The sequence below is a fragment of the Phaenicophaeus curvirostris genome, unplaced genomic scaffold (assembly GCF_032191515.1).
Source record: "Phaenicophaeus curvirostris isolate KB17595 unplaced genomic scaffold, BPBGC_Pcur_1.0 scaffold_50, whole genome shotgun sequence".
Classification (NCBI taxonomy): domain Eukaryota; kingdom Metazoa; phylum Chordata; class Aves; order Cuculiformes; family Cuculidae; genus Phaenicophaeus; species Phaenicophaeus curvirostris.
The window spans coordinates 358,399-419,346 of NW_027206673.1; the positions used below are offsets into that span (position 1 = coordinate 358,399).

Consider the following 60,948-nt stretch of genomic DNA (forward strand, 5'->3'; position numbering starts at 1 on the left):
TAAAAGCTTTGTTAATTTATGGTACAGCTATATAGGTTCCTCTGTAACTAGTCCACTTACTTTTCAGTATTGCTCTTAAACATATAAAAAGTTCAGAAGTTGGGATACACAACAAAAGCCCCTTCTTTTTTCCACTCCTTGTAATCTTTATTACAAGCTTTCAGGTCTTGGAAGCAATTTGCAAAGTTCTGTGTTTTGATATACTGCCAGAATTGTGTACTGGACTCCTGAGGTAAACCCAATGCACACAATGACTTAATAGGTTATACCCAAAGTCCCCTGGAATTCCTCTGGCAATACTACTGCAGTGTCAGACAATAATTTCTTTTTGAGATGCTTTTCATGAGCATCTTTTTCCTCATGACAAATCCAGATTCTTTTAACATTCATACTGATGAAAGAATTGACCTAACATCAAAACCACCAAATCTCAGTATTTAGTCTTGAAATGTAGACTTAAAAGAAATGTCAGAGTTCATTGAGGCCAATTTTTTCAAACTGTCAGTTTCTTCCTTGCAATGGCATAAGCTTAAATTGTTTAGAAAATCTTTGACCATTTTATACCAAATTAGCCTGCAATACTCGTAATAATCTCTTTACACTCATATTCTTTGCTACCGCCTGAGAGAAGTCTCCAAAATATGTAGACATGAATGTATATGCATGTATTTATTACGTATATAGAAAAGATGAAAGAACTCTGTAATTTTTGCCTTTTAAATGCTTTTCTGGAGCATCAAGACTTCCCTCTGCTTGTCATACTTCTTACTGCAGAAACAAATGAGTTGATGAATTATGCTTTGAGTATCTAGTGAATATTCATAATTCTGCCTGATTCACTGAAAATTGCTTAAAAAAAAAAAGATTTTAAAATTAAAAGTTTTGTCTTCATCTGTATCCTTGGGTTGTTACACTTAAACAGCATTTCAACCAGTGACTGGTAGACTGAAAAATAACTCTATGTTTTGCCTCTTTCACCTTATGCAGTGAGGAGGGCATCTTCGTAGGGTGGCTTGGTGTGAATCCTTTTTGACGTAAAATTCTGTGGACTTTTGGAGAATGAACTACTGTCTTTTCATTCCTTTTTTTGTCCTCCTTTTTTTCTTCCTATATTGCTAATCTAACTACCCCCCTTACAGGGAGATTTCAAAGTTGCTTCTCCCATAGTGCCGTAAAATGTCGAAAGCATCTGGATAAAAAAAGCCCATCGCCCAGATCACGAGATCTCAATCTGGAGCTACGCAAAATTGAACAGAAGTTGCATGAGAACATTCTGAAGACTATGTGTTAAAGCATTGATTCATATGTGCTGCAGTTGCAAGCCAGAGGACATATAAATAGTAAAAGGAAACAACTTCTACTTCATTCCCATCAAGAGCTTACATTTCACAGAATCAAACACCTAACTGCCTCCTTCCTTCAGTTCCCTACTCTGCTTGCAAAACCATTTTAGTGTATATCGCTGAAGAGCTTAGAGTGTTTTCGTTTGAAAAGTTCATGAAATCCAGCACTGAATTTTATCCCAACTTTGATCAGTGATCTCAGTGAGCAGTGTTTTCTTTCCATCTAATCTGGTGTAATAGCTTCCCTTCCGGTTATGTTAAATTGTAGAATTACTCTTTTCAGCTCTCCTTCTCCAGACTAGATCATTTTAACCATGGAGTGCCTATCATTTATACTTTGGATGCTGCTTCTGACCCATAGTACTGGTAACCAGTAGCCTTCTCTTCTTCCATTCTTCTGTTTCCTGCTTCGGCTTTGGGATTCTGAGCAGGCTGTGGTATCACGGCTCACTCCAGGGCACTCATCCTGCTGGCTAGAAGCAAGACTCCTCTGTGCCAGCAGGGCACGTGCCAGGGCTTTCATTTATATGTTAATTACATTTTTAATACCCTGACTTAGCAGGTTGGATAAGCAGCCTGACACATTTGCCCCATTACTGAAACCCTGAATCAGGAGAATGCAAGTAATCTCAATTCCAAATAAGGTGTATTTGGAGTAAAGATACTATGCACGGTCCAGATTTTGGAATGACTTCTGCACCAGTCAGCCTGCTTGATCCAGACCTGCCTGAAAGGACATAAATTATCCACCGACTTGCAGTTTATGGTGTAGTAATAGAAATATCGGGGTGTTAAAGCGCAGGAAATCTTTAAAGGAGCGAGGCTGATCAGGAGGGTACGGGCAGTCGATACGAAAGCTCCGGTCCCCGAGCAAGACTGCAAAGAGGCATTAAAGGGCATCACTCAATCTGAGTCTCGCAGCCACCGCCGGACCATGCGGGTGGCTGATGAACGAGCCGGTAGTGGGATGCTCAGCGGGCTGTGACGGCTCCGCACAGAAATCGGAGAATTTATTGCCGGCTCGCCACACCGCCGCCGCGCTGCCCCCTTCCCCGCACACCCACCGTACCCGACAGCCCAGCCCTCTCGTCCCCCCTTCCCGGCACCGAATTGAGGGGCTCGCTGTCGCCGAGGGGGAGCCGTCCTTCTTCAGCATCTCCAGCGCGAAAGAGGAGTTCTCGCAGCCGCGCAGCTTTTAGGAGTTAGCAGCAATTAGGGAGTTGCGGCCCCAAAAGTGGGTGTGCCGGCTCCGCTCTGGTGGCAGACAGTGATAGCCGTTAGATGTCACCGGCTCCAGGGACGGCCACCAGGTCTATCCCCGCACCGGCCACCAGGTCAATCCCCCTCACCGGCTGCCAGGTCGATCCCTTCACCGGCCGCCCGGTCCACCCAGTATCCGCTTACTGAGCTGGGTAGACTTGGCGGCCGGAGTGGGGTGGACCTGTCAGCCGCGTCTCTTCCCGGTTCTCGCCAAAGGGGTCGCTGTTTCGCGCTGCCTCCAGTGACGTCCTCGTAAGAGGCGGGGTCTCTGCCGCCCCGCCCCCGGCCGCCCCCGCTCCGCCTTGGCCCGGAAGTCGCTGCTGTTCCTTGGGGTGTGTGGTGGGGAGTGGATTTTTCCTGAGTGTCCGTGAGGATTGGGCGCCTGGACATACCATGGGCTTCCAGAACTACCAAAAGGAGGAAAATAACGAGGCTGAGGGGGACCACAGCGCCCCGTGCCTCCACCATGCTTCTGCTGCCAGCTCTGCGAGAGCGGTCTCCCAAAGTCTCCCAAAGCCAGCACAGCCACAGCCTGTGGGCTCCGTCAGGAGGGCTCTCGCAGTTTCTCCAGGGGAAAGAAAAACCAGGGTCAGTGCTCGGTCTGCCCAGGGAGCTCCTCATGTTGGGACAGGGAGAACTTGTGGAGGGAAGAAGCAGCTCCTTGGAAAAGAGGGTCTTTGTGCTCTCAAGAGTGTGCAGTGCCAGTCAGGGCTTCTCACAGCTCCAAATCACCCCAGGACACTTCTAAGAGGACATTTCAAGGCAATAATCAGGGCAGGGATTAGGATAAAGATAAGGAACTCTCCTGAGTCAGTTCCCTGCACCTGGGGAATTTCCGGGGAGAAAAGAAACAAGAGGCTCTCATGCTTGAAGAAATCACTGAGCCTCCTGAGCTCTATCCTTGAGTGGCCAGTAGGTCTGATTGGAGCCTCTTAAAGTGTCTCCGGCTGCTTCTCTGCCCATGGAGAGCACCAGCATCACCTCTGCTGGACCCATCAGGCTCATTCTGCCCCATCCTTTCCTGCTTATAAACAAGACCCTGTGCCCAGCTTCACCCGCCAATCAGGCAGGTTTGTGTAGGGCCAGGGGGATGCAGAGAGGGTCAGATGAGGTCTGTGAGCATTGACAGGGAGAAGAGATGGGCCAGGGAAACATCTCCAGTGAGGAAAATCCCCGGGCAGAAGGGATAAGATCGGAGAATGTGAGGAAACATAAAAGAGAGATGTTGTGGAAGGGCAAATACAGAAACCCCTACACGACTGCATCCAACACAGACCCTCCCTCTGAGCAAGCCCCCTTGCCTCCTCTCCCACCCCACAAAGTCTCTGCCCTCAGCTTGGGCTCCAAGACTGAACCCCCTCCACTGCAGCCAGAGTTTCAGCACAGCCGTGGTGCAGCTCTCTAATCACGGGTCCGTTTTCCTCTCCAGAGCACAGGGGCTGAGAGTACCAGTGCAGCAATGTTTATTTTTGGGAGGGAGTGAGCAGAGCTGGGTTAGGGTAATGCTGTCCTGAGTGCGCGGCTGCCTCTGCTGTGGCCTCTCTCAGCTGGACCAGCTTCTTTGCTGGCTTCTCTGTTTGTCTGTGTTCTTGCTGTTGATCTCCCGTTTTCTTTTCATCCTGCAGGGATGGGATTTGTCCATGTAGCTGAAAGGAAAACTGGACAAGGATCGGCACTCCCCATGTGCCCCTTAAACTCCCTTTATCGCTCCCCAAACTTTAGCCCCCTAAACTCCCTTTATCGCTCCCCAAACCCCCTTTTATCCCCCCAAAACCCACTTTTATACCCCCAGTCCCCTTTATCCTTCTTTATTCCCCTTTTATTTCCCCCAAATCCTCTCTTTTGACCCCAAACCCCCTTTTCTCTCCCCAAATGCCTTTATTCCCCCTAAACTCCCTTATATCACCCCAAAACCCCTTTAACCCCCTTTATCCACCCAAACCCTCTATTATCCCCCAAACCCCCTTTTATGCCCCCCAAACTCCCTTTGTTCCCCCCAAACCCCCTTTATTCCCCCTCAAAACCCCTCTAGCACCCCCCAAACCCCCTTTCATCCCCCCTTTATAATCTTGTCATCCTGTTTTTAATTCACTGTTTTCTTCTCTTTTCTTGCTCATTGTCTGTGTAAATGAGGAGCTGTGCTCTCTGAGTGCTTAAACAAAATAAAGGGATGTTCAACGACTTCTGTTTCCTGATATATTTCCTGTGAGACATTTCTGGACTTGCAGGGACAGTTCCTGTGGTCGTGGGTGGAGGGGAAGAGAATCCCAGCACGGCAGCACTGCCGGGCACAAGCGCTTGATCCCCCAGCGCTGTTCTCTCTCCACTTGCACACTCCCCTCCTCACCCCTTGCCTTGCTGCAGGCCTGATAGCCAACTCTACAACCATTATCAATAAAAAGAGAACCCTTTTCCTACTGAAATTTCTTATGCACCAGTCCCCAGCTCTTGCCGCTGCAGGTCTCTCAGCCAAGCCCTTTCTCACACAGCTCCAAACCCATCAGGGGCTCATGGCTTTGTCTCATCAAACACCGAGAAAGTCCTTGCATTGGGATCCCCCAGCTGCCCTGGGTCCTTGCTCAGTGTTGTACCCTGAAAGGTTTCTCAGAACCCATCTCCCAACCCTCTCCTTGTCCACGATGTGCTCCAGCCCCAGCCATCCTGCTGGCCTCAGCAGGACTCTCTCCAGGCTGGGCAGGGTCTTCCTTGTGCTGGGAGCCCCGTACTGGACACGGCAGCCCTGATGTGTCCTGTGGTGGGTTAACCTTGGCCAGCAGCCGGACCCCCCGCAGCTGCTCCCTCCAAGCCCCGAACCAACGGGACAGAGGGAGAAAATGAACCAGAACGGCTCAGGGGTCAAGAGAAAGCAAAGGAGGTTCAGAGACCAATGACTGTCACTGGCACAGAGGTGTGGACTTGCTGAAGTTCGATTTACTTTATTGACAGTTCAGAAAGCTTTGGATTGGGAGCAACAAGGACCAAATATTAAAGCCATTCTCCTCCCACTTTCTCCCAGTCTGAAATGGCTCCATGGCTCCCAATTCCTCTGCCCGCCCCAACCCCAGGAGCAGCATGGAGGGTGGTGAAGAGGGACCCAGGACCCCCCCCCAACCCCCAAAAGGGATCCAGGACCCCCTCAACCCCCCAGATTGGACTCAGGAACCATCAAAACCCCCAAAACGGGACTCAGGACCCCCACAAACTCCCAAATTGGATCCAAGGCATGCCTAATCCCCCCTAAAGGGATCCAGGATTCTCCCCAAACTCCCAAAAGGGATCCAGGACACACCCCACTCCCCCCGACCCTGCACTGGATTCAGGACCTCCTCAAAAGGACCCAAGACCCCACAACCCACCCACCCCCCCAAACAGAAGGAGAACCCCTCCTAAAACACCTAATGGGACCCAAAACATCCCCCTCAAAAGGGATCCATGAAACTCCAAGCCTCCAAAAGGGAACCAGGAGTCCCCCAAAAGGGACCCAGGAGTCTCCCAAAAGGACCCAAGGCTCCCCCAACCCCCACCCAAATTTACCCAGAACCTCCCCAATCCCTGCAAATGGGTCCCAGGAGCCTCAACCTCAAAATGGGACCCAAGATCCCCCCCAAGACCCCCTAAAAGACACCCAGGACCACCCCCTAAAACTCCTGAAAGGACCTAGGACCCTCTCAACCCTCCAAAAGGGACCCAGGACCCACCAAACCCCCCAAAAGGGACACAGAAACCACCCTAAATCCCCCCAAATGGAACCCAGGACCCCCCAAAACCCCCACAAAAGGGATCCAAGACATCCCTTCCCCAAACTCCCAAAGCGATCTGGGACCCTCTGAATCCCCCCAAAAGAAACCCACAGCCCCCCAAAAGGGATTCAAGACCCTCACAAACCCTGAAAAAGGATCCAAAACCCCCAGAAGTCTCCAAATGGGACCCAGGACCCACCAAAACTGCCCAAAAGGGACACAGGACCCCCCTAAATCCCCCAAATGGCACCCAGGACCCACCAAACCCACAAATGGGACCCGGGATCCCCCCAAATCCCCTAAAGGGATCCACTACTTTCCCCCAACCCCCCGAAAGGGATCTGGAACCCTCTGAATTCTCTCAAGAGAGACTCAAAGCCCCCCAAGAGGAACTCAGGAGCCCCCCAAATCCCCCCAGAAGGAACCCACGCCCCTCCAAAATCCCCCCAAATGGGATCCAGGGCCGCCCCCCACAAACCCCCAAAAGGGACCCAGGACCCCACAAAACCCCCACAAAGCTGGGGAAGGAGAGAGAAAGCTGGGGGAAGAGAGAAGGATGTTGTGGGGTACCACGTCAAAGGCTTTACAGAAGTCCAGGTCGACCACATCCTTTAGTTTAAATTAGTGCAATAATCACATTTTTGAACACCCAGCCATGAAGCAAACCATCCGCAATGGTGACATGGTGCAAACCACTGGCAATGTGACCAAACTCAGAGCACTCAGGCTTTACTGAACTTCCCAGAGGTAGGAGTGTGAGCAGGAGAGCTTGAGAATCTGCGGGATTTCACAGAAGAACTGCTCCACAGCATTGCCCTGGCACAGGGGCAGGGAAAATGTATTGGCCGTGTGCAGCAGAGCAGCGAGAAACCCAGTGCCCCAGGCAGCTGCTGCCATGTGGACACAAGCTCTGCTGCCCAGGAGGGTCCCGTAGTGCAGGGGTTTGCAGATGGCAACGCAGCGGTCGTAGGACATGTCCGTGAGAAGATAATATTCTGCACTCAACAAGAACAACACAAAGAAGACCTGGGCAACACATCTTGAGTAGGAGATGGCCCTGGTGTCCCAGAGGGAGTTGGCTATGGATTTAGGGACAGTGGTGCAGATGGAACCAATATCGGGGAGGGCGAGGTTGAGGAGGAAGAAGCACATGGGGGTGTGGGGGTGGTGGTCCCAGGCGATGGTGGTGATGATGAGGCCGTTGCCCAGGAGGGCAGCCAGGTAGATGCCCAGGAAGAGCCAGAAGTGCAGGAGCTGCAGCTCCCGTGTGTCTGCAAATGCCAGGAGGAGGAACTGGGTGATGGAGCTGCTGTTGGACATCTGCTGCCTCTGGATCAAAGCCAAAATAGTGTGAGAAGTTACAGGAGACTTCTTTGAGTAAAACCAAAGCCATTGCTCACACTGCACAGTTGCCACTGCTTTTCCATTTCCAGTTGCAGCCCTTCCGCCAGCTCCATGCCTGGAGCCCTGCTCGGTGCCGGCTGAATGTGCCGGGAGGAGCAGGGCCTCTGCCCGCTGGCTGCGAGGGGTCAGCCCTGCTCTGCAGCTGGGGGTCATGGGGACGCTGGGCACAGGGGACACTGCTGGGGTTCAGCTTTGTCCTGTGGAACTGCTCCTGGTGCAAAAGGGCTTGTCAGCATCTGCACCTCCAGGGATGAGGAACTGAGAGGGTAGAAGGAAGGCAGAGAGGTTTGGGCCTTTATCACTCTTGCTCCCACCCCGGACAGTGTTCTTGGATGTCAGAAACCCTCAGCATCCCTGCTGCACTCAGGGAGAGCAGTACCTGTGGCTTAGTGCAGAGGGAGGGGTGCTGCCCTCTACTTTGCTCTTGTCCCCAGCAGCTCTGGGCTTGCACCTTTCTGAGATGGAGGGGGATCACTCTCCCTTGTTACCTTCAAAAGCCACCTCACCCTTCTGAGCACAGAGGGATCCACCTCACGCCACTCAATGTCTCACCCTTCTGTAAGGTCTCAGCACCCCACTGTCAGCCCAGGACACACACGGCTCATTTCACAAACCCAGAAGCATTCCCTTGGCTGCAGCATCTCTGTATTTCTCCACGGTCATCCAGGTAGCACCAAGTTGTGATAGCAGAGATTTATATCCATGAGGGAAGCTCACAGCTAGGAAAGAACCCTCATGGAACAATCCGAGTATCCTAATGGTGGTGGTTCAGTAAGCAAGAGTCAGCTCTTTCCTCAGGGAACGACTCAGACTGCTCTGCCCACAGCCCCATGGGTGAGACGAAAGCTTGGACACTGCATTCCCACGGACACACCTGCATGGGAGGAATCAGAAGTTCAGTGCCACACTTGACTGCTGAAACTCCCAACCCCAGAGAGCCTGGCAGCAAGAACGGGAGATCAACAGCAAGAACACAGACAAACAGAGAAGCCAGCAAAGAAGCTGGTCCAGCTGAGAGAGGCCACAGCAGAGGCAGCCGGGCACTCAGGACAGCATTACCCTAACCCAGCTCTGCTCACTCCCTCCCAAAAATAAACATTGCTGCACTGGTACTCTCAGCCCCTGTGCTCTGGAGAGGAAAACGGACCCGTGATTAGAGAGCTGCACCACGGCTGTGCTGAAACTCTGGCTGCAGTGGAGGGGGTTCAGTCTTGGAGCCCAAGCTGAGGGCAGAGACTTTGTGGGGTGGGAGAGGAGGCAAGGGGGCTTGCTCAGAGGGAGGGTCTGTGTTGGATGCAGTCGTGTAGGGGTTTCTGTATTTGCCCTTCCACAACATCTCTCTTCTATGTTTCCTCACATTCTCCGATCTTATCCCTTCTGCCCGGGGATTTTCCTCACTGGAGATGTTTCCCTGGCCCATCTCTTCTCCCTGTCAATGCTCACAGACCTCATCTGACCCTCTCTGCATCCCCCTGGCCCTACACAAACCTGCCTGATTGGCGGGTGAAGCTGGGCACAGGGTCTTGTTTATAAGCAGGAAAGGATGGGGCAGAATGAGCCTGATGGGTCCAGCAGAGGTGATGCTGGTGCTGTCCATGGGCAGAGAAGCAGCTGGAGACACTTTAAGAGGCTCCAATCAGACCTACTGGCCACTCAAGGATAGAGCTCAGGAGGCTCAGTGATTTCTTCAAGCATGAGAGCCTCTTGTTTCTTTTCTCCCCGGAAATTCCCCAGGTGCAGGGAACTGACTCGGGAGAGTTCCTTATCTTTATCCTAATCCCTGCTCTGATTATTGCCTTGAAATGTCCTCTTAGAAGTGTCCTGGGGTGATTTGGAGCTGTGAGAAGCCCTGACTCGCACAGCATCCTCTTGAGAGCACAAAGACCCTCTTTTCCAAGGAGCTGCTTCTTCCCTCCACAAGTTCTCCCTGTCCCAACATGAGGAGCTCCCTGGGCAGACCGAGCACTGACCCTGGTTTTTCTTTCCCCTGGAGAAACTGCGAGAGCCCTCCTGACGGAGCCCACAGGCTGTGGCTGTGCTGGCTTTGGGAGACTCCTCCAGGAACCGCACCTGCATTGTCCTGCACCCAGAGAAGGGCTGTGAAGATCTTTCTCCAAATGAAGACTCCTCTTTCCTCCCACCCCACCCTGCCTTTCCCCTCTCTCCGCTCCCTCCTCTCCCCTCGCTGCCTGCAGGCAGTGCCCTCAGCCCTGCTGGGCTTGGCAGAGGAGCTGCTCCTGGCCAGACCTGGCTCTTTTCGTAACTACCCTCTTGTTATGAGCTCACTCTGTCCCAGGAGCCCAGCCCAGCTCAGCAGCAGAGGAGCAGCCCAAGGCAGCGCTTTCTCTGCCCCCTCTGGGCTCCCTCGAGCTGTCCCTGGGGCTCCAGGGGAACCTGCTGAGAAACAGGCTGAAGCCATCCCTGATCTTCCCTCCCTCAGCTGGGCAGAGACACTTCTCCTGCACTGTCATTACTCCTGTTAGAAAAATAGCTGGCCATGAGAATCACTTTTGTTGCCCCATCATTAAACAGAACCCCAGGAATGTGACAGGGAATGATCTCATTTCTCCATCCTGTTCCATCGCGGGAATTCAGGCTTTTCTTCCCTGGTCTTTAGACCTGGGGCTGGGAAGACATTCAGCTCTCTTCTGTCCCAGACGGGTCTCTGCTCCAAGCAAAGCGTTTGCACACATGGGTTCCTGGACACTTGGTCTCAGATTTCCTCATTGCAGGGATGACCTTGCCTGGTGCCACAGCTGCAGAGCTTCAGCCCCATGGGCAGCGATGCCCTCAGCCAGGGGCACAGGCAGGAGGAGCTGGAGCTGTTCCTGTGCGAGACAGAGCTGGGATGTGGTCACAGAACTTGAAAGGCCATTCAAGGGCCTCGTGATGAGTGTTCCCTGCTTCGGGAACAGTAAAGGAAAAAACAAGGACCCTGTGTGGGTAGTGCAGAATTTAGTAAGAGCAGGAGGAGACAGATCTGAGATTCCCTGTGTCCTCTATGTCCTTGTCTTCCCCAACAAAGTCTCCCAGGCCTCGGGGACTCAGGGCAGGACTCTGGAGGAGCTTGACTAGTGCTGGGTGGGGATCAGATCAGGGATCACTTGAGCAAACACAATCCTTCCCAGCCTCTGGGACAGGAGGGGTCACATCCCAGGGCGCTGAGTGAGCAGGACAATGTCACAGGGAGGGCACTCTCCATCATCTTCCAGAGGTCACGGTAACCGAGGGCGCTCCCTGAGCACTGGCACCACTCACACATGGCCTGTCATTTTCAGGAATGGCCAGTGGGTGAGCAGGGAACTAAAGGCTGTGCCCAAGACCTTGTCCCCTCGGATTCCATTTCTGGATGCCTGAAAGAGAAGTGGACTGGACTTCCCTTGGTCAGATCATGCCTCACCATCCTTCTATGACCTTCTCTCACCTGGCACTTTTCTGACTCAACACGTCTCTTACCTAACTCCTCTATGACCACACACTTAGATGAGTCCTCTTCTATGACCCAGACCTTCTATGACCTGACTTCTCTAACGACTCCTTTATGACCTGACACTTCTATCACCCTTCAATGACTCTTTTATGATTTGAGTCTTCTATGACCGGAATTTTCTATGAATCTTTTATGACCATATTCTTCTATAAATGATGCTTCTCTCTCCCTTCTATGACTCAGCTCTTCCATGAGTGTTCTGTGACCCAACACCTAGGTATAAACCTACTGCAACTGAACTCTTCTGTGACCCAGCTCTTCTCTCATTCCACTCTTCTGAGTCCTCTATGACCTGAATTATCTGTGATCTGGGCCTTCTGTCACCCAAGCTTTCTATGACCCAACTCTTCTCCGACTCCTCTGTTGGAACATTTTACAGAGAACAAGGCCTGGATGCTGTGAGATTGTTTAATACTGAACAACTCTAACAAGGCCTTGAAACAGAGAGCTGAAAGATAAACAGGGGCCAGTTGGGAGGAAGGTAGTGGCTACTTCTGTGGGAAAAAGCACCAGCTGAAAGAAAAACAATTGAAGAGAACTGTCAACATAGTTAAGTTTAGTATAACTTTGTTTCTTAGCATGTGCAGTAGTTTAACCAATAAGATGTTAGTAATAGCCTTATGGACAGCTACCTTTAACCAATAATACACTGTAGATACCCTCATGGGCACCCAGTTATGTAACCAAAAAGGGTTTATAAAGAAACAGCTAAGCTCAATAAAGTGAACACTCGCTGATCACATTGATCTCTGCGTTTTGATTCCATGCTCCCGTCAACACTCCTCTATGACTTTGCATGACCCAGCTCTTCTCTGACCAGACTCAACTATGACCCGAATAATCCATGACCCAACCCATATAGGAACTTTCTACAACCAGACTCTTGTATTACTCTTTTATGACCAACTCCTCTATAACTCAACTCTCCTGAGACCCATCTATCATATGACCAGGCGATTCTGGCTCAAGCCTTCTACAACCCAACCCTTCTATGACCTTTTATTCTATGACCTGACTATTCTCTAACTCTTCTATGATGCAGCTTTCTATGACACAGATCATCTATCCCAGGGGAGGTTTAGGCTGGACATTAGGAAAAAATTCCTCACAGAAAGGGTCATTGGGCACTGGAACAGGCTGCCCAGGGAGGTGGTTGGGTCACCTTCCCTAGAAGTGTTTAAGGCACGGGTGGACAAATTGCTAAGGGGAATGGTTTAGTGTTTGATAGGAATGGTTGGACTCGATGATCCAGTGGGTCTCTTCCAACCTGGTGATTCTATGATTCTGTGACACAGATCATCTATTCTGCAGCATGTGTGTGATGAGACATATCTAGGACCCGACTGTTCTGTCACCTGAGTCCTCTGGGACCTGACCCTTCTATGAACAAACCCTTCAAAACCCCCCAAAAAGTCACACTTCTATGACTCAGTTTTAACATGACCCAAATATTCTATTAACCTTTTATGACCTGAATCGTATATGACCTGAGACTTCTATGACCAAACACTTCCAAGAACTTCCTAGAACTGAATTCCTCTGTCCCTAGGGTCACTTTGTTCGAAACAATCCTCACTGAGACCAATTAAGACTTCAAGTTACTCTGAGTTCTGCTTTAGACTTCTTGAGGGGTTTGCTCAATCTTCTCTCTGTAGGTGAGGTCCAAGGACTCATCAGCAAATCCACGCTGGGTCTCATTAAACTACAGAAAGACTTAACGAGCTCTTTCCCCTCCTGGAGTTCTCCTCAGCTCATCAAGCTTTGCCGAGCTCCTTGGAGTTATTTCCCAGTGTGGCTAAAGGGAGGACTTCAAAGTGCACCCATGAAAAATATGTCTTAGTTTAAAGTTTGTATTCCCATGCATTTCAGAATCATAGCAATGTTTGGATTGAAGGGATCTTAAAGCCCATCCCGTTCTATCCCCCTTATTGTGTCCAACCCAAACCTCCCCTGGCACAGCTCGATGCCATTTCCTCTTGTCCCTTGACTCGAGAATTCTGGCAAATCAAACTCTCTGCGACTCGTTTTGGATGTTTAGAAAGCGAGCATCCTTGGACAGGGCTGGGAACATGAGGCTGTGATCCCCATCTATCACGGGCATCAGTCCCTGAGGGGGACCGGGCTGTGGAGCGGGCAGGGAGACGTCCACTGTACCAGTGCCAAGAGTGATAGATGGAAGCGTCTGTGCTCAGCAGATCTGCTTGCCCACCCCTTGTCTTCTCTTCCTCCTTCTCCTTTGCTTTGGCTGAACCGAAGGGCCGGGTAGGTGTCTGGGGCTGAGCCTCAGCGGCCGGGCCAGGCTGTGCCTTGGAGATGGAAAGGGCCAGTCTGTGGGGTGGCTTTAGTCAGCAGCGAAAGGGTTCTTGGGCGCTGGCAGAGGCTGCTCGGGGAGGTGGTGGAGTCACTATCCCTGGTGGTGTTTAAAAGATGGGTAGATGAAGTGCTCAGGGATATGGTTTAGGTACCGTTGGAGTTGATGATCTCAAAGGTCTTTCCAAACCTAGCAATTCTATGATTCTATGATTTCTTTAAACATCAACAAAGTAATGCACGTACGGCACATGGGAACCGATCAAAACGTCTAACGCAGACAATGCTGGATGGTAGAGGATTCCAGCAGCTTCCCTGTGACTGGGCAGAAGAGGGGAACAGCTCAGCCTGGTGACAGAGCTTTGGGAGGAGGTGTCCAAGCTGAGCAGTATCAGGGACTCTGAGAAGGAAACTGACTGGTGGGATTGTACTCTGCAGCCCCCGAGAGCAATGTGCCAGCACAGGAGACAAAAGACTCCCCAGCCTCCTCTCACCATTAGGGAGATGGAGGAGATCCAGGAGACAGAGTAGGATGGGAAAGGGTTTCTGCAGCCGCACCTAGAGTCCTGAGTGCAGTTTTGGGCACCACAGTATGAAAAGGATTGAAAACTACTGGGGAGAGTCCAGAGGAAGCCGGAGAGCTGTGGAAGGTATTAGAGGGGAAGGCGTTTGAGGAGTGGCTGACATCACTGGGTCTGTCCAGCCTGCAGAAGAGGAGACTAAGGGGAGACCTCAGACGCAGTTTGCCGTTCCCTCACAAGGCAGGAGGAGGAGCAGGTGCTGAGCTCTTCTCTCTAGTGACCAAGGACAGGACCTGAGGGAATGGCAGGAAGAGGCTCCAGGGGAGGTTTAGGGTGGATATCAGGAGAAGGTCCCTTCACACTCAGGACATTCTATGATTCTTTATTTTTCCTACAAACAAACACCTCTTTCCAAGCAGTCTCAGCCGTCGCCTGAGACAACACACACTTCATATAAAAGCAGTCGTGGAAAAGGACTGCAGTGTCATTTCATCATAAGTCGATCCCATTGGCATTTAGAAAATCTTGTAGGACTTTTGCAATGGACCTAACAGAGCCCGTCCTGTTTTCTCCTCCTGCTCCTTCTCCTTGGCTCTGGCTGAACTGAAGAGGCCGTCGGGCATCTGGGCTGTTCCTCAGCAGCCTGGTCCGTCAGCTTGGTTTGCCAGGGGAACGGAAAGGGCTTTTCTTCTTGAGGGTCCTTAGGAGACTGGTCCTTTTCGGGGAGACTCACGGTTCTGAATCCATGTGCCCTTGCTGAGGACGGGCAGGGCTCTTCTCCTTGGAGGACTCAGCGATCCCATGTAGAGGATTGGTTAAGAAGGGAAGGGCATGAGGACGCTGACCCTTTAAGGCTTGATATTGTGGCAGCGCCTTCATCTCGGAATAACCTTTGACATTTAGAGGCAGTTGGCTTGTAGCAAGGCGGAGTGGGTCATGTAGTAAGCAGCACAGGAACAGGAACAGAGCACGCTCAGCAACTGCTAGCCAATTAGCACGCGAGGAGTGGACTAGTTAGCCAATTAGTGCCTGAAGAGCGGACACAGACCAAAGGGCACCTTCCACGGGACTGTAACACATGTATAAAAGGAGTCATCTAGCTGCATTAAACGAGCAAGATCTAAACTCGTATTGAGTGTGTGTGTCTTGCCTCCGGCTGCTTCTGCCAACAGTCCCAGACTGGGAGGGGACTCTTGTGAGTTTCTTCTGTGGACTGGAAATGTGTAAAGGAAAAGAAAAGTCATTGCCTTGGGTCATGCAAGAAGCCAGCTGAGACCCTGGGTAGGAAAGGTGTCCCAGACTGCTCAGAGGCAGAGGCTGTTCTGGTGAACATCCAGCCCGCTCACCAGCTCCAGAGCGGTTCCCATCCAGGCAAAGCAGACAGAGAAGCTCTCTCAGCCGGACAAAGAAACCAGCCCAGTGAGAGGAATGCTGCGGTAACTCTGCAAATATTCTCTAAGCTCTTCAGACCAGGCCTCCCCCTGCAGGGTTTGTGCACAGGGATGGTGGCAGAAGGGCAAGGAGAAGCGAGTGTCTCCGTCAGGGGAATGCAGCAAGCAGGGTTTGTGTGGGGCTGCTTTTCTGCTTCTGGGCAACACCCTTCCCTTTGGTACAATCATAGAATCACAGAATCGTGGAATGGTTTGGGTTCAAGGGACCTGAAAGCCCATCCAGTTCCACCTGCCTGCTATGGGCAGAGACACATACCACTGGATCAGGTTGCTCAGTCCCATCCAACCTGGCCTCGAACACCATCAGGGATGGGGCAAGCACGACTTCTCTGAGACACCTGGCCCAGGGCCACCCCACCCTCCCTAAGGTCTCATCACAACCGCTTCTCTTTATGCTTAAAACCATTCTCCCTTGTCCTGTCCGTGCACTCCCCGATCAAGAAACCCTCCCCAGGTTTTCTGGAGCCTCTGACTTGAAGCTGCTCTGAGGTCTCCCCAGAACCTCCTCTTCTCCAGGCTGAACAACCCCGACTCTCTAAGACTGTAGATCTCGAGAATGCTTTTGGAGATGGATTCAGAAAAATAGGTCTTAGTTTAAAGTTTGTATTCCCATCCATTTCAGAATTATAGGATTGTTTGGGTTGAAGGGATCCTTATCCCTAGAATCAATGTTGTGGCCCCAGCAGTGGGTGTGCTGGCTCCGCTCAGGGGCGGACAGTGGCGGCCGTCAGGTGTACCCGGCTGTGAGGACGGACACCAGGTCCACCTAGCTCCGACCTCAGCAGAGTAGACAAGGTGGCCAGAGCATGTAAGACCTGGAATCCATAGTGGAAAAGACCTGCCAGCCATAATGAGGTGGACCTGGGAGCCGGAGCTAGGTGCACCAGGTGAATGGAGGTGGGTAGACCTGGTGGTCGGGGATGGCTTGACCTGTTAGCCCCGCCCTGTACTCTGAGAGGCGTGGTGATTTGTCCTAAAACTGGTGTTCTCGCTCAAACATTGGTATTCTGACCCCAAAAAATACGATCAGATCAGTGTTCTGGCCCTGCAAATGGGAGTTGCGGCCCCAAAAGTGGGTGTGCCGGCTCCGCTCCGGTGGCAGACAGTGATAGCCGTTAGATGTCACCGGCTCCAGGGACGGCCACCAGGTCTATCCCCGCACCGGCCACCAGGTCAATCCCCCTCACCGGCCGCCAGGTCTACCCTTCACCCGGCGCCAGGTCTTTCCTTCACCGGCCGCCAGGTCTACCCAGTATCCGCTTATAGAACAGGGTAGACCTGGCGGCCGGAGGGGGGTGGACCTGTCAGCCGCGTCTCTTCCCGGTTCTCGCCAAAGGGGTCGCTGTTTCGCGCTGCCTCCAGTGACGTCCTCGTAAGAGGCGGGGTCTCTGCCGCCCCGCCCCCGGCCGCCCCCGCTCCGCCTTGGCCCGGAAGTCGCTGCTGTTCCTTGGGGTGTGTGGTGGGGAGTGGATTTTTCCTGAGTGTCCGTGAGGATTGGGCGCCTGGACATACCATGGGCTTCCAGAACTACCAAAAGGAGGAAAATAACGAGGCTGAGGGGGACCACAGCGCCCCGTGCCTCCACCATGCTTCTGCTGCCAGCTCTGCGAGAGCGGTCTCCCAAAGTCTCCCAAAGCCAGCACAGCCACAGCCTGTGGGCTCCGTCAGGAGGGCTCTCGCAGTTTCTCCAGGGGAAAGAAAAACCAGGGTCAGTGCTCGGTCTGCCCAGGGAGCTCCTCATGTTGGGACAGGGAGAACTTGTGGAGGCAAGAAGCAGCTCCTTGGAAAAGAGGGTCTTTGTGCTCTCAAGAGGATGCTGTGCGAGTCAGGGCTTCTCACGGCTCCAAATCACCCCAGGACACTTCTAAGAGGACATTTCAAGGCAATAATCAGAGCAGGGATTAGGATAAAGATAAGGAACTCTCCTGAGTCAGTTCCCTGCACCTGGGGAATTTCCGGGGAGAAAAGAAACAAGAGGCTCTCATGCTTGAAGAAATCACTGAGCCTCCTGAGCTCTATCCTTGAGTGGCCAGTAGGTCTGATTGGAGCCTCTTAAAGTGTCTCCGGCTGCTTCTCTGCCCATGGAGAGCACCAGCATCACCTCTGCTGGACCCATCAGGCTCATTCTGCCCCATCCTTTCCTGCTTATAAACAAGACCCTGTGCCCAGCTTCACCCGCCAAACAGGCAGGTTTGTGTAGGGCCAGGGGGATGCAGAGAGGGTCAGATGAGGTCTGTGAGCATTGACAGGGAGAAGAGATGGGCCAGGGAAACATCTCCAGTGAGGAAAATCCCCGGGCAGAAGGGATAAGATCGGAGAATGTGAGGAAACATAGAAGAGAGATGTTGTGGAAGGGCAAATACAGAAACCCCTACACGACTGCATCCAACACAGACCCTCCCTCTGAGCAAGCCCCCTTGCCTCCTCTCCCACCCCACAAAGTCTCTGCCCTCAGCTTGGGCTCCAAGACTGAACCCCCTCCACTGCAGCCAGAGTTTCAGCACAGCCGTGGTGCAGCTCTCTAATCACGGGTCCGTTTTCCTCTCCAGAGCACAGGGGCTGAGAGTACCAGTGCAGCAATGTTTATTTTTGGGAGGGAGTGAGCAGAGCTGGGTTAGGGTAATGCTGTCCTGAGTGCGCGGCTGCCTCTGCTGTGGCCTCTCTCAGCTGGACCAGCTTCTTTGCTGGCTTCTCTGTTTGTCTGTGTTCTTGCTGTTGATCTCCCGTTTTCTTTTCATCCTGCAGGGATGGGATTTGTCCATGTAGCTGAAAGGAAAACTGGACAAGGATCGGCACTCCCCATGTGCCCCTTAAACTCCCTTTATCGCTCCCCAAACCCCCTTTTATCCCCCCAAAACCCACTTTTATACCCCCAGTCCCCTTTATCCTTCTTTATTCCCCTTTTATTTCCCCCAAATCCTCTCTTTTGACCCCAAACCCCCTTTTCTCTCCCCAAATGCCTTTATTCCCCCTAAACTCCCTTATATCACCCCAAAACCCCTTTAACCCCCTTTATCCACCCAAACCCTCTATTATCCCCCCAAACCCCCTTTTATGCCCCCCAAACTCCCTTTGTTCCCCCCAAACCCCCTTTATTCCCCCTCAAAACCCCTCTAGCACCCCCCAAACCCCCTTTCATCCCCCCTTTATAATCTTGTCATCCTGTTTTTAATTCACTGTTTTCTTCTCTTTTCTTGCTCATTGTCTGTGTAAATGAGGAGCTGTGCTCTCTGAGTGCTTAAACAAAATAAAAGGATGTTCAACGACTTCTGTTTCCTGATATATTTCCTGTGAGACATTTCTGGACTTGCAGGGACAGTTCCTGTGGTCGTGGGTGGAGGGGAAGAGAATCCCAGCACGGCAGCACTGCCGGGCACAAGCGCTTGATCCCCCAGCGCTGTTCTCTCTCCACTTGCACACTCCCCTCCTCACCCCTTGCCTTGCTGCAGGCCTGATAGCCAACTCTACAACCATTATCAATAAAAAGAGAACCCTTTTCCTACTGAAATTTCTTATGCACCAGTCCCCAGCTCTTGCCACTGCAGGTCTCTCAGCCAAGCCCTTTCTCACACAGCTCCAAACCCATCAGGGGCTCATGGCTTTGTCTCATCAAACACCGAGAAAGTCCTTGCATTGGGATCCCCCAGCTGCCCTGGGTCCTTGCTCAGTGTTGTACCCTGAAAGGTTTCTCAGAACCCATCTCCCAAGCCTCTCCTTGTCCACGATGTGCTCCAGCCCCAGCCATCCTGCTGGCCTCAGCAGGACTCTCTCCAGGCTGGGCAGGGTCTTCCTTGTGCGGGGAGCCCCGTACTGGACACGGCAGCCCTGATGTGTCCTGTGGTGGGTTAACCTTGGCCAGCAGCCGGACCCCCCGCAGCTGCTCCCTCCAAGCCCCGAACCAACGGGACAGAGGGAGAAAATGAACCAGAACGGCTCAGGGGTCAAGAGAAAGCAAAGGAGGTTCAGAGACCAATGACTGTCACTGGCACAGAGGTGTGGACTTGCTGAAGTTCGATTTACTTTATTGACAGTTCAGAAAGCTTTGGATTGGGAGCAACAAGGACCAAATATTAAAGCCATTCTCCTCCCACTTTCTCCCAGTCTGAAATGGCTCCATGGCTCCCAATTCCTCTGCCCGCCCCAACCCCAGGAGCAGCATGGAGGGTGGTGAAGAGGGACCCAGGACCCCCCCCAACCCCCAAAAGGGATCCAGGACCCCCTCAACCCCCCAGATTGGACTCAGGAACCATCAAAACCCCCAAAACAGGACTCAGGACCCCCACAAACTCCCAAATTGGATCCAGGGCATGCCTAATCCCCCCTAAAGGGATCCAGGATTCTCCCCAAACTCCCAAAAGGGATCCAGGACACACCCCACTCCCCCCGACCCTGCACTGGATTCAGGACCTCCTCAAAAGGACCCAAGACCCCACAACCCACCCACCCCCCCAAACAGAAGGAGAACCCCTCCTAAAACACCTAATGGGACCCAAAACATCCCCCTCAAAAGGGATCCATGAAACTCCAAGCCTCCAAAAGGGAACCAGGAGTCCCCCAAAAGGGACCCAGGAGTCTCCCAAAAGGACCCAAGGCTCCCCCAACCCCCACCCAAATTTACCCAGAACCTCCCCAATCCCTGCAAATGGGTCCCAGGAGTCTCAACCTCAAAATGGGACCCAAGATCCCCCCCAAGACCCCCTAAAAGACACCCAGGACCACCCCCTAAAACTCCTGAAAGGACCTAGGACCCTCTCAACCCTCCAAAAGGGACCCAGGACCCACCAAACCCCCCAAAAGGGACACAGAAACCACCCTAAATCCCCCCAAATGGAACCCAGGACCCCCCAAAACCCCCACAAAAGGGATCCAAGACATCCCTTCCCCAAACTCCCAAAGCGATCTGGGACCCTCTGAATCCCCCCAAAAGAAACCCACAGCCCCCCAAAAGGGATTCAAGACCCTCACAAACCCTGAAAAAGGATCCAAAACCCCCAGAAGTCTCCAAATGGGACCCAGGACCCACCAAAACTGCCCAAAAGGGACACAGGACCCCCCTAAATCCCCCAAATGGCACCCAGGACCCACCAAACCCACAAATGGGACCCGGGATCCCCCCAAATCCCCTAAAGGGATCCACTACTTTCCCCCAACCCCCCAAAAGGGATCTGGAACCCTCTGAATTCTCTCAAGAGAGACTCAAAATAAAGGGATGTTCCACCCCACATCGTGCCCCATATTGACCCCCCTATCCCACCCCACAACTAGCCCACGTGTACCCCCCATCTCCTCCACATCTCCCCCCCCTCTCCCCTCACACTGACCCCCCGTCCCCCCCCGTCCCCCCCCGTACCGAGCGCGGCGTGCTGGGCGGCCTGCAGCACGGTCTGGATGGCGAGGGCCTGGGCCTCCTCGCTGGCCGCCGCCGTCACCGCCAGCTCCTCGGGGGTCAGCGCCGCCGCCTCGGGGCCCGCGGGGGCCTCGGGGCTCTCGGGGGCCGGGGGGCCCTCGGCAGCGGCGGCCGGAGGGGGGGCCGGGGCCGGGGCGGGGGCAGGCCCCGCGGCGCCCGGCCCCTCGGCCATGAGCTCGGGGGGCAGCCCCAGCGCCTCGGGCCCCGCCGGCCCCGGCAGAACCACCAGCGCCAGCGGCGACGGCGGCGGGGAGGGCTCCCGCAGCGACGAGATGGGCTGGGGGGGGACACGGCGGGTGGAGACAAGGGACGGACCCACAGAGCCCCTACTGCCCCCCAACTGCCCCCCCAGAGCCCCCACTGCCCCCCAACTGCCCCCCTGAGCCCTCAGTGCCCCCCAACTGCCCCCCTGAGCCCTCAGTGCCCCACAGAGCCCCTACTGCCCCCCAACTGCCCCCCAGAGACCCACAACTGCCCCCCAGCCCCCCTTGCCTGCCCCATAGCACCCACATAACCCCCCCTTTCTGCCCCATTCACCCCCCTCCAGCCCCATTCACCCCCCTCCCAGCCCCATTCACCCCCCCTCCTGCCCCCCAGCCCCCCCTCACCGGCAGGGCGGGGGCGGGGGCCGGCGTGGCCTGGGTGACCGTGGTGAGAGCTCGGGGGGCTCCGCTGGGGCCGGGACTCGGGGGGTGCTCCGCGTCTCCCACCCCCCCGGGGGGGGCTCCTGCGGCCGGGGGCGGCTCTGGGGGGGAAAAGGGGGGGGGGGGGGGGCCTCAAAACAACCCAAAACACCCCAAATCACAGGGGGGACCCCAACCCCCCCCCAATCCATAAGGGGGGCAGAAAGGGACCCCAAACCCCCTCAAACCGTGGGGGAGGGACCCCCAAACCCCTCATATAATGGGGAGGGGGCAGAAAGGGGACCCCAAAACCCCCCAAATCCATAAGGGGGAGTAGAAAGGGACCCCAAAACCATAAGGGGGCGTAGAAAGGGACCCCAAAACCCCTCAAACCATGGGGGAGGGACCCCCAAATCCCTCATAGAATAGGGAAGGGGGCAGAAAGGGGACCCCAAACCCACCCCAAACCATAAGGGGGGACAGAAAGAGACCCCAAACCCACCCAAAACCATAACGGGGGCAGAAAGGGACCCCAAAACCCCCCAAAACCATAAGGGGATTTAGAAAGGGACCCCAAAACCCCCAAAAACCATAAGGGGGGACAGAAAGGGACCCCAAAACCATAAGAGGAGGTAGAAAGGGACCCCAAAACCCCTCAACCCATGGGGGAGGGACCCCCAAACCCCTCATAGAATGGGGAGGGGGCAGAAAGGAGACCCCAACCCCCCCCCAAACCCATAATGGGGGGAGAAGGGGTCCCCAAAACCATAAGGGGGACAGAAAGGGACCCCAAAACCATAAGAGGAGGTAGAAAGGGACCCCAAAACCCCTCAACCCATGGGGGAGGGACCCCCAAACCCCTCATAGAATGGGGAGGGGGCAGAAAGGAGACCCCAACCCCCCCCCAAACCCATAATGGGGACAGAAAGGGTCCCCAAAACCATAAGGGGGACAGAAAGGGACCCCAAAACCATAAGGGGGCGTAGAAAGGGACCCCAAAACCCCTCAACCCATGGGGGAGGGACCCCCAAATCCCTCATAGAATAGGGAAGGGGGCAGAAAGGGGACCCTGAGCCCACCCTAAACCATAAGGGGGGGCAGAAAGGGATCCCAAACCCCCTCAAACCGTGGGGGAGGGACCCCCAAACCCCTCAGAGAATGGGGAGGGGGTAGAAAGGGGACCCCAAACCCCCCAAAAACCATAAGGGGGGACAGAAAGGGACCTCAAAACCCCTCAACCCATGGGGGAGGGACCCCCAAACCCCTCACAGAATGGGGAGGGGGCAGAAAGGGGACCCCAAACCCCTCATAGAATGGGGAGGGGGCAGAAAAGGGACCCCAAAACCATAAGGGGGGTCTAGAAAGGGCCCCCAACCCCCCCCCCAGACCCCCCAAAAAGGAGGGGCCCCCCCCGACTGACCCTGGTTGGCGCCCATGGCCGCGGTGACCGTGGTGGCCGTGGGGGTGGTCCCGGTCTCGTGGGTCTCGCAGGGGGGGTTGGAGCAGCCGGGGGGGTCGCGGGGGCTCGGGGGCCCCCCCAGCGGGGACCCCAAAGCCACGGGGGCCTCCTGGCTCTGTGAGGAACACGGCCCGGTGGCCACCGGGGCGGAGACGGTAGCCACGGCCCCCCCGGCAGCCACCGAGGCAGCGTCGGCGGCCACCGAGGCGACGGTGGCCATCAAGGCGGGGGTGGCCACCGTCTCGGCCGGCCGGGAGCCCGCGGCTAGCGTGGCGGTGGCCGTGGTGGCCACGCCGGCCTCCTGGGGCTCGCAGGTTCGGGAGCCGGTGGCCACGGTGGTGGTGGCCGTGTTGGTGGTCCCCGTCTCGTGGGTCTCACAGGGAGGGTTGGAAAACGGCCTGGTGGCCGCCGCGGCACTGTTGGTGGCCACTGGCTCGGCCGGCCTGGAGCTGGAGCTGGTGGCCACCACGGTGCTGCCGGTGCTGGTCGTCCCCGTCTCGGGGGGCTCGCAGGCTCGGGAGCCGGTGGCCACGGTGGTGGTGGCCGTGTTGGTCATCCCCGTCTCGTGGGTCTCGCAGGGGGGGTTGGAGCAGAACCTGCCGGTGGCCACGGTGGCCGTGTCGGTTGCCCCCAACTCCTGGGCCTCACACGAAGAGCTGGAGCAGAACCTGGCGGTAGCCACAGTGGCCATGTTGGTAGCCCCGGTCTCTTGGCTGTGGCTCGAAGAGCTTGAGAAGGTTCTGGAGCCCATGGCGGACGTGGTGGTGGCCGTGTTGGTCGTCCCCATCTCGTGGGTCTCGCAGGGGGGGTTGGAACAGAACCCGATGGTAGCCACGGTGGCCGTGCTGGTAGCCACAGTCCCCTGGGCCTCAGATGAAGACCCAGAGAAGGTTCTGGAGCCCATGGAGGTCGTCACCGTGTTGGTTGTTCCTGTCTCGTGGGTCTCACAGAGGGGGTTGGAGCAGAACCTGCTGGTAGCCACGGTGGCCGTGCTGGTAGCCACGGTGCCCTGGGCCTCAGATGAAGACCCGGAGAAGGTTCTGGAGCCCATGGAGGTCGTCACCGTGTTGGTTGTCCCCGTCTCGTGGGTCTCGCAGGGGGGGTTGGAACAGAACCTGCCGGTGGCCACGGTGGCCGTGTCGGTTGCCCCCAACTCCTGGGCCTCACACGAAGAGCTGGAGCAGAACCTGGCGGTAGCCACAGTGGCCATGTTGGTAGCCCCGGTCTCTTGGCTGTGGCTCGAAGAGCTTGAGAAGGTTCTGGAGCCCATGGCGGACGTGGTGGTCGTCACCGTGTTGGTCGTCCCCGTCTCGTGGGTCTCGCAGTGGGGGGTTAGAGCAGAACCTGCTGGTAGCCACGGTGGCCACATTGGTAGCCGCCATCTCCTGGCTCTCACACGAAGAGCTGGGGGACAAGTTCGAGCCGGTGGCCACCGTGGTGGTGGCCGTGTTGGTCGTCCCCGTCTCGTGCGTCTCGCAGGGGGGGTTGGAACAGAACCCGATGGTAGCCACGGTGGCCGTGCTGGTAGCCACAGTCCCCTGGGCCTCAGATGAAGACCCAGAGAAGGTTCTGGAGCCCATGGCAGACGTGGTGGTGGCCGTGTTGGTTGTTCCTGTCTCGTGGGTCTCACAAGGGGGGTTGGAGCAGAACCTGCTGGTAGCCACAGTGGCCGTGCTGGTAGCCATGGTCTCTTGGCTCTGACTTGAAGACCTGGAGAAGGTTCTGGAGCCCATGGAGGTCGTCACCGTGTTGGTCGTCCCCGTCTCGTGGGTCTCGCAGGGGGGGGTTAGAGCAGAACCTGCTGGTAGCCACGGTGGCCACATTGGTAGCCGCCATCTCCTGGCTCTCACACGAAGAGCTGGGGGACAAGTTCGAGCCGGTGGCCACCGTGGTGGTGGCCGTGTTGGTCGTCCCCGTCTCGTGCGTCTCGCAGGGGGGGTTGGAACAGAACCTGCCGGTGGCCACGGTGGCCGTGTCGGTTGCCCCCAACTCCTGGGCCTCACATGAAGAGCTGGAGCAGAACCTGGCGGTAGCCACAGTGGCCATGTTGGTAGCCCCGGTCTCTTGGCTCTGGCTCGAAGAGCTTGAGAAGGTTCTGGAGCCCATGGCGGACGTGGTGGTGGCCGTGTTGGTCGTCCCCATCTCGTGGGTCTCGCAGGGGGGGTTGGAACAGAACCTGATGGTAGCCACGGTGGCCGTGCTGGTAGCCACAGTCCCCTGGGCCTCAGATGAAGACCCAGAGAAGGTTCTGGAGCCCATGGCAGACGTGGTGGTGGCCGTGTTGGTCGTCCCCGTCTCGTGGGTCTCACAAGGGGGGTTGGAGCAGAACCTGCTGGTAGCCACAGTGGCCGTGCTGGTAGCCATGGTCTCTTGGCTCTGACTTGAAGACCTGGAGAAGGTTCTGGAGCCCATGGAGGTCGTCACCGTGTTGGTCGTCCCCGTCTCGTGGGTCTCGCAGGGGGGGGTTAGAGCAGAACCTGCTGGTAGCCACGGTGGCCACATTGGTAGCCGCCATCTCCTGGCTCTCACACGAAGAGCTGGGGGACAAGTTCGAGCCGGTGGCCACCGTGGTGGTGGCCGTGTTGGTCGTCCCCGTCTCGTGCGTCTCGCATGGGGGTTTGGAACAGAACCCGATGGTAGCCACGGTGGCCGTGCTGGTAGCCACAGTCCCCTGGGCCTCAGATGAAGACCCAGAGAAGGTTCTGGAGCCCATGGAGGTCGTCACCGTGTTGGTTGTTCCTGTCTCGTGGGTCTCGCAGAGGGGGTTGGAGCAGAACCTGCTGGTAGCCACGGTGGCCGTGCTGGTAGCCACGGTGCCCTGGGCCTCAGATGAAGACCCGGAGAAGGTTCTGGAGCCCATGGAGGTCGTCACCGTGTTGGTTGTCCCCGTCTCGTGGGTCTCGCAGGGGGGGTTGGAACAGAACCTGCCGGTGGCCACGGTGGCCGTGTCGGTTGCCCCCAACTCCTGGGCCTCACACGAAGAGCTGGAGCAGAACCTGGCGGTAGCCACAGTGGCCATGTTGGTAGCCCCGGTCTCTTGGCTCTGGCTCGAAGAGCTTGAGAAGGTTCTGGAGCCCATGGCGGACGTGGTGGTGGCCGTGTTGGTCGTCCCCATCTCGTGGGTCTCGCAGGGGGGGTTGGAACAGAACCCGATGGTAGCCACGGTGGCCGTGCTGGTAGCCACAGTCCCCTGGGCCTCAGATGAAGACCCAGAGAAGGTTCTGGAGCCCATGGCAGACGTGGTGGTGGCCGTGTTGGTCGTCCCCGTCTCGTGGGTCTCACAAGGGGGGTTGGAGCAGAACCTGCTGGTAGCCACAGTGGCCGTGCTGGTAGCCATGGTCTCTTGGCTCTGACTTGAAGACCTGGAGAAGGTTCTGGAGCCCATGGAGGTCGTCACCGTGTTGGTCGTCCCCGTCTCGTGGGTCTCGCGGGGGGGGTTAGAGCAGAACCTGCTGGTAGCCACGGTGGCCACATTGGTAGCCGCCATCTCCTGGCTCTCACACGAAGAGCTGGGGGACAAGTTCGAGCCGGTGGCCACCGTGGTGGTGGCCGTGTTGGTCGTCCCCGTCTCGTGCGTCTCGTATGGAGGGTTGGAGCAGAACCTGGCGGTGGCCATGCTGGCCGCGCCAGTAGCCACGGTGGCCTGGGCCTCACCCGACGAGCCGGAGCAGAACCTGGCAGTGGCCATGGCAGCGGCCGCGGCGGCCTCGTGGAGCTCTCCAGGTTGCCCGGAGCTCTCCAGGTTGCCCGGAGCCCCCGCGGCTCCCGAGGCCGGGCCCGGGCGAGCCCTCGGCCAGCAGCTGGAGCTGGGGGGCTAGCGCGGCGCCCACGTTGGCCACCAGGCTGGTGGTGGCCGTGTTGGTGGTCCCCGTCTCGTGGGTCTCGCAGGGCGGGTTGGAGCAGAGCAGGGTGATGGTGGCCGCCTCGCTGGCCGCCTCGGGGGCCCCGGCAGCCACCGACTCCGAGGTGGGAGAAGCCAAGATGGAGACGAGCAGCTCCTGCATGGGCGGCGCCCCCACCCCGCTCGGCGTCGTGATCAGCGTCACCTGCGCCGGCGCCGCCACCGGCTGGGGGCCAACCCGCAGTCAGAGGTAGCCCAGGGCCGCCCCAAGCCACAGGCAGGGCCCCGCGGCCACCGACCGCGCGGGGCGGCCACCGCGCCAGCCCACAGGTGGCCACCGGGCCCTGCCGCACGGCCCATGGTAGGGGGCCTCGAGGTGCTACTGGGGGCCCTCAAGGTCCCACTGGTGGCCCTCAAGGTCAACCAGGTAGCCCACAAGGTCCTATTGGTGGCCCTCAAGGTCCCTCTGGTGGCCCACGAGCTCCCACTGGTGGCCCTCATGGTCCCACTGGTGGCCCTCAAGGTCCCACTTGTGTCCTATAAGGTCCTATTGGTGGCCCACGAGGTCCTACTGGTGGCCCACGAGGTCCCAGTGGTGGCCCTCATGGTCCCACTGGTGTCCTATAAGGTCCTATTGGTGGCCCACGAGGTCCTACTGGTGGCCCTCAAGGTCCCACTGGTGGCTTTCAAAGTCCTACTTGTGCCCTATAAGGTCCTATTGGTGGCCCACAAGGTCCTACTGGTGGCCCTCAAGGTCGCACTGGTGGCCCACGACCTCCTATTGGTGGCCTATAAGGTCCTACTGGTGGCCTATAAGGTCCCCCTGGTGGCCCTCAAGGTCTTATTTGTGGCCCTCAGGTCCTATTGGTGGGCCATGAAGTCCTATTGGTGGCCCTCAAGGTCCCACTGGTGGCCCACAATGTCCCACTGGTGGCTCTCAAGGTCCTATTAGTGGCCCTTAAGGTCCCAGTGGTGGCCCTCAAGGTCCCATCAGGGGTCCACGACCACAACCTCCCTCTAATCTATGGATCCTCCCATCTGGTGGCCCCTGGAGCCCAACTAGTGGCCCTTAAGCTCCTATTTGTGGCCCACAAGGTCCCACTGGTGTCCTATAAGGTCCCACTGGTGGCCCTCAAGGTCCTAGTAGTGGCCCTCAAGGTCCTATTGGTGGTCCTCAAGGTCCTATTGGTGGCCCTTAAGGTCCCACTGGTGGCCTATAAGGTCCCACTGGTGGCCCTCAAGGTCCTACTTGTGGCCCTCAAGGTCCCACTGGTGGCCCTCAAGGTCCTATTGGTGGCCTATAATGTCCCACTGGTGGCCCTCAAGGTCCTGTTGGTGGTCCTCAAGGTCCTACTGGTGGCCCACAGGGTCCTACTGGTGGCCTATAATGTCCCACTGGTAGCCCACAAGGTCCTACTGGTGGCCCTCAAGGTCCCACTGGTGGCCCCCAACCCCCTGCTGGCCTCCCACATCGGTAGCCACGTGATCCTACAGGTAGCCCCCAAGCTCTCGCTGGTAGCCCCGGCCCCGCCGCACCCCCTCCCGGCCCCGTAGCCGCAGTAGCCCCCTCAGTAGCCGCAGTAGCCCCCCCGGTAGCCCACCTGGACAGCGATGGCGGCGGTGGCCAAGGCGGTGGTGGCGGCGGCCGAGACGGTGGTGGGGGAGGGGCTGAGGACCTGGCTGGAGAGGGTGGCGATGGCCCCCAGCGTCGTGATGGGGGTGGCTAGCGAGGCCGAGGCCCCGTGGCCACCCGCCCCGGCCAGGCTGTTGGACACGGTGCCCGTCACCGTCCCCAGCGTCGTCACCCCTGCACCGTAACAAAGGAGACGCTCGTTAGGCTGAGAAGCACGGGGAACAGGGTAATTAGCCCCGGGAACCACGCGGCTACTGACGTCCAGGGCTAAGTAGCCACTCTAATGGCAGGAGAGCAGGTGAATTAGCCCCTTGAACAACGTGGCTACTGACACTGGGGACCAAGTAGCCATTCAAATAGCACAGGAACGTGTTAATTAGCCACGTTAATTATGTGGCTACTGATATTCAAGGCCAAGTAGCCACTCGAAGGGCCTCCAAATGTGTTAATTAGCAGATTTAATGATGGGGCTACCGACATCCAGGGCCAAGTAGCCACTTGAATGGCCTCCAAATGTGTTAATTAGCTGCTTTAATGATGTGGCTACTGACACAGAGGACCAAGTAGCCACTCAAATAGCACAGGAACGTGTTAATTAGCCACGTTAATTATGTGGCTACTGATATTCCAGGCCAAGTAGCCACTCGAAGGGCCTCCAAATGTGTTAATTAGCAGCTTTAATGATGGGGCTACTGACACTGGGGACAAAGTAGCCAATCTAATGGCCTCCAAATGTGTTAATTAGCAGCTTTAATGATGTGGCTACTGACATCCAGGGCCAAGTAGCCACTCGAATGGCCTCCAAATGTGTTAATTAGCAGCTTTAATGATGTGGCTACTGACATCCAGGGCCAAGTAGCCAATCTAATGGCCTCCAAATGTGTTAATTAGCTGCTTTAATGATGTGGCTACTGACAATGGGGACCAAGTAGCCACTCTAATAGCACAGGAACATGCTAATTAGCCACTTTAATGATGTGGCTACTGATATCTAGGGTCTAGTAGCCACTCGAATGGTGTGGGAAAGTGTTAATTAGCCACATTAATGATGTGGCTACTGACATGCAGGGCTAAGTAGCCACCCAAATGGCCTCGGAATGTGTTAATTAGCTGCTTTAATGATGTGGCTACTGACACTCAGGGCTAATTATCCACTCGAACGGCACGAGGTGCACTAATTAGCCACGCTAATGGCTTGGCGATGTGCTAATTAGCCGCTCTAACGATGTGGCTACCGACACCAAGGGCCAAGTAGCCACTCGAATGGGCTGGCAGGGAATGTCAGGGACTAATTAGCCACTCTAATGGGGGGGGAACTTGTTAATTAGCCACTCTAGGGGGTGGGGGAGGCTAATTAGCCACCCTAATGACACAGGGCACGGTAATTAGCCACTCTAATGACCCAGGGGGTGGTAATTAGCCATTCTAATGACATCGAACATTTCAGCAAAGCCTTTGACACAGTTTCTCCCAGCGTTCTGCTTGAGAAACTGTCACCTCTGGCCTGGACAGGCTCACGCTCTCCTGGGCGGAAAACTGGTTGTATGGCCGGGCCCAGAGAGTGGTGGGAAATGGTGTGAAATCCAGCTGGAGGCCAGCGACAAGTGGGGTTCCCCAGGGCTCAGTGCTGGGTCCAGCCCTGTTCAATGTCTTCATCAATGATCTGGATGAAGGCATCGAGTGCACCCTTAGCAAGTTTGCGGACGACACTAAGCTGGGTGGAAGTGTCGATCTGCTGGAGGGTCGGGAGGCTCTGCAAAGGGATCTGAACAGGCTGGACCGCTGGGCAGAGTCCAATGGCATGAGGTTTAACAAGGCCAAATGCCGGGTCCTGCACTTGGGGCACAACAACCCTGTGCAGTGCTACAGACTGGGAGAAGTCTGTCTAGAAAGCTGCCTGGAGGAGAGGGACCTGGGGGTGTTGGTTGACAGCTGACTGAATATGGGCCAGCAGTGGCCCAGGTGGCCAAGAAGGCCAATGGCATCTTGGCTTGGATCAGAAACGGCGTGACCAGCAGGTCCAGGGAGGTTATCCTCCCTCTGGACTCGGCAGTGGTGAGACCGCTCCTCGAATCCTGTGTTCAGTTCTGGGCCCCTCCCCACAAGAAGGATGTTGAGGCTCTGGAGCGAGTCCAGAGAAGAGCAACGAAGCTGGTGAGGGGGCTGGAGAACAGGCCTGATGGGGAGCGGCTGAGAGAGCTGGGGTTGTTCAGCCTGGAGAAGAGGAGGCTGAGGGGAGACCTCATTGCTCTCTACAACTACCTGAAAGGACGTTGTAGAGAGGAGGGTGCTGGCCTCTTCTTCCAAGTGACAGGGGACAGGACAAGAGGGAACGGCCTCAAGCTCCGCCAGGGGAGGTTTAGGCTGGACGTTAGGAAAAAATTCTTTACAGAAAGGGTCATTGGGCAGTGGAACAGGCTGCCCAGGGAGGTGGTTGAGTCCCCTTCCCTGGAGGTGTTTAAGGCACGGGTGGATGAGGTGCTGAGGAATATGGTTTAGTGTTTGATAGGAACGGTTGGACTCGAAGATCCAATGGGTCTCTTCCAACCTGGTTATTCTGTGATTCTGTGATTCTGTGAGTTTATGAACTGTTCATGTGGGCAGCCAATGTTCTGAGTACATAAAGGGCTCTGTTTCTCTTATCTTAACTTCTTAAGAATGCATAGCTTAAATAGTCCTGATGAAAGTGAGTTAATATATTAAACATGTTGTCTGCAGGGTTTTTTTTTTTGTTGTTTAAATTTGGCCTGGTGTGATCAGCAGTCATGTGCTCACTCAAAATATAATCTTCCGTGTTTTGTTTGAGCATGTTTTTTGGTAATGGATTCTTCTACTAATTTAACTGTATAAATACAAGATCTTAACTAGTGTAGTGTGCTGGTATGGAAAACTAGTAGCTTTGTGACATTTGTGGTTTGACAAGTGAAGTTGTGCATGCTCCACATTAGCTCATATATACTCGTGAGATTGACAGTGGTGTAATTGTACTGATCTATATATACCTGTATACACAGAGGGGTGATAGGCCCTCAGGCTATTTAATAACTGTTTAAGCATTTTCGTATCTCTTCAGAAAGTATCATGAGGTTTAGGTCACCTCTTTATCAAAACTTTTGTTGTAAAATGAAACTTTTTACTTAAATATTGCTTTGCTTTAGCTAAAGGCAGTTTTAGCCATCTTTTTTTTCATGCCCCTAGATGTCTTTTCTAGTGCAATTTTTCCCTTTAGCTCTAGTTTTTATCAGAGCCTACTGCTTTAAAATCCATATATTCTGAGGTTCATATCTTCTGACTGTTATGCAGGTCAACCTCTCCATCTCATTCCAGTCCACACTGATGACACAGTTTTAGCTACCTTAATTTTTTTTTTTGCACTTCTAAATGTCCTGCTTTGCCTTCAATGTTCCTGGTTTTGTGTCAAAAGTTGAACAGCAGTTGTAGAAAGAACTGTTTAGTGATAATACCATGAGTTTGAACTGCTCAAGCATCCACCTTTTTATTTCCAGAATAACAACCTATTAAAATATATGGCTGTGCTTCGATCACAGTAATGGAGCTTGGTCTCAGCTGAAAATAACATTGTTGAGATTGCTTATAGTTATGGAACTGTGTGACATATTCACATATCTACGTCTCTCATTAAGAGCTAAAGGGAAAAGGAAACAAGGTGTAAAGGCTTTTTGGTTTGTGGAGCCATTTTTCTGTAGATGGAAGCAAAGACCTCTTGGTTGATGTTAGAGTAAGAGAGTGGCTCAGACCTTGAAAACCATTGGCATGCACATGTCAGTCATCCTTGAAATATGTTGGAAAGGTAGACCATCCCTGTAAAAAGCCAGATTCAGTGCTCTCAAAGCTTGGAGTATTGTAGCCGAACTTCACTTTCAGACAGATAAGTAGCGTGTATAAAAGATGACTGGATGTCAGACCATTTTCCTTAAATATATGTGTAATCACAATTTAATGATAGGAGATGAAGTCAGAATGTGGAGTCTCTAAACCCAGGTGCACTTTCTGGAATCTGTTTTTGTGCTGAAGGTGTGTGTTTTCATACAGTGTCGTTACAGCCTGAATCTTCCAAGGCAAACTGGATAAAATGTTTTCTTAGACTGCTTTTTGAGATTGATGATGTGGCTAAAACAAAAATCAAGATTTCTGTGGCTGGGAATGAAAAGAGACAGTTGGAGGATAAGTGCCCAGCTTATACATCTCACCAGCTGTTTCTATGTTACTTTCTCAAAACTGCTGATCTGGCATTTCTTCTTGTTCACTGTGTATTGAAACCACTTACACATTGAGAACAGCAAGTCTACTGTTGCTGACTTTGACAAGCAAAAGAAGGCGGCACCTGTAGCTACTTAGGAACTTGAAAGGTGGTACCTAGCAAAACCCCCCTCAGTCCAAACATTTGGAAGAGCTTCATGAATTTCAACTTGTTATATGCCCAATTTGAAATCCTTTCATGAGACTTCTCAGGGACCAGAGCTGTTGAGGAGGGTTTTATGTGAGTGAAATACAAGTGATGAAGGGCAGAGAAAATAGCGTAGATGGTTGCTTTTTGGTATGAGGCTGGAGGGAATACTTTTATAATTAGATTGTTGACTTGGTTTGAAAACAGGCCTTAAGAGCGAGCTGGAAAATAGATAGAGCTTACTTCATTGCACTTGGAGTGGGTATAATTTTATAAACTAGCCTGAAATTGTGTTTTCTCTTCAGAATCTATTCCAATGTTAAGTACTATGAAAACGTAGCAAGTTACTCCCAGCATTTCTGTAGTTGTCTACATGGCTGCATAACTGTACTAGATGTTATTTTATGTTGTTCAATAATTACTGAAATTAACATGAGGTAATTTTGATCTAAAGTAATGAGTTAACTCGGGGAGGAATAAACACTACTTGATGTGCTCTTACTGTGGCATCAGCTTATGGCCTTCCAGTATGATCTGACTTCCTGAAATAAAGATTACCTAGTTTGCCTGGATTAGTTGATGGTATCATGAGTCACTGCTAGAAAAATATTTCTTGGGCTTATAAACTTGAAAGCTAAGAGATAAAATTAAATAATGCACTAGAGAAGATAGTGTTTCCTGGATTTATTTTAGTAAACAAACAAGAAAAAAAATGCAGGGGTGCATGACTCAACTTTCATTTGTCTTGCTTTGTGGGAGTGAAGGTAGAAAAATATATGTCTTGTTCTTCTGAGTTTAGGATTAATACATTTTCACACTTAGTGATGTGCTTCAATTTGAAAGTACTTTTTTGTTTTGTCTGTTACTTTGAACGTCAAGTCAGTAGTTTTTCATTGTTTTATATTTTATTCAAAAAACCCCCCAAAAACAACCACCAAGCACATTCAGGTTGTGCCAGACCTTTGTTTCACTACTTTTGAGGCCTTCTGGATCCGTATTTTATCTCCAAAAACTTTTAGAGTTTAGCTAGATAAATCTTGCATGCATGGGTACTAGTAGTGGAAAGCGATCCATTTCTTTGAAGCTTATTTCTTTGAGAAAGTAAAATCTGTAGGTTTTAACCACCTTTTTTTTCTCTTGTAATGTTTTTTGGTGTTCTGAGGTTTTTTTCATGTTTAAGACTGTAGTTGTGCTGTGTGCAGTGCGCTTGGCTGCGTTCAGTCAGCTTCTTGGGAGAATTCACATTAGTGGTTAATGTGCAGGTTGGTAGGCTGAAAGAGTCAGTTTTCAGTGCTCTGCTCTTGTCATGAAGATTAAGTGTTTTCTTATTCATGTACTTATCTTCTGTACTGACTTCTCCTCAGTTTTTGTGCCTGCTGTTCTTAGCTTTACCCTGAGAAACTATTTCCCTCTTCTGCAAATGGAATTAAAGAGTTAATATTTTAAAAAGGAGGTATTGCACAAATGTACAAATACATTGTATACTACTTTTGATGTTTGTAATGTTTTTCTCCTTCCACTTTGAATTTACCTGTTTCACACTCTCAATCTTCTTGGTATTCCTAATTCTCCATTTCTTGATGCATTAACTCAAATTTTAAGTTTTGTGTGAAAATAAGCTTTTGAATTTTGCATGGAAAAAGATATTAAGATTGTAACTTGTGAAGGGGTTGCAGGTTTTTGTACTTAAAAAGGATCTCCATTGAGTGATACTTCTGTACCATAGTGTCTGGTAGCCTTACTGTGTGAGCTTTTTCATGTTAGAAAAGGCACACTTGTTGCTATAGGTAATGGAAAAAACAAATAATTTATTATCATAGAATAACCAGGTTGGAAGAGACCCACCGGATCATCGAGTCCAACCATTCCTATCAAACACTAACCCATGTCCCTTAGCACCTCATCTACCCGTGCCTTAAACACCTCCAGGGAAGGTGACTCAACCACCTCCCTGGGCAGCCTGTTCCAGTGCCCTTTTGGGTAGCAACTCTTCAGATAAGGAAGAGAAGTAAGTGTAGTTTTTACTTGAAATGCATGTTAAGTTGTGTTTTTTAAAAAATATTACACAGGCACGTTTATTATTATGCTACAAGTAGCGAAAACTATAATTGTAGGGTTAATATGTTGTTTTCACTGTTGTGCAAGTGACAGACTGTAAATATGTATGGAACTGTCTCTTTGAGTAGCTAAATGTAATGGGTATATGGAACTCATCTTAAATATTATTCTTGCCTCAAGCAGACTGAGGAAACAGATGAGATCTCGATGATTAAAGAGGGAAGGGGGAAGCATTTAGCTTCAAGGGAAGAGCTTTGGCAGAAACTTGTCTCATCGGATGTGTCATGCTGTTGCTGGGTGATGTTTTTTCGTTTGCTGGAAGTGTGATTATGTTTGGTTACCCCTTATGTAATATTCACGTGTGAGTTGCGGTAAAACAAATATCTTTTTTCTTTGTCCCACCATATAAAACCATTTTAAACTTGTATCTGTTAAGTAATATTTTATGTTATCTTAAATCTCAGCACCTTTTCAAGTCTCTGTTGGGTGATAGAATCCTTTTTTTCTGTAAGGACGTTCCTAGCTTGTTTGTATGTGGAAACAACAAAACGATTGTTTTCCACTAAATAGGCTGAAAAGACAGTTAAAAAGGTGTGATTAGTTTTTCTGGTGTTTCCAGGTAGAGCAAGTTTATGGTTACCCAAGTTCTGTTCTAGAACTGATCTTTGGTATCCAAGCTACTTGTGCTGAGCAGGCAGCCATTGTAAGTGTTGCTTTTAATTGTCGTTTTTAATTTTCAGGAAGCAGATTTTTTTTTTTTCTTTTTTAAACATGCCCCCTTTTTCTGCTTGGCATTTTAAATCCTTTTTCATTCACTCTGTTCCGTGACAACCGCTGTATTTGCTTATTGTAGCAAATGACAAGCCAAGTAGTTTTCTTTTTCTGAAAACTATAAACAGAACCACTCACAGAACTGTTGTGTTTTAAAATCGTGAGTTGATTTCCTTTACTGTTAAGTCTCTCAAAAAGCTATGGGAGTAACTTAATTTAAAATCCTCATCAGGCCAAAACTTTGAAATTGGTGGATTTATTTTGTTTCTTCTTAACCTCTTTTTTTTTTTTGTTTTGAGGAGGGACAGGAAAAGCTGTAGCAACTTCAGGCTTACTGCTGCACAAAACACTTGTTTGTGTCCTACATATTTGCAAATTCAGTTATTTGCAATATTATTTCTCTTTAAGTGTTTGGAATATAGTCAAGTCACTTTATAAATATATCTTTAATGACTTAACTGACTAAATACAGACATATATGTTAAACCATAATATTCTAGAATTATTCTGGTTTTGGTTTTGCATTGTTACGGGTCTTTAATTGCTACCTTGTTATTGTCAGGGTTAGCTGCTTTAGCTGTGTACTTAGAAGCTTCTTATAGGACATTGATAAGACTGGTTTTGATTTTGCACTTAATAGGAAACATCTGAATGGTAGATTTTCCTCCCAAGTTACTCAAATGTATTAAAGAAGGGGAAGTAGTGTATTGGTGTGGCGCTGAATTGAGGGGGGTGTCAGAAAGATGTTTCAGCCTTTCTTTTACTACCTGTATCTGTACTGAATGAGAAAGGGAAGACAAAAGGCCCCATGTTCTCCTTATGGACAGTAGTAATTTAAAATGTAAAGACAGGTTGGGGAATGATGCATGGAGAGTCTTTTAAGGGTATAAGAACTGCACAGTGACAAAATTCTTGAAGGAAATTATTGCAGAAAGTCGCATGAAAATGTTGCCTCCTTTCTGATTTTCTGCACTGTATATTGCACAAGGAACAGGCCGCTTTGTTTTGACAATTTTGTGCTCACAACATGAGGACAAACATATGCATGTCCCTTTGACTTTTGTTTGAAGAATGTCAGAGGGGATAAAGGGTTTTTTTAATTGTTTTGAGTGTTCTTTTTGGTACAGACCTTTAGCTGTGTTCTGGTTTAAGGTCCTGTTTCAAAGCATGGCATGTTGATTATTTCGAACAAAAAAGGGGTTAGTGTCTATTCTAGAAAACGCTGTTCCCTAAGGTAACAAAAACAGACAGTAAAATATACACAGAATTGTAAACCAAACATTATTTCCCACCCTCCCTTCCATACAGAATGAGAATGTATGCAGTGTGGTTTGGAATTTATTTCGTAGTTACCGTAGCTGCTTTTCTGCTGAGAATTGACCAATTTTAGACTTTTTTTATTGTCTCCTGAGACCTACAAATGCATAGTTTCAGGTATCCATACTCTGAAAAATAAGTATGTTATTCATTTTCTTTCTGACCAGTTTGAGGTGGGGAGGGCTGTTTCTGTGAATCTTTTGAGTTGCAGACTAACTGCCTAACTAAGGCAACGATGTGGTGATGGTGTCTTCCTTTCTGTGCTGCCTCTGATAGTTCTGTGGCAGGCCAGTTCAGAGAGCTGATGCAGAAAAGGATTGATGGCTTTTTTAGAGAAAAAAATAGTCCCTGAACTAGGTTGCTTTGGGTTCAGATGACTAGTCTAGGTGCAGCAAGGGCAACTAGTAGGACTGTATAGGCCTTTATAAAGTATGGGCAGTAGAACTGCATGTTTCAGAGACAACAATGTCTATTATAACCATAAGCCTTTATTGCATTGTTTTTGAATGGTAATTATTTGCAGAAGCAATATGTTAATGTTAGGACCAGGAACTTATCAAAAGTTCATACGTGCCTAACCAAAGAGCAAGATGAGGGAGTCCTGTAACTTTTCCCTCTCTTAACTATTCTCAGTTAACCTAATTTATTGTAGTTAGTAACTTTTTGGTGGCTGTCTTTTTCAGCTCATGCAGCCTCTTTCAACTCTTATAGCCATTCCGCATCCACAGCGCCCCTTTGGTAAGGAGCTCCACAGTGTAACTGCACACTCTGTGAATGTCCCAGTTTAGCAGGTGACAGCTGAAGGGGCACTAATTTCTCCCCTTCTTCCTCTACTCCAAATTGTGAAGGGGAATCAGGTAAGGTAAAATAGACCTGAAGGCTGAAACAGAAAACTGATATAAAATATTTAAAACCCAAAGTCTATAAATACTCAGACAGTCATGGAATGCACACTACCAGCAGTGGTTACTAGAAGACACATGCCTAAGCACAGCCACCCCAGTCAGTGAGGATGTCACAGTCCTTGCGGAGAGGTTGTGAAAATCGGAACTGGACTTGGCACAGCAGCCAGACTTGAAGCAGGGCAGCCATCGAGAAGGGCCATCCCAAGGGAGTTTCTCACTTGCATAAGGAGCATGACATTTATGGTGTGAAATACATTCTTTGGTCAGTTTAGGTCAACTGTCCAATCCTTTTTACAGTTCTTTACAGTTATCACTTTATGCTACCAGGAGAAAATACCAAAACACTGCCATCAGGAAATGTTGTCTCGTTGCTTGAAATAATTTATGAATGTATCTACACTGTACCTCTCAGGTCAAAATGTTATGAAACACTGTGGTGAGAACTACCTTTGTTTGAATATTTGGAGGCTACACGCACTAAAGGACCTTGGATCCATCTACTGTGTTTCTCCTAATGCTTTTGTGTTTTCCTGTACAAGGGATCTTGTTAAAAGTATTTCAGAGAACTCTGTAGGTGTGTGAGGCGGTACTATTTTATGAAGCGTTTATGTTCCACGTTAGAGCATTTATCTACAAGTCTGCTAATTCTCTTCCAGTTGACCTAGATATTTGCTGCATTAAGCTAACAAATTTTCAAAGAGTAATTATTAAAATAGATTTGGTGGAAAGTAAGAATCTACTTACAAATCGATCTCGGCTGTTGATGAGGAGAAATAGTTGCTGGTCCCTTTGTAAGTAACTGCTTTGCTTTGGAGCAGCTATAACCAAACTGACAGAAATGGAGACACTGTCCATCTTGCAGAGCCTTGAACAAAGTTAGGCATGCAACTTTGAAAATAGAAATGTAGGCCCCTTAACCTGCCTTCTAAGTGCTTTCTTTAGTTCATGGGAAATCAGACCAATCTGTGAGATTCACAGGCTTTTAAATTGAAAAAAATCCTGAACAGAGATGTATCTGTTTTTTTGTTCAGTCTGTGCTTTGTTGGTCAGCCTGGCTTTTGATGTGGATATACAGGTATAACTAGGATTGGCACTTCGTTAACATTCTTGAAGCCAGTTACTTGTGTCTTCTGTATGGTCAAGTGCTTTACCTTCCTTTCTACGACATGGCTGATGGCATTGTGTTTCTCAACCTGCTTCTCATTTTGTCAGCATGTAGGAGGTCTCAGGTTTACTTAGCTGGAGGAGAGTGCCCTAAGCTCTGAAGTGCAGCTAATCCACTCCTGCTATTATTGAAACTGTGCTGTTATGATGAAAAAAATATAAAGCAAGAGTAAGTGAGCCTGACTGTAGTGCAGTGAGATGCCACGTGCAAGAGCATAGAAGAAACAGTTTTCAGTCGCTGCTTAGAGTACTGTATATGAGTCACATCTTAGCTGTTCATTAAAGGAGAAGAGACAAGCCAAAGCCCTTGGCCTTCTGCTTGCTGGGTCACTGTAGCATAACGACTGGTCTATTACAGAATTGGTGGGTGCCTTTACTGTTGTCTGTTCTGTTACGTTGCCTTGTGCTGAACTCAGTGCTGTGTTTTATACATGGAGTGCTCTACAAGGATGGAGCCTTTCAAGGGACTTGTATAGAAATACCAGGTGGTCCTGGGTTATTGAGCCTCCCAATGTGGGCATAGTGCCAGAAGTTTGCATTTATTAATAGAAACAAGATTGACAAGGTGACCAAGGAAGGATTTATCTCCATTTTCTTCATGAAAACACTTTTTTCATCTTCATATTTCCCTATAAATAGTAATGCAGTTCCAATCAGAGCATAACTAGTCTTACCTCCATCGTATGGATAAAAAAGTCTATATTTACTTTCTGATAAGAAGAGGTGACTGGTATATTTGTGCCTTTATGTCAGCAGAGGAAAGCAGAAATAGTGCACTCTACTCAATCCCTTCATTGAAAGTTTTAGAATGGAATATCTGAGTATTGTTATAGACTCTCTAACTTGTATCCTCTTGTGAAATGGAAACCTGTGTTTTAATGCAGAGTGTAGTATCTACTGTGATTCTGTGTAAGAAGAAATTATTTCCTGCCTTAGCCTCTGAAAAAGAATAGTTTAAGGTCCTTTATAATTTATAATGTAGGTCAGTTTTTTCGATTACACACCCTACACCTGAGGGAGAAGGAGGGGAGGTAAAGCAGGTACAATACTAAATACTTAGTATTTCTGACTAAAGAGAATGTTTTCCCTTGTAATATATATTTAAATGTTTTTATCATTAGGTTGTTGAAGACTATGCTGGAAGGTGGCAAGTTCCTCTGCCTCAGCTTCAGGTGCTTCAGACGGCGCTCTGTTGTTTCACATCTGCCTGTGAATCATTCCCAGCTGAATGTGAGCATGTACAATACGTATTGAGTAGCCTAGCTTTGTAAGTACATCTTATTTATTTTATTACTTTATGTGTAAATGTGTTACTTTTATAATAGCAATAGGGTCTCAGAGATCCTCAGAGCTTTTTAGAGTAATTTTACCAGGTGACGTAGATACATGGAACCAAGAATTGTTAACTGAGGGTACAAAACCTAGAATTCAGTCTTTTTATGTCATCTGAATCTTCAAGTCAGGCATTACAATGTTGTCACATGTTTTCCTGCAAAATAAATAATCTAAAGAAATAAGTGATAACTATATAGACTTTTTGGAATAATCTTATTTTGAAGTATTTGAAGACTGATCTTTGACAGTACATGATTGTAATATCTAAAGTTTTTACCGTTCTGCCTCTAGTGATGTAATAAGTGAAGTATTTAAGATAAATTTCTTGTAGTGTTTAAGAAATTAGTCAATTTTAAAATGGATTTTTATGTCTGAGTCATCAGAAAGCTGACTTGTTAAACAGTTAACTGAGAAAATGTCATATTCAACTTTACTACAGAATGTTGCATCATAAATCTTTCTATAATCTTGATGCTTCTTGATGCATTGGTGGTTTTCCCATACGAAGACTGAAAGTGTCAGGGTAATGATCAGTAGATAAGTAAAAGCAATTTTTTTCATGTTCTAAAAACCTGCTTTTCGCATTTCAAAACCTTAGTGTGGAATGGAATAAAAAAAAAGTCTTTAAGTGAGTTAGATATACTGAGCTGAGATGCAATATACTTTATTTTCTCTCAGCCTATGGGGATGAACATCTAAAAGATAGCTTTATAGTATGGTTTGAGTAAACTGGATTCATTTGTCCAGCTGGTTAAATGGCTTTCTTGTTGAACAGTGCTTTTGAATGCAGTTTGGTATCTCAGTTCAGAATTTTACGTGTAAGTGTCTTATTCCTGCTTCATGTAGTCATCAGAAGTGAATGCTCTCCTAGTCATCCTCTTTTAGTTTACCCGGTCAGGACAACTGGGTTGCTTATCCTTTCCATCATTGTTGAGCTGTTGGTACTAATTACATAGGAGTCAAGGCTTTATTCTGTACTCTGATAGAATATAGGCTGTCTTTAAGTGTTGGAGAAACTTCACCAAAGAGATTTATTCTTGTGTGTGTGACATGGGACTACTTGTGGAATCATAAGACCAAGGTTTTTAAAACTGGAATCCTTAGATATCAAAGAATGACCAGCAATTGCGTCAAATCATGGTTACCCTGGGTTGTTTTTTCACTAATTTTTAGGAAAATCATGATGTTTGTATACTTGTATATGTCAAAGCGTGGGAGGAGAAAAGGTAGAAATGCAGGTATTTATTGTATGTAAGGTGGTCCCTTCTTGATAATCTAGAATTGGTCGCCGAGTTCCTGTCTGCTCTAGTTTTGCATGGGATACCATAAAGTGATCCTGAGACTTGGTAGTTACAGTTACCTGGGAAACCTTGCATGAGTCTCTCTTGAAAATTTGGTGTATATCAAGTCTTCAGTTCTTGGAGAGCAAAAATCTGCTTAACTATTTTCATATTCAAGTAAGATTTCCTTAGTAACCAGACGATAAACTATTAACAGTAATGACTGTTGCATTTCTTATACTTATTAGCCTTGCTATTCATCACAAGTGAACCAGTATTACCATTAATATCAGGATTTTAATAATGTTGCCAGCATACTAGTGTTGTTAGGCAATCTTCTGATGTCTGTAATATCAAAGTAGTGATATGATAAATTCAGAAACACCATCATTATAAGTGGATGGGTTTAAATAGGGATGTGCAGTGCTGCAAATTGGTTTAAGATAACAGGGCCAAGCTGGAATTGACTATAGTAATTTTAACTGAATGGAGACTGGTGATGAGGAAATATAAAGTAATCTATCAAGATATAAATATTAGTCTGATAAGCTTGGAGCAGATGTGGTGATAGGGAAGAAAACTGTAGTGTACACTTGTTCACTGTTAACCAAAAAAAGAATCTGGAAATTAAGATCCTATTTTCTTTAAAACAGTCAAAGCAAATAAAAATCAACGCATGCGTCATTTGCTATAACTAGTTGATGCCTTAAATAAGTTCCAACTTGACTGCCTTTTAGACCATGACATGACTCATGTCTGACCTTTCCTGAGAGTCAAGAATGCTCCAAAATTTTGTTTATCAACATGAAATGAAATAATGTTTTCCAGAACAAAGTACTTACTTGGGTACTGGTTGTTTTTTTTAATGCCGTATTTGAGTTGAGATTCAAGTACCTAACATGGAGAAAAATTTTGTCATTGAACATAATGGATGTGTATCTTAAATTTTTTAGGTCTGTTTTTGGCATAGCTTATGGCTGGTTAGGAAAAAAATTACTGCAGCATAATCTGAAGGAAATCTAATTTTTTATTATTTTTGTTATTTCTGTACAAAGCTGCATTTTGCTTACATGAATGTTAAGATCTTTTAATGCACTGTATTTCTGAAAATGTTATATAGAGGAAAAAAAATGCCTTAAGTTCCCGTTTTACTATGCTTTTAATTAACTTTAATAAACATTTTTGTTAGGAATGCTTTGGCTGTTAACTTCAAATACATTTAAATGTAATTAGATTTAAATTTGTGGATGACTGCAGTGAATTGAGTTATTCTGCAAGGCGTTCCTTGTCCAGCTGTTCATGAAAATCTGCCTTTTGTTTTAAGAGCTGTTGCAACAAAAGACTAAATGCTGTAGTCAAAGGATTTGCTGTCAGCAAGATCTTCACTCAAAAACCTGTAGGTTGGAAGAGTGCTGGAACCTCTTTCAGGAATTATCTTCCACCTTCTCCCTCTCTGCCTCCTTATTGGCCCAGTTCATTTGGAAAATGTCTAGAATAGTCTTAAGGAAAATTATTCCTATTTTCTTCTGTTACAAGACCGAAGCCTCTTCAGTCATATTTCTAAAATTCCCTTGATACGCAGTTTATCTTTCAGTACTGTCTTTCCCTCTGAGAGTCATGTAGTTATTGCCTGCTGCTCATGACTTTCTCAAGCAGCAGCTGCAGATTACATTAGTTCAAGACTTGGTTTATTACCTTTTCCAAAGAGAAATTAAATTTCTCAGTCTTAAAGCAGAGCAGTAGCGGGGGCACTGGAGTTGCCTGCAGATCCAGGATATCCAACTGCCTAGTTTTTGAATGAATTGCCTGTATTCCAAGTATTATTCTGGAAGTATGCTTCTATAAGCAAAGACTTAAATTGACTTGAGCTCTGGAAATCTTCCTTTTAACAGCCTCTCCTATACTGTTATTGGGATTATTTGTCTCAGTCACTGTATTTAAAATTAAATAAATAAATAAATAAAACTATTGTAAGATGATGGAAAACACGGAGGCCACAGGTCAGTTTGAATCTAGGTTTTCATATAAAGACTTCAGGGGGTACTGTGGTGTGGCAGGCCTAAATGGAACAAAATGTTTTAAGTAGAAAGTGCTTATCATACGTGAAATCATGAATTGTTGGGAATCTGCATTGACATGAAGTTTCCATTCCTTGAATGTAACTTCTTCTACACTGTGCATGCTATAGTAACTTTACAGTTGTCCTCTTTCTTCCTGAAAATTGCTGTATAACTGACCAACATTTCTGCTTTTGGTGAAGGTTCAGTTCTGTAATGGTGAATGAGGAGACACAGTATTGAGGACATAGGAGTTCTTGAGGGAGATGATCAGGCAGGTTCTGTGATCTAAATGTCCTGAACTTATGAAAAGGGTGCAGCAGAAGGAGTTTTAAATCGTGCTTAAGTATAATCTGTTTGATTTGATCTCGTTAGCAGAAGGAGTTTTAAATCGTGCTTAAGTATAATCTGTTTGATTTGATCTCGTTAGCTTATCTATAGCTGTATTGTATTTGGGACTCGATGCCTTCTGAAAAATGCTTGCAGTGTGTGTGTAAGTAACTGATGAAATCCAAGACAAAACATCAGACCAATGTAAAGGTTTTGAAATATGAGTTATGTTTAGAGTGTGGGCATTAGCTGAACTTTTTAGATTGACTCTGGCATGAGCACTAGTCTAGAACTTATGAAAGTCCTAATTTCAATTTTTGTCCTGTGAAAACTAAGACTTGTGGTAGTTTCATTTTTTGAATGAATGTTTTTAGTTTGGTTGACTTGTCACCACTTCTGTTTTTTAGGAGTTTTTTTGAATTGCTGCTGTTCTTTGGAAAGGATGAGTTCTATGAAGATCCTTTGAAAGATATTTTAGGTTCAATCCAGGTAGTGTTGCCTACTTTATATAAACTTTTAGTATTATTTTAGTACATGTAAAGACAGGTTTTGTGGATATGTAAATATGTAACCTGGAGAAAACATGCCATTATAGTGAGAGGAGGTAGTTGCTTTACTTACATTTAAAACCAAAGGGTGTAGGGGGGAAGGGGATGGATATTTAAAGGAAAAGCCATTTATTCTAATGTTTATCGTTAGCATTGCTATTTGAATCTACTTGGAGTAAGCAAAATGCGCTCCTCTTTGTTATACCAGTATTGTTAAAGACTTACTTTATATGTAGCCTGTATAGTAGAGGGAAGCTTTGCTTCATTATAACGAATTAAAACTTAATGTCATCCAGTGTTGCATACCAGTTCACGACATGAAACCTTAAGGTTCCCGCTGTGGTTTTAAACAGTAAGATTGAAATTGAAGCTCTGTTTTAGTCAGCTCTTTGAGTCTGCATAAACTCTCATTGTTTGAGGCTGGTGTGCTTATGACACAGCACAAGGCACGAGCACAGTCAGTCATAACCTGACTGGGACAAGGTTTTGTCTGGCTATATAAAACTGCATAAGATAAATCATCCTGGATTAAAAAAAAACAAACTTACCATTTTTGCCAGTTAGGTCTTTTTGATCTGAACTGATTTCAGAGTTGAATTCACTGCATGGGAACACAACCACTTGTGCCACCATAGAATGAAAACCAGGGTTGCTTCTTCTGTTAATACTGAGAACAGAATTGTAGTTTGAAAAATAGCTGTCTCTGTTATTTTTATGTTGAAACCTGTTTGTTACTGCTGCTACAAATTAATGTGTCAGCACTATTTACCTTAATCATCAAATCCAGCAGCACTTACATGCTTAATTAGAATTGGTGGAATAATGGGGTCAAGGAGTGGCTCAGGAATGGGTAGGGTCTCTTGCGTAAGAGTAATTGGAGATTTTTTGCAGCCCTGCAATGAGTGCTTTTCGAAAACAGTCTTATTAATTGCCGTGACTTTTAAACAATGAATACATTGAATATGCCTCTACATCATTTTCTAGAGAAATAATTTCTGAATCAGTTGTGTATTCAAAATGGTCGTGAAAACCATTGTGATGGTTACTTAATGATTTTTTACCATCACACATTTATCTGAATATAAAATAAAAATATTTAGTTGAAACTAAACGAATTCACAGTAAAGAAGCATAAGTGAAGAAGTTAATCGTATGTGCATAGAAGCCATTCTTCAGCTACAACTTTTTGTTTCAAAATTAGATACCCTTTTCTTGTGATGAAAATTCAAATGTTGATTAATGTTGACACTTTTACCAGCAAGTAACAAGGGAGAGTGTTGAACTTGGCATATGTGAAAATCATGGATGGCTAAAACATTCTGGATTATTTTAGGCAAGCAGAATTTGTTATGTAGAGATTTGGAGAAAAATTATTGCTTGAGGGCTGGTGACTCACATGGCTTAATTTGTTTTTTCCCTTGTAGAATCTGGACACTGTCACTGGATCACAAATCCAGCATCAGCGTGTCTAAATCTGTACATTGTTATGCAAATGACAAGCTCTTGCTGCATGCCTGTAGAAAACATGAGCATTCTGTCTTCCATAGTTCTGTATTATTGTTTTCAGAGAACATAAATTGTTGCTTTAGGGCTTTGTGTAGGCTCAAACAATAAATGACTTTGTAGTTTGAATTGTTGACTGAGGAAATATTTAAATATGCATAGTTTTTTCCTATCTCTTAACTTTTGAATTGTCTAACTTTAGATGATTTTTTTCTTTTTCTAATAGTTTTTCTTTTTACATGTAGGAATGTCAGAACCTTCTAAGTAAATACAGAAATATGAACCTGGAACTAGTAACCCATATCATCAGAGATGGTGGACCATGGGAGGATCCAGTATTACAAGCAATTCTTAAAGCAAAACCCGTATCACAGGAATTAGGTATATCATGTACCACGTTAATTTTTTAGAGTACTGAAAAATGTGTTAAGTAATGCTTTTTTTAATATTAGGGTCAGGTGTTGACAGCAAGTGTTGCACACAATTTAACTGTTTTTCTGTAGTAAAATGTGCTGATGCTCTTCTTTAATAAAACTAATTTTTTCTTGCTAGTGGTTTAAGTCTGCTTTTGTAGTGTAGAGATGAGATTATTCAGATAAGAGACTACTAAGCGGTTTACTTATAAAATGAATTTACTGAACTCAGGTGTTCAACTCCTGAAAGAGCATGGAGAGTGACTTGACTTCACTTAAGCTACTGAAGTAACATGATTAGGGAGGACCTGATCTGCATTTTTGTCTCATGGTGCTCTGACTTGTTTGATTTTCATTTCAAATTGTAAATACTCATGCTTGTGACTTTTCTTGGTTCTGTTTAGAACGAGGGCTGTGACTACACCTGATAGATGCTTTCTGTTTATGTGTATGTAATTCCTAGAGCTGGGAGTAGGAAAAAGATTTCTGTTCAGGTGCAAAGTAAACCTGCAATTCTGATGGCAAGTAGAAACAAACATTACCAGAATGTTAATGGAAGTTCGTATCCAGTCTACAGTAAAATCTTTACTAACAGCTTAGGCGATATATTTGCTGGTATCTCTTAAAAGTCTTTCTATTTGATAGTGGTCGAAAATACTAGTATTTCTCCAGTTACTATGGTGTAATGCACAATTCAAATTCATTACTGTGTTTATGATAATGTGTTGGTTCTTTAGCGAGAGGTAGAGGACTATAAAGTTTGAACAGCTCAGAGAGCTGCCCCCGTTGCCAGGGACAGTATTTGATAGAACAGTAACACAATTGATTAGGTAGTCTTTGTTGTTTTGTTTCTCTTGGAAAGCAGGCACTCAAGCAACATGGTTTACCCATGACTTTTATTCAATATCTGATAAACTTCTAGACAAAGACCTACAGAAACAAAATGAGAAGAAATAATCCTGTTGTTCTGTATCTTGTGACGAACTTGAGAAGTTTTGGTGGTTATGATCTGAAGTTAGGCTTCAGTCTTGATCTCTCTCAAAGAATTAGTTTAGTCCTTTCCCTTAGTTATTCCCTTGAACATCATAAAGTCTCTAAATGACAGGTAACAATTTGAGGATTTTTACTTAGTTTTAACCTGGCAGAGTAGAAATGAGTCTGCCTGTTGTCACTACGTGATCATTTTGCTTCCTTTTGTTGCAGGCCACTTCTCCTTCCCCTCTACTGAGGTATTCTTCCTCCTTTTATCTTTCCGTGTCCTGCACGCACATACCCTTGATGCATCTCATTTGTGGTGACCAATATTTTATTTTAGATAATATCTTCTGGAGCTTTTTCTTTCTTGCCTCACTTCCTCTAAAATCTGATGCTTGTGAAGTCTTACACAAAGCAAACTTTATGTGCTGCTTTATAGGCTGGCAGTGTTTGGTGTGTATCTTGAAATTTAGCCATATAGTTCCTCAGGGATCATAAATGAGGAAAACTGCCAGTTTTTGCTGAGTCACCAACCATTACTTGCAAAAGTCAGTTTGATAAATATGCTCTGTGTGAACTACATAATCCTGTCTTGGATTCATTAATTACTTGGAGGAGCTTAGGCCAAGACAAACCAAGCTGGGTCTGTCTTTACGTGAGTTTAGTGTGCTCCAAGATGTTGCAGTCTGTTTTGAGAGGGCTGGAAAGGAAAGCAATCTTTGGATTTAAAGAAAAATAGTAGTATTGAAATATAGAAGCAATAAACTTTTAGTAGTTAGAAAGAATAAGACAGCATACTGTGAACATCTACAACAATATTGTAGACAGAGGTACACTGAGATGTAAGCAGTTAATTGGTGTCTAAGCTGATGGTTGGCATCTGTCACTAAAACAAAGCAGTGCGCATGCTGCCTGGACAAGAACAGATGTTGTGTTCTCCAAGCCATTTTTAATGTATTCCAGACTTGGCTAAATGCTTCTGTAGTTAGTTGTCTTGAAGCATTCTGCTACAGGGAGGGAGCACAATCCTGCCAGTGGTGTAGTTGGAACTCGCAGTCTATTTAAAAAAGTCTTGGAGGGTCTAGGAAACCTCTGTCCCTGGGCACTTGTGCTGTCAATGTTCAAGGGTGTAGGAGACCCTCTTCCCTGGGAACTTGTACTGTCAGAAGTGGGATTCTTATTTATGGAGCAGAGGGGCATACTGACCTAAGAGTTCACTACACAGAAAGTGGGAATGGTATAATAAGTTAACCTGTGTTGTGGAAGAGGAAATATGTAAGAGGACAATCAGGCCATATTGTCCAATGCATTACATAAACATTGGCACACCATTAGCACCTCACAGTGTGCATTTACTTAACAAGATGCAAACAATTCTCAAAATAAAAGCAGCAATACTGCATTTTGCATCCTTGTGTGATATGTTAACTTTTAAGAGAAGCTAGGATCTCTGATCTTTCATAAGAGACCTACTGTCTTTCATAACAGAGACATTACCTTTTTTGTAATTTCCTAATTACTTAAATGTTAAGTATTTTGAGTATCTCACTTGAAACCATTCTGTTCAAATGTTAGTTTTAATCTTAGCTTTTAGGTCTGAAAATTTCCAGAAATCGGGGCCTAGATTTTAAAGGTATTTCAGGATTTAGAATGGTGCATAGTAGCACTTTTAGATGAAGTGTATTTTCCATTTCTCCAAGCTAAGTTAAGGTGTTCAAAGCTACTTAAAGGAACAGTATGTGAATTGCATTAAACTTTTTCACCACTCTGACCTCTTTCATTTTAATGGGTGATGAGTATCCCAGTTGTTTAAATATTTATAATTATAGCGTTGGAAGTGATGTCGACTCTATATGTCCGACAATCACCTGGATTCCAAGTTCTAAGAAAGGAGGGAGCTTTCTTTCTTGAAAATGCTCATATCTGCTTTTGTATAGTGTGTATTTTACTAATCCTTTGCAACACCTTGTGTTGATTAGAAACAAACTGCTGAATTAGATTACTGTAAAGTAACAATTTGTTTCCAAGTAGAAAGACAGGTTCTTGATGGTATTTAATTTAATATGATAGCTTCTTTAGCAGACCCTTTTTTATAGCATTTGTTGACGTTGCACTATTAAAAACAACATTACATTTAAATATATTTGTTGTTTGGACTTCATATTCTAATTGCCTTTAAATCTTTCTTTTCTGTACAGTTAACAAATATTTAAGCTCTGAAAATCCACTGTTCTTTGAACTACGTGCCAGATACCTTATTGCCTGTGAACGCATCCCTGAGGCAATGGCTCTTATCAAATCTTGCATAAATCATCCAGATATCAGTAAAGATCTGTATTTCCATCAAGCTCTTTTCACCTGTCTTTATATGTCACCATTAGAAGATCAGCTATTCCAGGAGGTATTGTTTGTCAGTATACATTTTTTTTAATGAAGTGGTACATTATACTTACTGTATACAAGTTGTCAAGAGGAACATATGGAACTCTGGTTTTGTAGAACCAAATGTCATAAAATCAGATGACTGCACCAGTGTTTAACTTAGTGCTGGCTTGCATTTTGAAAGGTTAAATGTTAAGCACCTACAAATCTTGTTGACCTAAATGGAATTTTTTGGTCAAGTTTACTTGTAGATGTATTCCCCAAATAACTTGAGAAATTAATATTTTGTAATTTCAGTATGTTGGCTATTTTAGTATTCATTATTTTAGCAAAAGCACTTGAGCCTAATTGATGTCAGTCCAGTGTTTTGTATGTTATATGGTTTTGTTAGTGTTGAAGGTTTTTTTTTAATGATGCCTCAGTGTGTAAAATGACACTAGCTGTATGTGGCCTTACTTTTACCACTGATAGCACTTATTAGGTAACAATTGTTTTCTTAACCTTGTTTTAAGAACAAGCTGCCATTGTGCAAAAAAGTGGTTTTGTGTAATCTTAATTTCCAGACAATTATTGATTGTCATTACTCAGAAATATGGAAGAGCTCTAAATATCTCAAAAAATTCTATTCACAGACGTACACAAAAAGTGTTCCATAGTTGTCCTATGTTAATAGCAATCCCTGAAATTTTCAGTAGCTTCTTTAATATAGCAAGGTCTGATAGGTTTTTTTATTTCATGCTAGCAAATTTATCTAAATTGATTTTATTTTAATTGTATAGCACTTGTTGAGGACTGATTGCAAGAGTGGAATTGAGATCATCTGCAACACTGAAAAAGAAGGGAAGACTACCTTAGCCTTACAGCTATGTGAATCGTTCCTAGTCCCACAGCTTCAAAATGGGGACATGTATTGTATATGGTAAATACTTTATTTTTGGTGAAGCAGCTTAGCAGATAATAAATGCTTATTGCCAAAATGAAACACGCATAACTTTGAGATACAGCTGGAGTTTAAAATACCAGTCTAACATGATCTGTAAACATTCCTAGTTATATCTGTTCCGCCTGTTGCCTTTTTACACACCACCATGTTCAGTGGTAGGCTATATAGTACATAACACTTATTAACTGTTTCAAAGTATCAGAAAGGTGAGCCTTCGTAGTTGAGGCTCTAAATACCTAAAAATATGACATTTATTATTAGCAATGTGTAACAATATACAGTCTGACTCTCTGGCAATGCAGATATTTTGCTGTTATGCTCATTAAATGACACTGCTTTTAATAACAGAACTGTAGAATGTCACCCATGTGTCTTAAAAGAGAATGTGGTTCTGAAAATGTGCTATGAATTATGCAAACTTCTACTTCATAAACAGAGCCGTAACATAAATGATGGTCCTCTAGAAAACATTTGAGAGAGAATGTTACATGCACGCTGAATTGGCTTGATAGTTGGACACTTTTATGGCTAAGAAGCGTTTCTAAAGACCTATAGAAACAAATTCCATTATTCTGAGGAGTGAAAGATGACTAGGCAAGATAATGCTTTTATTTAGCCTGTATAAGTTTTGTACCTAAAGTAACATCTGCATTCCTTGATAAAGTATGCTTAATTTGTTTGATTATGAAGTTGAAGGAAAAAGGGTTAAAGATTTGATTTTTTTTTCGTGTCAATATAGATTACATTGCTAATCTGCATAACTAATTTTAATTGAATTTAGAATCTATATAGGATTTGCTTGTTCCCACGTTTCAGAGAATTGAAAAATGTCTCCTTTCTTTTTTCTTGAGGAAGTAGTGAAGGTCAGACATGAAAATACTTGGTTTATTAATAACATTTTTCCTTAATGATTGGATAAGTAAATTATTATGTTGAATAAAAACCTGTTGAATTATGACTGACATACATTTATGGTACAACATATTGGCAATACCTAGTGGCATTTTTCAGTCTGTTTAGAAGAAGATGGGCATACCTGTCCCCATAGGGCAGATTAAGAAGTTTAACCAAAAAAGGTACATAGTTTGTGTGAGCCCAGCGACCAACTTTGGAACGGAATCTAGCTTTGATTCCAAATGCTACATTTCCTGACTTATGCGTATCAGTTACATTGCTAGTGCTTTCTGGTTTGGGGCTTCAGTCTTTTTAAAAATATTAAATTAAATTTAATTTTTATACCTTTTGCTGTATTAACATATTAACCTTGCTCTTACCCAACTGATCATCAAATCTTGCATCTTCCATTTTGAACATTGCTGTTCAAAACAAGATGCCTATCCTTATATTCTGGCAAACTGGATGTCAAACATGAAATTCCAAAAGAGACTAATGTTTCATATCTGTTTAATAAAGAAACCGGTTTGACATCTTAGTATTTTAATCTTATGTTCAGAATATAAAACTTGTGGATCTTTGAAAGGATTTAGAGCAGTTATGTCTGTGCAGCTAGAATAGCTATTTTGGTTTTTTACAGAGTCTGAGCCTTAACAATTGTGTAACCAGCAAGAGAAATCTGTATAATGCTTAATAGATAATGTAAACTGGAACAAAGCTTGTGAGGGCATGACTATACTGTCATTCAGATTTTTGAAGTAGGAGCCCACATTGTGTTTTCTTACCTAGGGAAGATTTTAGTGACTTCAGCACAGCTTAAATCATCTTGCCTTGTCCAGAATTGAGGACCTTGCAGATCCTGCAAAGATCTACCATCCAACACGACTAGCAAAGATAAGATCAGAATAGATTAGAAAGGTGTAAATAGCAAGTAGTTGCTATTGCTTAATGTGAAGCAGCCTATATGAAATCTTCACACTGAAACCGTTAGCTCTCCTATTAAGTCTGAGGAAGATGGACTTCAGGCAGCTCTGTCACAAAGCTCTTGCTGTTCTCATTGCCAGTAAGAAGGAATTCTAGATTTAGATGATCTGCATTATTTTTCTTAAGTGAAAGCCCAGTTATTAAGCACAGAGCAAGCTGTGTGTGGTCTTACTAGAAATTTTTGTGTACAAGATACTGGTAAGGGATCAGTCCCTGATGATGTGATTAATGACTTTCTAATATCAAAAAAGAGATGTCTCTTTAGGAAGACAGGCAAATTTTGATGGAACAAGTATAGTAGAATGGCTTGCTTTCTCTGCCAGGAAATTTCTAAATGCTGTTTTGGCTGTTTTCAAATGGTTCCTGTGCAGTAAATTCAGTAAGTCAGGGATTTTTTTCCTGTATGTTCAGTCAGCCTTTGGCCATTTAGTAAATGTTTGGTGAAGCGTGCTCTCTGTACCCCAGGAAAGATAGCCTTTCTACTTGTCAATAGTAGCAAAGGGTTTAGACCTAGCTAAGGTAGGACACGCTTAACCATTCTCTTACGTTGCTGATAGAGGCACTCAGTGGTGTGGTTTTTTGTGGGGGGTTGACACGCTGGAATACCTGGTTGCCTCTGATAAAGAGGTACGGAGTTCTGTGATCCCACAGTAACAATTTAAATTTCCCCAACTTGTGTCCACAATAAACACAGACCTCAGTCTGGACTAAGTTCTACTAGCCAAGAAGTAAATGTCATTTAAGTACTATACTAGTATGCCATAATAACAGAGCAAATAGAAACTCCTCCTGCCTACATTATCTCAAGTTTATCATCTGTGTTGGGGTCAGTGACACAGAATCTTAAGTGCTGCTGATTTCAGTTGGTATCCAGAGCATTTAAGTGGCTGAAATGGAGTCAATCAGCTCTTCAAGAATGCTTTAATCCCTAATGATTATCAAAATCGGAAATGAGCTTGAGAAGCCTTCATCTACATGGAGGTGTAAGACTAAAATATTTCACATCAGAATCTAGTCAAATGGTAGTTAAACTGATTTAGTAGCTTGTTTTTTACCAACGGAGCTGCTTCTGCTTTTAGTTTTCTCCATTACTTTTTTGGCTCTTTTCTTGTGCCAGCTGTCACACTTGTTTGAACACATGGCAAGCCACTTCAACCTCTAATCTCTCATAATAATATGAGTTTTCTCAAATTCAATGTGATTACTATTGAAATGGCTTGCTCTGAAGTAATGTGAGATGAAGTAGAAAATAAGTTGGTTTTTTTAACTGCTTAATATTTAACAGCAAAAATGTTCCTTCTTCTGTACTTCAGATTGAGACTTTTACTGAACTGTTATGAATGGTTTGGTGTGCAAAGACACTAGTTAGCATCAGGCATGTGCATGAAGTTTGCAAAGACTTTCAAGTATGCAGATTTCTAGCCTGGTGAAGGCAGAGGTGAACAGTTTGTATCTTTAGAAAACATGTCAAACTAATTTTTTTGTGGGCAGAGCTGCTTGTAGAACTCCTTTTTCACGCTTTCCTCTATGTAAGCTGGATGTTTCAACTTCAGTTTTCTTGGGCTCTTAACGAAAGAAAAAGTCAAGCTCGCTTGTCTAGCTCTTAACATGTCAAGCAGAATTGTAGAGTTGTCCTAAATTTAGAAGTGAAGTTGATGTTTTGTTATAGATAGTTCTGTCACTTCCCTTCATGCAGGCACTGACCTCACTAGACAAGCTTAATTTTGTCTGATATGTACCTGGCACATACTAGGGACTCTGGAAGATCAGCCAAATGTTATGTTAGTAACTGAGTTTGTGCTTTCTGAGGGAGGAGGCTAGTGGAATAAAAAGGTGCCTTCCTTCTGAAAATGGAAGCCGATTGGTCCCCTGTTTTCATTATAGTGTTATGGTAGGAATTCTACCTAGTCCTAGCTATATGTACTTCTCTGTAAAATCTTCATGCTGGCAAATCTTAAAACGAAAACTTGCTTTTCCAAGTCTCTGAGTTGAATTGCATAGAACTTATAGGTTAACTTCAATTAGCTATATTTTGTAGACTAAACTCGTCAATACCTGTGTAGGAGTTCTGTTAGCAGTCTGTTTTTCTGTTACCTGGTATCAGTCAGAAATGTTATTTGACTGAAGATCCTAGAGATATCTGAATAGCTTTAAAGCCTGATGCTTTAATGTAACCTCTATTGGCTAGAAAGACCAGTGATGACAGCAGTAAAAAAAGGAAATTCTATTACACACAGAACTGGAGAACATCAATATTTCCTATCAATCGATCATATAAGAAGCTAGCTTTCTACAACGCTCCCATTTTCCATATTCCAGGCACTTTCCTGAGGAATTCCTCATTCTTGCACTAGAAGTAATTTAATCTCAAGAGCACACAGAGCTTTCCGTTCAGTGTAACATTTATTGCCTGGGTAGGTGCTGTAGCATCAGATTTTATTATGCAGTTTTCTATACTAAGCTGAATACATTAATATCGACTATTTAATTGGCTCAGTGATAGGAGATACTCTGAATGCTTTAATGAAGTAATTGAGTTGCATTTTCTGTTATGCACATTGGGTACTATTGTGGTGTTACATATATTGGTATTATGCCTTCAAATGTTATTTTAGTTGCAGAATGTACAATGTCCTTAGTAATGCATCATGCTTAGTGATAGAGTTCTAAAACTCAGTCTAATCAAAATATTTTGTTCTGTACTTATAGGGAGCTGATCTTCATTTGGAGTAAACTGCAGCTTAAATCTAACCCATCAAAGCAAGTATTTGTTGACCAATGCTACCAACTTTTAAGAATTGCTACAAATATCAGAGTAATTTTCCCATTCATGAAAGTCATTAAGGATGAAGTAAGTTTTGTTTGTTTTACCCCACCCCACCATTATTTTTATAAACAGTTAGAGAAGTGATGTTTTTATTGTGTAATGGACACTTTCGGCAAGAAGTGAAGAGGGGATAGGCAAAGACACCATATGAACTTAAAGGTTTTGTCAAGTTCCGGAATGTGCTTCAATATTCAAATTTTTTTTTTAATTAGTTAACTGAATTATCAGTTTTTGTTTGTCTGCAGCAGGTTTGAGCAATGCCATCCTCTATAAATAAATGGGGAAATTATTATAAATACGTGGAGTAAATGTGAAAAGAGCATAATTTACTTTTGTTTTAGCCTGGCTAACCCTTGTTAATTTCTGAATTCTTTCACTGGTTCTAAGCAAATCTGAAGTGCTTAGTGTAATGTAAAGTAAAAGCTAGACTAAGATAAGAGAAGATATAATTTTGCTTCAGAAAAGTGCGCTGTTTTGTGCTTCAGATGTTAGTCTTACACCATTCTCTACAAACATCTGCAAAAGAGTTGATGTGCAATGCTTCACACAGGAGTGCAAGTTGTTTCCAAAGAAATGGTGGGTTTTATCATTAACCTGGCTGACCAGAGCTCCTTCATATTCTATGCCCTAAATTAATTATAAATTACTGGTGCTGCTGTACAGTTCTAAATGCAATGATGTGCTGCTGTTCAAGATTTTTATCTCAGTATGTATTCTTAAGTACTTGTGGTGATGTGAATAACTTGTATTTGCATCTGAATGATCGTATTTTTTTTATTAACCCACTACTTATGGAGCTTAGTATGTAACTTTTAATATCCATTTAAATATAGATAGGCATTACTGATTTCTAAACTCCCTGAAACTCTTCTCACTACATCAGCATGTTTCTGATATCCCTCCAAACTACATATTCAGGGCAGGGCAGGAATTCTTATTGGAAGGATAGTTTGTCAATTCTGAAAAGTCAAGTCGTTAAGAAAGCATCGCCATGAGTTGTTGTTTCACTAGTGGCCATTGTTTAAAATGGAAGGCAGTATTTTATAGCACGTATTTTAATGCAATGCAAATAAAATTAATTGGGATGAGGACAAAATATAGAGTAACTGTCCAATTATAATGCAAAACAGCCTAGGTAATGAAGGTGCAGATGGAAGATACTGCTAGGTCAGGTATGATTTGCAGCAGTCTTGTTTTATATGCCCAAATCATTACCTTTAACTATAGAACTGCATGTGGCAAAAATATCTGAAGCTTTGTTGATGGTAGCTGTATGGCTTATGGTGCAAACCAGATGTTATTTTTGAGCATATCTGTATTTTAGTTTTGTTTGAACATTGTTTTACAATGTACATACCTTTAAGTGAAGTTAACTAACAGGATGCTTTCTGAACTCATAACTGTTTAAGTAGCTGAATATAAATGGGATGTTGATGTTTGTGCATTGTTTATATTCTTTTCCTTGTAGGTCTGATATAAAAAAAATAAAATAATTACTTCCAGGCTCTAGAATTCTGTGAGCCCATAAGGAAAATACCATTATGCGTTATTTGTACTTATGTATATTGTAATTTCCTTTCTGTAGGTTGGTGAAGATGGTCTTCAGATATGTGTTGAGATATGTGGATGTGCCCTACAGTTGGATCTCCGTGAAGATCCCAACATGAAAAGTCTTATTTATAAAGCAATTGCACATTTTCTGCCAAATGACTTGGAGATCCTCAGAATTTGTGCTCTTTCAATCTTTTTTCTTGAGCGCACCTTGGAATCTTACTACACTGTTGAATATTTATATAAATGTGCTGATGAAGAATACAATGAATGCACTAGTTCTGTTCAAAACCGTGTACGTTTTGAATTGCTTCCAATTTTGAAAAAAGGTTTGTTTTTTGATCCTGAGTTTTGGAATTTCTTGATGATCAAGCAGAATTGTTTAGCATTATTGGGCGATAAAGCCTTCACTGGCTTAAGTGAAAGTGCACCGGAAAACTCTGCTGCAAATACAGAGAAGATAACAGAGTATAGGACTCTCAGTGAGGAACGTGTCTGCTTAACAGATGTAAGCAATGGGGAGCTTGACCCTGAAGATCACTCTGAAGCCCAGTCCAAAGGTAATGCCAAAAAGAACCATGAAGCTCTTGAGGCATCTAAAATGTTAGATCAAACTGAACCAATACACCGCTGTGTAATATGCAACAAAGAATTTCTTGGTGGTCACATTGTGAAACATGCACAAGCTCACCAGAAAAAGGGCAGTTTTTCCTGTGTACTGTGCACCAGAAAGTTCAGGCAAAAAGGACTTATGCTGAAGCACTTAAGGAATCATGTCAGGAAGATAGAAAGGCAACATCTTGCTGCAGTTCTTGAGTCTAGTCAGCAGGCTCCAGCTCCTAATGAACTAGAGTGTTCTGATATTTCTCTGTCTCTTGAAAATGGGAATTCTGATGGTTCCAAAGATAATGAACCAGAGACTGCAATAGCTCCAAGTGCTGACCTTGTGGTCCAGGTGGAGGAGGAGAATGTAGAACAGGTATTTGATGTGGTGGAAAACCGTCTAAGTGACCAGGATGATGATGCTACTGAGAATAGTAGTGACAGCTGTTTTAATAATGTTCCTGATACTCTAAGTACAGGAAGTTTGCCCGAAGATGATGAGAGCTCTAGTAAAGAATCGCCTATTCTGCACAAAGTGAATGGATCTTTTTGTCCTCAAAAAGACATTGACGCTATGGATGAAGAAGGAAGCTTTAAGTGCCCTGCTAGCGGTTGTGCTAGAGTGTTTAAAAAGATAAGATTTCTCAATAAACATGCAAGAAAAGCTCATCCGACTGACTTGAAGGTGCAGCAGCATATAATGAAATGGAATAAAGGAAAATGTCGGTTCTGCCAGAGAAAATTTGCTGATTCCCAACACTTTATAGACCACCTGAAGAGACATGTGTATCCAAATGTTTACTTTTGTTTACACTTTAATTGTAATCAGAGATTTAAGCTGTCAACTGAGCTTGCAGAACATACAAAAAGTCATAGTGTTTTTAAGGCTCAGTGCAATTTTGCAGAGTGCTGTGAGCTATTTGAGGAGCTCCCTTTGCTGTATGAACATGAGGCTCAGCATTATTTAAATAAAACATCAGAATGTTCAGAAGGTGCGAGTGAAAAAGATTCTTCAGATGATCCTTCAGAACTCTGTAGTTACCAAGATGATGAATCTATTAATGAAAAAGAAACCGTAGATTTACCAGTTCCAACATGGAAATCAAGAAAGGATTCTACAGAACCAAAGACATATATTCAAACTGGTGAGAAGAAACCAAATAATGTAATTCACAATGGAAATGAAAGTTCATCTGAGGGTAGTGCTACAGTTTTAAGTTTGATAGACCAAAAGACACCTGTGTTACAGCCAAATTCTGAAAACTCTAATGTTGTTAGTGACCAACTGGTCAATGGGCACAGTGACCTAGATAAGACGTCATCAAAGTCATCAGAAATACCTTTGGACAGAGTGGCAGATGAAACAAGGACAGAAAATGGGTCAGTGTTACCGGCTTTACAGAACTGCCATGACGTACCACAAAATAATACTGCTGCCTCACATTTACCTTCTAAACCAAATCAGACAACAGAGACTACTTCATATGGTGTCATCTTAACAAAACCGTATGTTAGACCATTGCCTCCAAGCTATCTTGATGAACGATACATTAGCATGCCAAAACGTAGAAAAATTTTGACTGATTAAGTAAATGCTGATTCTGAACAAGATAAACTTTGTAGCAAATCAACAGAAAGACTTAGATGTGGCAACTGCTTGACCATCTACTGTAATTCAGAAGCACTTGAGGCTCACCTTGCACAAAAGAAGTGTCAGACGCTCTTTGGATTCGATTCAGATGATGAAAGTAAGTTTTACAATCCTTTTGAGTTGATTTGTTTGGAGGTAAACACCAACTAGAAAATGATTTGTGAAAACGGGCCACCTAATGGAATAGATAAGACAGACACTACTTCTAAGCAACTGTCATGTGCCAGAATTTAGATAATTACAGTACAGTACTAAATTGGAAGTTCAAAGTGGATGTACTGTCTAGAATAAGAAAGAGATGGGGACAATTGGTAGGCAGCTCTAATGGAAAAGGCTTCTTATGGATCAGAAGAGGGAAACTTAATCTTTCCTTTAAAACTGAATGTGTTGAAAAACATAAGTGGTGTTCTAGATTAAATAGTGATTTTCATTGATTGGTCTTCATTTTGATCCCAATGCATTCTCTTTTACAGGTGCCTGATTCAATGTTGTGGGGAAAATGTATTGAATGAGGAGTGGTGTAAGAAAACACTACAAGAAGAAGCATCAGTTCGTTTCCCAGTTGGCCTTAATCATAAAGCAGTCTCAAATTACTAAAGAAAACCATGACGTTGATAAAGACAAAGCACATTTTCTAGACAAAACTCACAGAGGAATAAATAGGAGCTCTGCAGGTCTTGAGTCCAGAAAGGTTGCTACAAAATCCCCAAAGTACCAGTTATCCTAAAAGCCACGTTCATTCCAAACATGTGATAGAAGCTTAGCGGCACAGTCTTTCTAGCATGAAGGCTTGAAGAAAATAAGGCAGACGGTTGAGCAAGCAGAGAAGGCAAAGGTGTTAATTGCCTTATGGAAATTAAACCACCCAATTCTGAAACCTAGTTTAGATGGAAAATGTGGGGTTAAAGTATAGCTATCTACACAGCTGGGAAGGAATCATTCAAGAAGGTGTTATTATAATGTGGATAAAAAAATGTGTAGTGGAACCATGCATTCTTCTTTCAGAGTTTTAGTACGTGATTCCATTATCTGCTGAAAAAAACATAGAGCTCATTTAATAAACTTAGAATCCAAAAAGAGGAGTGTAGAAAGAAATCTTAAGATGGATGGAATGCTCAAATAGCCAAAACTTGAAGTATGGGGCATGCAAGGAAAAGTGAGTTGATGCAATATGAAGTGTGAAAGTTACATGCAATGGAAATCAAATGCATGCACATGAAGCCCTGTTCAAGGCTATAGTAAATGTGCGTGTTAAGTGTCCTGTAAAACATCGTTGTAGGTGCAGGAAGACTAACACAAGAAATACATGCATAATTGTGTGGCTGTTAGCAGAAGCAGACTGAAGCAAATACAGAATGTGAAGGGGGTTAAGCTTGCATTAACTGATTTCATGCAAGTAGAGGTCCTTCAGCTGTTGGCATGACTGAGAAGAACTTCAGATAGCTTCCCGTTTTAAAAAAAATAGTTTAGAAAAGGCAGACAAAAGCAGAGCACATGTCAAGTTGAAAAAAAAAAAGATCAGGAAGAGCATGTTTCACAGATGTGATATTGCTTAATGGTGGTAGGT

General features: G+C 46.3%; 1 protein-coding gene and 1 pseudogene across 1 annotated transcript; one reads left to right on the forward strand and one right to left on the reverse strand.

Annotated features, from left to right (window-relative positions):
• Window positions 1–24,171: 24,171 nt before the first annotated feature.
• Window positions 24,172–28,962, reverse strand: LOC138733952 (host cell factor 1-like). Its single transcript, XM_069881474.1, has 7 exons — window positions 28,957–28,962; window positions 28,457–28,687; window positions 26,848–27,075; window positions 26,219–26,348; window positions 25,486–25,636; window positions 24,807–24,959; window positions 24,172–24,412 (listed from the first exon to the last, which is right to left on the reverse strand). Exons 1-7 carry the CDS (start codon window positions 28,960–28,962, stop codon window positions 24,172–24,174), a joined length of 1,140 nt encoding a protein of 379 aa, XP_069737575.1.
• An 11,300-nt stretch (window positions 28,963–40,262) lies between these two features.
• LOC138733961 (zinc finger protein 654-like) lies at window positions 40,263–60,666 on the forward strand (annotated as a pseudogene).
• The last annotated feature ends 282 nt before the right edge of the window (window positions 60,667–60,948 follow it).

Coding starts and splice junctions, on each gene's coding strand:
- LOC138733952 (XM_069881474.1), bottom strand. Junction 26,349..26,847: donor ACACGGCCACCACCAGCCTG/GTGGCCAACGTG, acceptor CAGAGCCAAGAG/ACCATGGCTACCAGCACGGC. Junction 24,413..24,806: donor GCCACCGTGGCTACCAGCAG/GTTCTGCTCTAA, acceptor CTTGTCCCCCAG/CTCTTCGTGTGAGAGCCAGG.